The following is a 72089-nucleotide window of genomic DNA, read 5'->3' on the forward strand; positions in this document are numbered from 1 at the left end:
ATGGGGGAAATTTCTTTTACAGTCTCCCTCGTATATCTTTCATGTCTGGGGATTTAAGGGTCCTTCATTAGGGAAACAATAAGGAACCTGATAGTCCCTAAGAAAAAAATTCATAAAGCAACCACATTCTTTTCATTAAGCACTAAATACTCCCTTCTCCAAAGGGGAATCACTTTTTTTTGGAAGTCCCATTACTATATAAATGCGACTTGTGTAGTTACTGATTCCTAGAAAAAGTCCTTGTATGTCCTTGGAAATAACATTATGGTGAAGCAAAATAGTAGAAAGTGCTAGTTGCTTGCCAGTAAGTTTGAAGAGAGTATATATATATATATATATATACATGGGCTAAAAATAAGAAATAGATCCACTCAACTAGGGACTAGATTGATGTCTCATCAATTAGTTTCATGTCTGACAAAAAACTGTGGTTGAGAGATTCCTAGGAGAAATTAGAAATTAGGGATGAATAGCCAATGGAAATTCTTTCAAGTGATAATTTTAAAAAATGACAATTTCTTCTTAATTGATGTATCTCAGAAATAAAAGCTAGGTTTAAGGATAATAGGTATTAGCATGTATTGTAAATAGAGAAGAATGTAATATGCAACTCTTGAAGTATTTTGAAAAATATTTTATTTTTCCAAATTACATGTAAAAACAATTTTTAACATTCATTCAAAGCATTATTTAAATTCCAAATTCTCTCCCTCCCCATCTCCTTCTCTCTAAAACAGAAAGCAATTTGACATTATACATGTGAAATCAGGCAAAACATACTTCTCTCTTTGTTATGTTATGAAAGAAAACACAGACCAAAAATCCATATAAAAATAAAGTTAAAAATAATATGATTCAATCTGTATTTAGAATCCATCAGTTCTTTTTCTAGAGTTGGATAGCATTTTTCATCATAAATCTTTTGAAATTATCTTGAATCATTATGTTGCTAAAATTAAATAAGTCATTCACAGATGATCAATGTAGAATACTGATGTTATTAAGTATAATGTTCCCTGGGTTCTGCTCACTTTACCTGGTATCAATTCATGTAGGTTTTTCCAGGTCTATAGTCCTTTGGCTTAGTTTCAAATTGCTTTCCAGAATGCTGGATCAGTTCACAATTTTACCAACAACGTATTAATGTCTCAGTTTTCCAATATCTTTTCCAGCATTTATAATTTTTCTTTTGTAATCATATTAGCCAATCTGATAGATATGAAGTAGTACCTCAAAGTTGTTTTATTGTATATTTTTCTCATCAATAGTGGTTAAAGGCATTTTTTATACAACTACAGATAACTGATTTCTTTATATGAAAATTGCCTTTATGTCCTTTGACCATTATCACTCAGAGAATGACAAATATTCTTTTTTTTTAATTTAATAGCCTTTTATTTACAGGTTATATGTATGAGTAACTTTAGAGCATTAAAAATTGCCAAACCTCTTGTAACAATTTTTCACCTCTTATCCCCTCCCCTAGATGGCAGGATGACCAGTAGATGTTAAATACATTAAAATATAAATTAGATACACAATAAGTATACATGACCAAAACGTTATTTTGCTGTACAAAAAGAATCAGACTCTGAAATCTTGTACAATTAGCTTGTGAAGGAAATCAAAAATGCAGGTGGGCATAAATATAGGGATTGGGAATTCAATGTAATGGTTTTTAGTCATCTCCCAGAGTTCTTTCTCTGGGCGTAGCTGGTTCAGTTCATTACTGCTCCATTGGAAATGATTTGGTTGATCTCGTTGCTGAGGATGGCCAGGTCCATCAGAACTGGTCATCATATAGTATTGTTGTTGAAGTATATAATGATCTCCTGGTCCTGCTCATTTCACTCAGCATCAGTTTGTGTAAGTCTCTCCAGGCCTTTCTGAAATCATCCTGTTGGTCATTTCTTACAGAACAGTAATATTCCATAATATTCATATACCACAATTTATTCAGCCATTCTCCCAACTGATGGACATCCATTCAGTTTCCAGTTTCTAGCCACTACAAAAAGGGCTGCCACAAACATTCGTGCACATACAGGTCCCTTTCCCTTCTTTATAATCTCTTTGGGATATAATCCCAGTAGTAACACTGCTGGATCAAAGGGTATGCACAGTTTGATAACTTTTTGAGCATAGTTCCAAACTACTCTCCAAAATGGTTGGATTCGTTCACAACTCCACCAACAATGCATCCATAGAATGACAAATATTCTTATAAATTGGTCTCAGTTCTTTCCATATATGTCTTAACAGTTATTTTGCTGTACAAAAAGAATCAGAGTTTGAAATAATGTACTATTAGCCTGTGAAGGAAATCAAAAATGCAGGCAGACAAAAATAGAGGGATTGGGAATTCAATGTAGTGGTTCATAGTCATCTCCCCAAGTTCTTTTGCTGGGTGTAGCTGGTTCAGTTCATTACTGCTCTATTGGAACATTTCATTACTGAAGATGGCCACGTCCATCAGAATTGATCATCATATAGTATTGTTGTTGAAGTATATAATGATCTTCTGGTCCTGCTCATTTTACTCAGCATCATTCATGTAAGTCTCTCCAGGCCTTTCTGAAATCCTCCTGCTGGTCATTTCTTACCGAACAATAATATTCCATAATATTCATACACCACAATTTATTCAGCCATTCTCCTATTGATGGGCATCCACTCAGTTTTCAGTTTCTGGCCACTACCAAGAGACCTGCCACAAACATTTGTGCACATACAGGTCCCTTTCCCTTCTTAAAAATTTCTTTGGGATATAAGCCCAGTAGAAACACTGCTGGATCAAAGGGTAGCATTAGTAGTTTTAATTGTAAATGCGAATGGGGTGAACTCTCCCATACAGCAGAAGTGCATAGCAGACTGGTTTAAAAGCCAGAATCCTACAATATGTTGCTTACAGGAAACATATTTAAAGCATGGTGATAAATATAGAGTAAAGGTAAAAGGCTGGAGCAGAATCTACTATGTTTCAGGTGAAGTAAAAAAAAAAAATAAACAGGAGTAGTAATCCTGATCTTAGATCAAGCAAAAGCAAAAATTGATCTAATAAAAAGAGATAAGAAAGGAAACTATATCTTTCTAAAGGGTACTATAGATAATGAAGCAATATCAATATTAAACATATATTCACTAAGTGGTATAGCATCCTAAATTCTTAAAGGAAAAGTTAAGAGAGCAGTAAGAAGAAATAGATTGGAAAACTGTAATAGTGGGAGATCTCAACCTTGCACTTTCAAAATTAGAGAAATCAAACCACAAAATAAATAAGAAAGAAGTTAAAGAAGTAAATAAAATACTAAAAAAAATTAGGTATGATAGTTCTTTGGAGAAAATTGAATGGAAACAGAAAGGAGTACACATTCTTCTCAGTAGTTCATGGAACCTACACAAAAACTGATCATATATTAGGACATAAAGACCTCAAAATCAAATTCCGGAAGATAGTAATAATAAATGCGTTCTTTTCGGATCATGATGCAATAAAAACTAAATTCAATAAAAAGCTAGGAGATAATAGGCCAATAAGCAATTGGAAACCAAATAATCTCATTCTAAAGAATGAATGGGTGAAACAGCAAATCATAGACATAATTAATAAATTCATCCAAGAGCATGACAATAATGAGAAAACATACTAAAATTTGTGGGATGTAGCCAAAGTGGTAATAAGGAAAAATTTTATATCTCTAGAGATTTACTTGTATAAAATAGAGAAAGAGAAGATCAAGGAATTGGGCTTGCAACTAAAAAAGCCAGAAAAAGATAAAACTAAACCCCTCCAATCAAATACAAAACTTGAAATTCTAAAAATAAAGGAGAGATTAATAAAATTGAAAGTAAAAAAAAATCTGTTTAATTAATAGATAAAACTAAGAGTTGGTTTTATGAAAAAACCAACAAAATAGATAACCTTTGGTAAATTTGAATGGAAAAATGAAAGAGTAAAGGCACATTATTAGTCTCAAAAATGAAAAGGAAGAAATTTCCACTAATGAAGAGGAAATTAGAACAATAATCAGGAGTTACTTTGCCCAACTTTATGCCAATAAATTTGATAACCTAAGTGAAATGGAGGAATACATACAAAAATATAGGTTGCCCAGATTAAAAGAGGAAGAAATAAATAGCCCCATTTTGGAAAAAGAAATAGAACAAGCTATTAATCAACTCCCTAAGAAAAAATCCCTACAATCAGATCGATTTACATCTGAATTCTCAAACATTTAAAGAACAAATAAAATAAATCCACATAAATCCTCAGCATTTTTATACACTGCCAACAAAATCCAACAGCAAGAGATACAAAGAGAAATTCCATTTGAAATAACTGTTGATATTTTATCAATCAATCTTTATCAATCTTACCAATCAAACTTCCAAGAAACTATTTTACTGACCTAGAAAAAAATAACAATAAAATTCATCTGGAAGAACAAAAAGTTAAGAATTTCAAGGGAACTAATGAAAAAAAAATCAAATGAAGGTGGCCCAGCTGTACCAGATTTAAAAGTACATTATAAAACAGTGGTCATCAAAATCATTTAGTACTGGCTTAGAAATAGACTAGTTGATCAGTGGAATTAGTTAGGCTCAGAGGACAAAATAATCAATAGTATAGCAATTTAGTGTTTGACAAACCCCCAAAACCCCAACTTTTGGGATAAGAATTCACTGTTTGAGAAAAACTGCTAGGAAAAATTGGAAACTAGTATACCAGAAACTAGGCATTGACCCACACTTAACACTGTACACCAAGATAAGATTAAAATGAGTTCATGATTTAGGCATAAAGAATGATATTATAAATAAATTAGAAGAACATAGGGTAGTTTAGCTCTCAGATCTGTGGAGGAGGAAGGAATTTGTGACCAAAGAAGAACTAGAGTTCATTAATATCCACAAAATAGATAATTTTAATTATATTAAGTTTGAAAGGTTTTGTACAAACAAAACAAATGCAAACAAGATTAGAAGGGAAGCAATAAACCGGGAAAACATTTTTACATTCAAAGATTTTGACAAAGGCCTCATTTCCAAATTATATATAGAATTGACTTAAATTTATAAGAAATCAAACCATTCTCCAATTGATAAATGGTCAAAGGATATGAAGAGACAATTTTCAGATGAAGAAACTGAAACTATTTCTAATCAAAAGGTACTCCAAATCACTATTGGTCAGAGAGATGTAAATTAAGATGACTTTGAGATACCACTATACACCGATCAGATTGGCTAAGAAGACAGGAAAAGATAATGATGAATGTGGAAGGGAATGTAGGAAAACTGGGACACTGATACATTGTTGGTGGAATTGTGAATGAATCCAACCATTCTGGAGAGCAATTTGGAATTATGCTCAAAAAGTTATCAAACTGTGCATACCCTTTGATCCAGCAGTGTTAATAGTAGGCTTATATCGTAAAGAGATCTTAAAGAAGGGAAGGGACCTACATGTGCAAAAATGTTTGTGGCAGCCCTTTTTGTAGTGCCTAGAAACTGAAAACTGAATGAATGTCCATTAATTGGAGAATGGCTGAATAAATTGTGGTATATGAATATTATGGAATATTATTGTTCTGTAAGAAATGACCAGCAGGATGATTTCAGAGAGGCCTGGAGAGACTTATATGAACTGATGTTAAGTGAAATAAGCAGAACCAGGAGATCATAATACACAGCAACAAGAAGATTATATGATGATCAGTTCTGATGGATGTAACTCTCTTCAACAATGAGATGATTCAAACTAGTTCTAGTTGTTTAGTAATAAAGAGAATCAGCTACACCCAGAGACAGAACTGTGGGAAATGAGGGAGAACCATAACATAGCATTTCCACTCTTTCTGTTATTGTTTGCTTGCATTTTTGTATTCCTTGTCAGGTTTTTTTCTTTCTTTCTAGATCCTATTTTTCTTGTGCAGCAAGATAACTGTATAAATATGTATACATATATTGTATTTAACATATACTTTAACATATTTAACATGTATTGGACTACCTGCCATCTATGGGAGAGAATGGGGAGGGAAGGAGGAGAAAATTTGGAAAAGAAGGTTTTGCAAGGGTCAATGTTGAAAAATTACCCATGCATATGTTTTGTAAATAAAAAGTTATAATATTAATAAAAAAGAAAAATAAATAAAATTTAAATCCATTTAAAAAAGAAAAAAAATAGTATTTACAATGTTATCACTAAGTAGCTATTTATAATGTTACAATTTTCATTCATTTCAAATATTGTTTAAAGTGAGATTTAAAGACCTGAAATGTCAAAGAACAGATTTCTTTGACTTCAACTGTATGATTAGTTACACAGAATATAAAGCATATATTTTTTTTGCCTATACTCAAATTGTATCTGAAATTTATTTTTCTGAAGTTCAAATGTTTTCTAGATGTGTTATCTTTTGTAAGTAGCAAAGCTTTTAAGTTTTGAGAGACTTTCTTTAGCTCACTTTTTTTTGAGGAGGGAAGGAGGTTAAATTACCCTAATTAACTAGCTTGCTAAGTCAACATGAGGAAAGAAATTAAAGCTTCTTCTGCTCTACACCTGCTATTTTTTGGTCTTTAGCAAAATTTTTTTAAATAACATTACTTTATGAATTATGTTAGGAAAGAAAAATCAGAGCAAGAAGGAAATACCATGGGAGAGATTAGAAAAAAACTGGACATAGTGTGTGTTGATGTACAGCCACTTTCCTTGGTTCTTTTTCTGGATGCAGATGGCATTTTCTGTTCAAAGTGCTTTGAATCACTGAACCACTGAGCAGAACCAAGTCTTTCAAAGCTGATCATTGCACATTCTTGCTGTTATTATGTACAATGTATTCCTGTTCAGCTTGTTTTGCTCAGCATCAGTTTGTATAAATCTTTCCAGACCTACTAACATCAGCTTGTTCATCATTTTTCATGGAACAATTATATTCCAGTAATATTCTATTATCTTCATATACCACAACTTCTTCAGCCATTCCCTGACTGATGGGCATCTACTCATTTTACAATTCTTTGCTACTTCCAATTGCCTTTAAAAATTATTTTTGCCTTTTTTAAAAGTGCATTTTTCCACCTTTGAATTAGCCGTGCCATTATAGGGTCTGTATCCTGAGAAAATCATAAAAGAGGAAAAAGGACCCACGTGTGCAAAAATGTTTGTAGTAGCTCTTTTTGTGGTAGCAAATAAATTTACTAAAAAAAGAAATAAAGCAAAATATGTAGGATTACAAAGAAAAAAATACTATTTGTGCCTGTATCCAAAACGAAGGGCATAATGGTAGTAATAATAAAACAACAACAAAAACCATACCACCACCATGGAGTGGTGTTGATAATGCTTTTAGTGAGACTATTAGAGATGAGTTTACAGCTTAATAATTTTATTCAATTATAAAAAGCAGTGACTTTTTATACTAGAGCAGTAGAAAGAACATTTAATATAAAGGAATAATAGCAAGATATAAATTTGTCCCAGAACTTTTTCTATTAGAACTATATAAAAAGATAAAAAGAATGAGATAACAATAATATTTAATATTTATGTGGCACTTACAAAGTTTGCCAAAAACTTTATTCATATCCCATTTGAGCCTTAGCAAATTCTGTTTGCTCATAACTTCTGCATTTTTCTTTCACCTTGTGACTCTTAACTTCCAATTAAGATGATTATGTGGGTAACTAAATTATTAGTTTAACTAGGTCTTATTCCCTATACTTCTAAATTGTTTAATCCACTCTACTTATCCTTTCTTTCTAATAATGAATGCTTAATTAACACTGAATGATCTCCTTGCTAATTTGAAGTCCTCTTTTTAAATAATGAATATGTAATTAAAATGAATCATCTTTTTTGCTAATTTGAAGCCTGAAAATTTTGTCATTTTGGAGTCCTTTTCAAAAGGCTAAACTTTTCCCATTTGTGAGCATAATATATTTGAACAGAACATAACCTCCAAGATAGTTTTTTGTAGTAGTACTTTTTAAAAGAATAGAGACTCAAAAGGAAACTAAAGTATCAGTCAAGAACAACAGAATAACAATGAATAAATTAGTTAATGAAGGTTCTATTTGCACTTTTGTTAATAAAGCTAATAATTTTTCTTGACAAAAATGCTCATCTTTCATTAAATTAATTATTTTCCTGGAATGACTGATAATGGATTAATATTTCAATAAACCTTGTTTTGCTTAGCAGAAATCAAAGCAAAGACCCCATCACTTATTCTTCAAAATAAATGGAAATACATTTGGAACCCCAATTCATTTATTTTCTAATTGTTTTCCATTACTATAGGTAGTATAGCATGATAGGATTCTGGTATTTAATATTGGAAGGATCTTAGAAATAATCTTATCATTCCCTAATTTTACAATTAAGGAAATTAAAGTCTAGTAAACTGAGACAAGAGAAGTGACTTGTTCATCGTCACTTAGTAGCTAAACAAGAGTTTAAATCTAAGATCTTTGGTTTAGCCTGTTAGCCTGTACAGTTTTTAGCTGTAGCATTGTACACACACACACACACACACACACACACAAAGATGTGCAGATAAAAATATATACAATATGTGTGTATACACACACACACATATATACATATTTATTCACTTTTTCTTTTTTTTTTAACTAGGTTGTGCTCTGTCAAAATTTTTACACACACATACACACATGAAAATTTTATGTGTATATATGTGTGCTTGTTTATTTTTAAACTATGTAGGGTTGCTACAGGGATTGTTGTTTCCGTCTGATCTTTTTAAACATGTTCTTGAGTTGTCTGGAATAGAGAATAAACAGCATATTAATAAAATTCACAAAGGAGAGCAAATTGGATTTTTTAGAGACAGTATTGGGTACTGAAAAGTAATCAGAAGGGTTTTAAAGAGGTTAGAAATGTTGTATGTGCTAAATGTAATTTGTTGTGCACCTCATCATCCACTATCTCCTCTGCTTCCTACCTCCTGCAATCTAAGCTTTCCATCCAGAAGAGACTTCTTGGTCTTGTCCATTAGAAAAGCTATACTGGGCACATTAACAAACTCTACCACTCTTTCTAGTGCTAAAAATTCTTTGTTGAATTGGTCATGTACTTATAGAATGAACCTCGCCTAACCAGCATTCTGTACAGAATGGAGTGGAAAGGATTTGCTCTGGGAATTCTGATGATGTTCTCTACTGTCAGTGACTTCCATTACTCAGGGCTCAGGAAGCAGGGCTAACATTGTGGGGAGATGGATTAGCTAGTTGCTTATCTGCTATGATTGAGAGGTGGCAAAAAGGCCCTGGACCCAAAGTACCTCCCTCATTCAAGTGCCAAAGTACCTGAAACTTCTCCATTAGAAAGAATCATTGCCCCCTCCAAGCTTCTCTCTTTCCTGAAAGAATGATAACAGTGTTAGTGTGATTCAGTTTCTTTGGGGAGCTTGGTTATCTTGGGAAATATGAAATCCCTGAATAGGAGAAAAAAGGAGGGAGTAGAGAATTTAGAAAGGGAAGAAATATTCATATAAAGAGGACATGTGAGAAGTAAGTATATTGAAAACAAGGTGTCTTCTTCATATTTTTTATCAAAGACCAGCTATCACAGGGTATAGATTCTGGAAATTTCTAGCTCAAAGTAAAATTCATTCAGAAAGATGTCTTCAACTTCTTCCAAGAAACTTTTATTTATTTTTTTAATTGGAAGATGACAAGAAAAAACATTTCACTGTGTAATCTTTTGTGGGGGGGCTGTTAAAGATTAGTGAAATGTTTTGTGGGGGAGAACAGGGAATCAGAAAAATTCAGTTCAAGTTCTTGCCCTATCATTTATATTCCCAGTAACATGACCAGATTTCTCTCTCTTCACTGCTCTAAGCAACAGCCATCTCAATCTGCAAAATAAAAGCAATGATACTTATTCTTACTCTCATTGTGACTGTGAGAATCACATGAGATAATGAATTTGATGGATTTTTAAGTCATAGACTCTTTTTCAGATGTATTCTATTCCTAAAGAGAAATATGGAAGTGTAAGTACTCTCATTATTTTTTTCTTCACTAATTGAGAGATTGTAACTGCATAGTGCTATATTTAATAGTGAGGATGAGAAGTTCTAGCAATGAACTTTGTTTCCTTTCATTTCCTAACTCACCTTCCCTGCAGTAGTATTGGTATTCCTCATATTATGCAATGGTTGGGTGTATTTTGGGAAATTATTCATCAAATTTTTAAAAGTAACACTTTCTCTCTCTCTCTCTCTCTCTCTCTCTCTCTCTCTTTATATATATAATAGTTTATTTATTTATTTTTTACTGAGGCAGGAACCTTTTATTGGCTTTTAGCTAAACAGGACACATAACGAGTATACAATCTTTTTTTTTTTGCATCTGTCTTTATTTCTCTAATATTATTTTTTAAAATAACTTTTTATTGCCAGAACCCATGTCAGGGTAATTTTTTACAACATTATCCCTTGCACTCACTTCTGTTCCGATTTTTCCCCTCCCTCCTCCCACCCCCTTCCCTAGATGGCAAGCAGTCCTATACATGTTAAAGAGGTTACAGTATATCTTATATACAATATATGTGTGCAGAACCGAACAGTTCTCTTGTTGCTCAGGGAGAATTGGATTCAGAAGGTATAAATAACCCGGGAGATAAAACAAAAATGCAAGCAGTTTACATTCATTTCCTAGTGTTCTTTCTTTGGGTGTAGCTGCTTCTGTCCATCCTTGATCAATTGAAAACTAAGTTAGATCTTCTCTTTGTCAAAGAAATCCACTTCCATCAGAACATATCCTCATACAGTATTGTTGTTGAGGTATAAAATGATCTCCTGGTTCTGCTCATTTCACTCAGCTTCAGTTCATGTAAGTCTTGCCAGCCCTCTCTGTATTCACCCAGCTGGTCATTTCTTACTGAACAATAATATTCCATAACATTCATATACCACAATTTACTCAACCATTCTCCAATTGATGGGCATCCATTCATTTTCCAGCTTCTGGCCACTACAAAGAGGGCTGCCACAAACATTTTGGCACATAAAGGTCCCTTTCCCTTCTTTAGTATCTCTTTGGGGTATAAGCCCAGTAGAAACACTGCTGGATCAAAGAGTATGCAGAGTTTGATAACTTTAGGGGCATAGTTCCAAATTGCTCTCCAGAAGGGCTGGATGTGTTCACAATTCCACCAACAATGTATCAGTGTCCCTGTTTTCCCACATCCCCTCCAACATTCCGCGTTATCTTTCCCTGTCATTCTAGCCAATCTGACAGGTGTGTAGTGGTATCTCAGAGTTGTCTTAATTTGCATTTCTCTGATTAATAATGATTTGGATCATATTTTCATATGGCTAGAAATAGTTTTAATTTCTTCATCTGAGAATTGTCTGTTCATATCCTTTGACCATTTATCAATTGGAGAATGGCTTGATTTCTTATAGATTAAAGTCAATTCTCTATATATTTTGGAAATGAGGCCTTTATCAGAACCTTTGACTGTAAAAATGTTTTCCCAGTTTGTTTCCCTTCTAATCCTGCCTGCATTAGTTTTGTTTGTACAAAAACTTTTCAATTTGATATAATCAAAATTTTCTATTTTGTAGTCAATAGTGATCTCTAGTTCTTCTTTGGTCATACATTCCTTCCTCTTCCACAGGTCTGAGAGGTAAACTGTCCTATGCTCTTCCAATTTATTTATAATCTCATTCTTTATGCCTAGATCATGAACCCATTTTGACCTTATCTTGATGTATGGTGTTAAGTGTGGGTCAATGCCTAGTTTCTGCCATACTAATTTCCAATTTTCCCGGGAATTTTCATCAAATAATGCATTCTTATCCCAAAAACGGGGGTCTTTGGGTTTGTCGAACACTAGATAATTAAAGTTATTGGCTATTTTGTTCTTTGAACCTAACCTATTCCATTGATCAACTAATCTATTTCTTAGCCAATACCAGATGGTTTTAGTAACTGCTGTTTTATAATATAATTTTAGATCTGGTACAGCTAGGTCACCTTCATTTGATTTTTTTTTTTTCATTAATTCCCTTGAAATTCTTGACCTTTTGTTTTTTCCATATGAACTTTGTTGTTGTTTTTTCTAGGTCATCAAAATAGTGATTGGTATAGCTCTAAAAAAATAGATTAGTTTAGGTAGTATTGTCATCTTTATTATGTTTGCTTGCCCAATCCAAGAGCATTTAATATTTTTCCAGTTGGTTAGATCAGACTTAATTTGTGTGAAAAGTGTTTTGTAGTTTTGCTCATAAAGTTTCTGATTTTCCCTTGGCAGATAGATTCCTAAATATTTTATACAATCAGTAGTTACTTTAAATGGAATTTCTCTTTGTAACTCTGACTGTTGGATTTTGTTAGTGATATACAATCATGCTGATGACTTATGTGGGTTTATTTTATAACCAGCAACTTTGCTAAAGTTGTGGATTATTTCTAATAACTTTTTAGTAGAATCTCTGGGGTTCTCTAAGTATACCATCACATCATCAGCAAAGAGTGATAATATGGTTTCCTCATTGCCTATTCTTATTCCTTTAATTTCTTTCTCAACTCTTATTGCCAAAGCTAGCATTTCTAATACAATATTAAATAGTAATGGTGATAGTGGGCAATCTTGTTTCACTCCTGATCTTATTGGGAATGGTTGCAGTTTGTTCCCATTACATATGATGCTTACTGCTGGTTTTAAATAGATGCTACTGATTATTTTAAGGAAAAGTCCATTTATTCATATACTTTCAAGAGTTTTTAATAGGAATGGATGTTGGATTTTATCAAATGCTTTTTCTGCATCTATTGAGATGATCATATGGTTTTTGTTACTTTGGTTATTAATATGGCCTATATAATAGTTTAGTGGAATTTTTTACCTGCTGGAGAAAAGGAGGAGAACAAGGGAGTCATCATGAAGAAGGTAATACTTAAGCGGCATCTTTATTTTTTTAAATTAAATTTTTTTCTTACAGAACAATAATATTCCATAATATTCATATACCACAATTTACCCAACCATTCTCCACTGGATGTGCATCCATTCATTTTCCAGTTTTTAGCCACTACAAAAAGGGCTTCCACAAATATTTTTGCACATGTGGGTCCCTTTCCCTTCTTTAAGATCTCTCTGAGATATAAGCTCAGTTAGAAACTCTGCTGGATCAAAGGGTATGCACAGTTTGATAACTTTTTGAGCATAGTTCCAAACTGCTCCCCAGAATGACTGGATTTATTCACAGTTCCATCAACAATGTTTTAGTGTCCCAGTTTTCCCACATCCCATCCAATATTCATCATTATCTTTTCCTGTCATCTTTGCCAATCTGAGAGGTATATAGTGGTATCTCAGAGTTGTCTTAATATTAATTTCTCTGACCAATAGTGATTTGGAGCACCTTTTCATGTGACTAAAAATAGTTTCAATTTCTTCATCTGAAAATTGTCTGTTCATATCTTTTGACCATTTATCAATTGGAGAATGGTTTGAATTCTTATAAACTTGAATCAATTCTCACTATATTTTAGAAATGACCTTTATCAGAACCTTTGAATGTAAAATTGTTTTCCCAGTTTATTGCTTCCTTTGTAATCTTTTCTGCATTAGTTTTGTTTGTATAAAACCTTTTAAACTTAATATAATCAAAATTATCTATTTTGTGATCAATGATGATCTCAAGTTTTTCTTTGCTCACAAATACCTTTCTCCTCCACAAATCTGAGAAATAAACTATCCTCTGTTCTTCTAATTTGTTTATCATATCATTCTTTATGTCTAGATCATGAACCATTTTGACCTTATCTTGTTATATAGTATTAGGTATGTGTCGATGCTTAGTTTCTGCCATATTAGTTTCCAATTTTCCCAGCAGTTTTTGTTAAAAAGTGAGTTCTTTTCCCAAAATCTGGGGTCTTTGCGTTTGTCAAACACTAGATTACTATAGTCATTGACTATTGACTATTTAGTCCTGTGAATTTAACCTATTCCGCTGATTGACTACTCTATTACTTAGCCAGTACCAAATGGTTTTGATGACCACTGCTTTATAATATAGTTTTAGATCTGGTACAGCTATGCTACCTTCATTTGCTTTTTTTTCATTAAGTCACTTGAAATTCTTGACCTTTTGTTATTCCAGATGCATTTTGTTGTTATTTTTTCTAGGTCAGTAAAATAGTTTCTTGGGAGTTTTCACTCCTGATCTTATTGAGAGTGGTTCCAGTTTATCTCTATTACATATGATGCTCGCTGATCATTTTAAATAGATGCTAATGACTATTTTAAGGAAAAGTCCATTTTTTCCTATACTCTCTAGTATTTTTAATAAGAATGGACATTGGATTTTATCAAATGCTTTAGCTGCATCTATTGAGATAATCATATAGTTTTTGTTAGTTTGGTTATTGATTTAGTCAATTATGCTAATAGTTTCCCTAATATTGAACCAGCCCTGCATTCTTGGTATAAATCCTGCTTGGTTATGGTTTATTATCCTAGGGATGATTTTCTGTAATCTCTTTACTAATATTTTATTTAAGATTTTTGCTTCAGTATTCATTAGGGAGATTGGTCTATAATTTTCTTTGTCTGTTTTCATCCTACCTGATTTAGGTATCAGTATAATGTCTCTGTCATAAAAGGAATATGGTAAGAGTCCTTCTTTCCCTATTTTTTCAAATAGTTTATATAGTATTGGAGTTAATTGTTCTTTAAATGCTTGGTAGAATTCACATGGAAATCCATCTGGCTCTGGAGATTCTTTCTTAGGTAGTTGATTAATAACTTGTTCTATTTTTTCTCTAAAATGGGATTATTTGAATACTTTATTTCCTCTTCTGTTAATCATGGCAATCTATGTTTTTGTAGGTATTCCTCCTTTTCACTTAGGTTATCAAATTTATTGGCAAAGAGTTGGGGAAATAACTCCTAATTATTGCTCTAATTTCCTCTTCATTGGTGGAAAGTGCTCCTTTTTCATTTTTTGAGAATAACAATTTAATTTTCCTCTTTTCTTTTTCTAATGAAATTAACTAAAGCTTTATCTATTTTGTTTTTTTTTCATAAAACCAACTCTTTGTTTTATATATTAATTCAATAGTTTTTTTTTTTTTTTTACTTTCAATTTTATTATTCTCTCCTTCAAGTTTGGGATTTGATTGGTGGGATTAATTTGGTTTTTTTTTTTTTTTTTTTTGTAGATTTTTTAGTGACAAGACCAATTCATTGATCTATTTCTCTATTTTATGCAAGTAAGTATCTAGAGATATAAAATTTCCTCTTATTAGCACTTTGGCTGCATCCCAGAAATTTTGGTATGTTGTCTCATTATTGTCATTCTCTTGAATGAAATTGTTAATTGTGTCTATGATTTGCTGTTTTACTCATTCATTCTTTAGGATGAGATTGTTTAGTTACCGATTGCTTATTGGTCTATTTTCCCCTGGCTTTTTATTGAATGCAATCTTTATTGCATTGTGATATGAAAAAATATTTATTCTATTTCTGCCTTTCTGGATTTGATTTTGTAGTCTTTATATTCTAATATATGGTCAATTTTTGTGTAGGTTCCATGAATGGCTGAGAAGAAAGTGTACTCCTTTTTGTCGCTATTCAATTTTCTTCAAAGATCTATTATACTGAACTTTTCTAGTATTCTATTTAACTCCTTAAGTTCCTTCTTATTTATTTTGTGGTTCAATTTATCTAGTTCTGTGAGATCAAAGTTGAGATCTCCCACTATTATAGTTTTGCTATCTATTTTTTCTTGCAGCTCTCTTAACTTCTCCTTTAGGGATTTAGATGCTATACAACTTGGTGCATATATGTTTTCATATGATTAGAAATAGTTTCAATTTCTTCATCTGAAAATTGTCTATTCATATCCTTTGACCGTTTATCAGTTGAGAATGGATTGATTGCTTATAAATTAGAGTCAGTTTTCTATATATTTTGGAGATGAGGCCTTTATCAGAACCTTTAGCTATAAAAATGTTTTCCTGGTTTATTGCTTCCCTTCTAATCCTGTCTACATTGTTTTATTTGTACAAAAGCTTTTTAACTTAATATAATCAAAATTTTTATTTTGTGATCAGTAATGGCCTCTAGTTCTTCTTTGGTCCCAAATTCCTTCCTCTTCCACATGTCTGAGAAGTAAACGATCCTATGTTCTTCTAATTTATTTATAATTTCATTCTTTATGCCTAGATCATGAACCCATTTTGATCTTATCTTGGTGTATGGTGTTAAGTACAGGTCAATGCCTAGTTTCTGCCATACTAATTTTCAATTTCCCCAGCAATTTTTTGTCAAATAATGAATTCTTATCCCAAAAGCTGAGGTCTTTGGGTCTGTCAAATGCTAGATTGCTATAGTCATTGATGATTTTGTCCTGTGAACCTAACCTATTCTACTGATCAACTAGTCTATTTCTTAAGCCAATACTTAATGGTTTTGGTGACCATTTGGTTTTTTATATCACATACAGCTAGGCCACCTTCATTTGATTTTTTTCATTAGTTCCTTTGAAATTCTTAACCTTTTGTTCTCCCAGATGAATTTTATTGTTATTTTTTCTAGGTCATAAAAATAGCTTCTTGAGAGTCTGATTGGTATAACACTAAATAAATAGATTAGTTTAGGGAGTATTGTCATCCTTATTATATTCGCTTGATCTATGCAGGAGCATTTAATATTTTTCCAATTGTTTAGATCTGACTTTGTGTGGAAAATGTTTTGTAGTTTTGCTTATATAATTCCTGACTTTTCCTTGGCAGATAGATTCCCAAATATCTTATACTATCAACAGTTATTTTATTTTATTTTATATTTTATTTTTTGAGTAAAACACCTTTTTTATGGAGGAAAAGCAAATGGATTTTCTTTATATCTGAATTATAGTATTCATAAAATTGTGATTTCCTTATTTATTGGAGGTTGTGAAAAACCCTCCTGATTCCAGTCCCCCCAAACTATTTAACATAAATGAGAATAAGTTATTCTAATAAACTTTGTATCAACAGTTATTTTAAATGGAATTTCTCTTTGTATTTCTTGCTGTTGGATTTTGTTAGTGATGTGTAAAATGCTGAGGATTTATGTGGATCTATTTTGTATCCTGCAACTTTGCTAAAGTTGTGGATTATTTCTAATAGCTTTTTAGTAGAATCTCTGGGATTTTTAAGTATATTATCATAACATCTGCAAAGAGTGATAATTTGGTTTCCTCATTACCCATACTAATTCCTTTAATTTCTTTTTCATCTCTTATTGCCAAAGCTAGTGTTTCTAATACAATATTGAATAGTAATGGTGAAAGTGGACAATCTTGTTTTATTCCTGATTTTATTAGGAATGGTTCCAGTTTATCACCATTACATATGATGCTTATTCATGGTTTTAAATAGATGATACTGACTATTTTAAGAAAAAGTCCCATTTATTTCTATACTCTCTAATGTTTTTAATAGGGATAGGTGTTGGATTTTATCAAATGCTTTTCCTGAATCTATTGAGATGATCATATGTTTTTTGTTAATTTGGTTATTAATATAGCCAATTTTGCTAAAATTTTAAATAGTATTTTTAATTTTTTAATTTTTAATTTAATTTTTAATTAATTTATTAATTTAATTTTAATTATTTTAAATATTAGTTTTCCTAATATTGAACCAGCTCTGCATTCCTGATATAAATTCTACTTGGTCATGGTGTATTATCCTGGGGATGATTTTCTTAATCTTTTTGCTAAGATTTTCTTTAAGATTTTTGCATTGGTGTTCATTAGGAAGATTAGTCTATAATTTTCTTTCTCTGTTTTCATCCTACCTGGTTTAGGTATCAGTACCATGTCTGTATCATAAAAGGAATTTGGTAGCACTCCTTCATTCCCTATTTTTTCAAATATTTTTTGTAGCATTTTAGTTAATTGTTCTTTAAATATTTGGTAGAGTTCACATGTAAATCCATCTGGTCCTGGGAATTTTTTTTTAGGGAGTTGATTAATAGCTTGTTCTATAGTTTTCTAAAATGGGACCAATTTACTTCTTCCTCTGTTAATCTGGGAAACCTATATTTTTTAAGGTATTGATCCATTTCATTTTGGGCAAAGTAACTCCTAATTATTGCTCTAATTTCCTTTTCATTAGTGGAAATTTCTCCCTTTTCATTCTTAAGACTAACACTTGGATTTTCCTCTTTCCTTTTTCTAATCAAATTTACCAAGGGTTTATCCAATTTGTTGGTTTATTCATAAAACAAATTCTTAGTTTTATTTATTATTTCAATAGTTTTTTAACTTTCAGTTTTATTGATATCTCCTTTCATTTTTAGAATTTCAAGTTCATTGTTTGATTGGGGGTTTTTAATTTGTTCTTTTTCTAGCTTTTTAAGTTGTAAACCTAATTTATTGATTTTCTCTTTATCTATTTTATGCAAGTAAGTCTCTACAGATATAAAATTTCCCCTTATTCCCACCTTGGCTGCATGCTACATATTTTGGTGTGACATCTTATTATTGTCATTCTCTTGGATGAAATTATTATTTGTGTCTATGATTTGCTGTTTCACCCAATCATTCTTTAGAAGGAGATTATTTAGTTTCCAATTATTTTTTGGTCTATTTTTTCCTGGCTTTCAAATGAATGTAATTTTTATTGGATCTTGATCTGAGAAGGATGCATCTACTATTTCTGCCTTTCTGCATTTGAATTTGAGGTCTTTATGTCAATTTTTGTATAGGTCCATGAACTGTCAAGTAGAAAGTGTACTCCTTTCTGTGTCCATTCATTTTTCTCCAAAGATCTATCATACTGAACTTTTCTAGTGTTCTATTTACCTCTTTAACTTCTTCCTTATTTATTTTGTGGTTTGATTTATCTAATTCTGAGAGTGCAAGGTTGAGATCTCCCACTATTATAGCTTTGCTATCTATTTCTTCTTGCAGCTCTCTTAACTTTTCCTTTAGGAATTTAGATGTTATACCACTTGGTGCATATATGTTTAGTATTGATATTGCTTCATAATCTATGGTACCCTTTAGCAAGATATAGTTTCCTTCCTTATCTCTTTTAATTAGGTCAATTTTTGTGTTTGCTTGATCTGAGATCAGGATGGCTATCCCTGCTTTTTTGACTTCACCTGAAGCATAGTAGATTCTGCTACAGCCTTTTATATTTATTCTGTATGTATCACCTTGCTTCATATGTGTCTCCTTTAAACAGCATGTTGTAGGATTCTGGCTTTTAACCCAGTCTGCTAGTTACTTCTATTTTATAGGGGAGTTTACCCCATTCACATTTATGGTTAAAACTACTAATTCTGTATTTCCTGCCATCTTATTATCCCCAAATCATGCTTTTCTCTTTCCTTTCTCCCTTACTGCCCTCCTTGGAATTAGACTTATATTCACCACTTGCCTCATGAAGTCCTCCCTCTTTAGAATCCCACTCTGCCCCTTGAAGTCCCTCCCCTTTTCTTACAATTTTTCCTTACTATTTCTGTATTGCCTTCTTTTTACCCTACCTCTTCCATTTTCACTTTTCCTCTCCCACTTTTCAATGAGGTGGGAGAAGTTTCTATGTAAATCAAATATGTCTAATATTTTCTCTTTGAGCCAAATCTGATGAGAGTAAGTTATGTTCATCCCCCTCCCTTTATTCCCTCAGATATAATAGGTTTCCTTTACCTCTTCATAAGATGTAATTTCCCTCTTTTTATCTTTACTTTTCCATTTTTCTGGTACAATTTCCTTTCCACCTCTAGTTCCTTTTTTATGTTATGACAGTAAAACCAAATTATACATGTAGTCTTTATGTATATCTAAAACAAAAATACAGTTCTCAAGAGTTCTTTTTACCTTTTTATGCTTCTCTTGAGTCCTATGGTTGGAGATCAAATTTTTTATTTAACTCTGGTTTTTTCATCAGGAATAAATGGAATTCACCTATTTCATTGAATGTCCATCTTCTTCCCTGGAAGAAAATGGTCAATTTGGCTGGGTAAGTTATTCTTGGCTGCATACCAAGTTCTTTTGCCTTTTGGAATATCAGATTCCAGGCCTATCGATCCTTCAATGTGGATGCTGTTAGATCCTGAGTGATATTTATTGTGGCTTCTTGGTATTTGAATTTTTTTTTGCTGCTTATAGTATTTTTTCCTTGGTCTGATAATTCTGGAATTTAGCCACAATATTTCTTGGAGTTTTGATTTTGGGATCTCTTTCAGGAGGTGACAGATGAATTCTTTCAATGTCTATTTTGCCTTCTGTTTCTATAACATCTGGGCAGTTCTCTTTTATGATTTCCTGAAAAATAGTGTTTGGGCTCTTTTTTAATCATGATTTTCAGGGAGTTCAATAATCCTTAGATTATCTCACCTAGATCTATTTTTCAGGTCTGTTGTTTTCTCAAATAGGCATTTAACTTTTTTTTTTTTTTTTTTTTTGGTTTTACTTGACTGATTCTTGGTGTCTCCTCAAGTCATTCATTTCCATTTGTTCAAGTCTGATTTTTAATGAATTATTTTCTTCATTTACTTTTTTATTTCCTTTTGTATTTGTTCAATTGAGTTTTTAAATGAGTTGCTTTGTTCTATGGAATTTTTTTCCATTTCACCTATTTTTTTTAAAGAATTATTTTCTTTTTTCCAATGCACAAATACTGTTTTTCTGCAATTGTTTCTCTTTTCCAATTTTCAAAGTCTGTTTTTTAGGGAGTTAATTTCTTTATCCACTCTATCTTTTAATGAGTAATGTGACTTATCCTGACCCTCTTGCAAAGTTTACCTTTCCTTTCCCTATTTTTCTTCTAGCTCTCTTTTAAGATTCTTTTTAATTTCTTCTATGAGAGTCTTGTGTTTTGGGGCCAAATCATAGCCATCTTTGGATTTAGAGACAAAAGTGTTTTAGTCTCCTCAGGGTTTCAAGTCTGCTCCCTTTCCATATAGAAACTATCACTAATTAAAGCTTGCTTTGCTTTTTTGCTCATTTTGAAAAAAAAAAAACACTGTGGCCTGCTTATGGAGGGATGAAGGGGATTTAGGTATTTCCAAGCTGCCTCTACAGACAACAAGTGGCAGTGAAGGGACAGTGGGACAGCACCCACTAGCTGAGCTGGGATTAGCAGTTGTGCTGAAATAAGAAGCTGCAGAAAGGCAGCTACTAGGGCTGGGCTGGGACCAACTACTGCTGCTGCGCTTGGATCACACTGAGTCACTCTGGGTATTAGGTGGGTGTGGCCAAGTCCTGAGAGAGTGTAGTGTTTTGGGGTTATAGTCTATTCCTTCTGTTTATAGCTTCTTTGCTGACCTATTGGCTTGCTGTCAGGGCAAAGTAGTTCACACTGTGGTAAAGTTCTCTCTGCAGATTTTCCGCCAGCAGATACCACCCCACACCCTGCCCCAGCCTGCTCAATGTTGTTTCCCGTGCTTTCACTGCCTGCCTGAGGTCTGTGCCTAGCCTACCCTCTTCTGTATCTGTCCACAAGCAAAACAGACCTTTTCTGGAGAATTTTGAGATTATCTTTGGTTGGTAATGTGTTGTACTCCCAATATTCATGGGTTCTGACAGTCAAGCACTAATTCCAACACTGAATTTCATTAAAATAGATTGAGGGAAAAGGAGAGTTTAGGAAGATGAGTGTGTCTTCTCTGCCATCTTGGCTCCATCTCTACATTCATTATTTATGTATACCCATAACAGAGATATACTTCTCAAGGGTTCTTTTCTTTTTACTTTTTTATGGTTCTCTTGAGTTCTATATTTGTAGATCAAATTTTTTGTTCAGCTCTTGTCTTTTTTATCAGAAATACATGGACTTCACCTGTTTCATTGAATGTCCATCTTCTTCCCTGAAAGAAAATGCTCAGTTTAGTGGGATAGTTTATTCTTGGCTGCATTCAACGTTCCTTTGCCTTTTGGAATATCAGATTCCAGGCCCTTCAATCTTTTAATGTGGAAGCTGCTGGATTCTGAAAAATACTTCTTGTGGCTCCTCAGTATTTGAATTGTTTTTCTCTGGATACTTGTAATATTTTTTCCTTGGTCCAATAGTTCTGAAATTTAGCCACGATATTACTAGGAGTTTTTATTTTGGGATTTCTTTCAGGAGATGTTTGGTGAATTCTTTCAATGGCTATTTTAACTTCTGATTCTAAAACATTTGGACACTTCTTGTTGATGATTTCCTGAAAAACAATGTCTAGGCTCTTTTTTCATCAAGCTTTTCAAGAAGTTTATTAACCCTTAGATTATCTCTCCTAGATCTATCTTCCAGGTCAGTTGTTTGCCCAAGTAGGTATTTTACATTTTCTTCTATTTTTTTTTGGTTTTGCTTTACTGGTTCTTGCATTCATTTCCATTTGTTCAGTTCTGATTTTTGGTGAATTACTATTTTCATTTACTTTTTAGTTCTTTTGTATTTATCCAATTAAATTTTTAAATGAGTTGTTTTGTTCTTTTGATTTTTTCCCCCATTTCACTAATTCTGTTTTTTAAAGAGTTATTTTCCTTTTCCATTTCACAAATTCTGTTTTTAGGGGGTTGTTTTCTTTGTCCATTTCACAGGTTCCATTTTCAGGGAGTTGTTTTCTTTTTCCATTTTGTCAAATCTATTTTTAAGGAATTATATGCTTTTTCCATTTCAGTAAGTCAATTTTATAATCAATCTTCTTAGGATAACTTCTGTATTTTCTTTTCAAAACCCTCTTGGAAAGTTCTCATTTCCTCTTCTCATTTTTCTTCTGGCTCTCTTTAAAGATCTTTTAAAATTTCTTCTAGGAGAGTCATGTGATGGGGACCAATTTATATCACCCTTTGGGGCTTTGTCTGGAGACAATCTGCTTTCAGTCTCCTCAGAGTTTGAAATCTGTTCTCTTTCACCATAAAAACTATCTATGGTCAGAGTTCTTTTTGCTTTTTTACTTATTTTTTTTAAAGTTGATATCTGCTTTTAGGGCAAGGTAGAAGCATCCAAGTTTTCTCTACAAGTGGCAGCAGCTGCACTGACTGATTTCTTGTGTTGGGTGGGGGTGGCCAGGCCTGGTGAAATTCTGGCATTTGGGGATTCACTATTTACCTTTTATGTTGATGTTGGATGTTTTATAACTTCTTTGTTCATCTACTGGCTTGCTATCAGGACAGATAAGTCAACACTGCTGTTGATTCCTCACTGTAGATTCTCTGGTGCATGGAGCCCACACTACCTGCATCTGTGCACTACCTGCACTGGCATCTGGGCTTAGCTTACTTGGGCATGGCCCACTTCCCTCCATGCCTGATAGAAACAGACCTTTTCTGGAGATCTTCGAAATTATCTTCTTCTGGTAATTTGTTACACTCCCAATATTTGTGGATTCTGCCAGTCCAGAAGTAGTTCAGAGGCTGGATTTGCTAAGTAGTCTGAAGATCATGGGAAGATGTTAGAAAGAAATGTGTGTCTTCTCCATCATCTTGGCTCCACCCTCATAAGATATATCTGGAAGGAAGCCTATTCCAAGGACAGAAGTATAGACGGACTGAATTCCAGGAATGTAGCTATTAATTCATAACTAGTGAAAAGGCACAGAGATTAGGTATGTAGTTCTACGTGTGCAGAGTAAATAAAAGGATCATATGGTAGTTTAAGAGACAAAGGATCCTCATAAAAGCAACAAACTTAAGAAATAAAAATATTCTAATGATAAATTAAATAAAGCCTGAAGACAAGCATGTGGATCCTTTAGTTAGGCACAATATTAAAAAGTGGGAACACCATTAGCATAGAATCACCGCCAACTTATCCAACATTTTCCATGAATTTAGACTTTACATTTATAGTCATATGAAAAAATGCTCTAAATTGCTATTGATTAGAGCAAATTAAAACAACTTTGAGATACTACCTCACACCTCAGATTGGCTAAGATGACAGGAAAGGCTAATGATAAATGTTGGAGGGGATGTGGGAAAACTAGGACACTAATGCCTTGTTGGTGGAGTTATGAATGATCCATAAGCTCTCTTCTGGAGAGCAATCTGGAACTATGCCCAAAGTACTCTAAAACTGTGAATACTCTTCGATCCAACAGTGCCATTACTGAGTGTATCCCAAGGAAAACATAAAGGAGGGAAAAGAACCTACATGTGTAAAAATGTCTGTAGACGTTCTTTTTGTGATAGCAAAAAAATGGAAAAGGGATGGATCCTCATCATTTGGGGAATGATTAAACAAAAGGAGGTACATGAAGGTACTGGAATATTACTGTTCTATAAAAATTGATTAACAAGCTGATTATAGAAATGTCCAGAAAGATTTACATGAACGGGATACTGAGTGAAACAAGCAGAATCAGGAATATATTCTACACAATAACAGCAAGAATGTGCAATGATCAACAATGAAACACTTGGTTCTTCTCAGTAGTTCAGTGATCCAAAGCAGTCCCAATATATTTTGGACAGAAAATGCCATCTGCAACCAGAGAAAGAACTAAGGAAACTGATGATTGTAAATCAACACATACTATATTCACTTCTTTCTGTTATTTTTTTAAATCTCTCTCATGGTTTTTCCTGTTTCTTCTGATTTTTCTCTCCCAACATAATTCATAAAACAATATGTATTAAAAATGAACTAAAAAAAGAATTTAGACTTTAGATGATCCTGTCTCATACACATATTTTGATGAAATTTACCTGGTCTGCAAGAAGACACTCAATTTGTCCAAAAAATTCACCATACTTTCCTTAAGTAATTTTTTACTAAGCCAGAATGTTTATCATAGATGTTATTCAGATCAAGAAATTTCATGGCAAGGTACAGTGAGCTAAAAAAAATTGAAAATGAGAAAGTTATCAATTCTGAGGCAAAGAAATCAATAGTGCTGGAGACCAACAGTGTCTCCTGCTGCTCCCTCTATCTTAATTATAAACTGAGGTTGCTTCTTTTACTGAATCATTTACTGAATCAATTCGAGGTTGGGAGGAACTTTTGATATGTTTAATGCAATATGAAGAACCAAAAAAAGTACCTGTATTATTGAAGATGAGTGAAGAAATGGAGAAACTATCTCACAAACTAGCTAGGATGGAGAATGAGCCAGTAGATTTGTGTAAGTTGAACCAATTAAGCAGCTCTTTGATCAATAAATCAATACATATTCATATAACTCCTACTGTGCCCAAAGCACAGGCATACAAGAATTGCAATCTGCCCTGGTTTAATTCAATTCTACAAACTCTTATTAATTATCTATTACAGTCAAGAGACCATCTTAGCACTACAAAGGCAATTAGGAGTAGTCACCCTCAAGAAACTTATATTCTCCTGCGTGATTCATGGATAACGATAAATAAATACAAAATAATTTGAGGAATCAATGAATGAAGAATCTGTCAGATGTTTACTATGTGCAAAACATTGTTAAGTATTAAAAATAGAAATGGAAAAACAAGATTGTCCCTGTTCTCAAGAAGCCCATATTCTAGGAAAGGACACAACACACATGTAAGATTTGTGCTAAAAAATAAGAAAGATCCCATAGTTTAAGATTTGAGGGAAAAGGGTAAGGGCCTTGAAAGAATTTCTAAATGACTTGGTATCTGATCTAAACCTTGAACAAAAGCTAATGATTCTAAAAGTCCACAGTTAGGAAGATGCAGTGCATTCCAGACATGAGGAACTATGTTTGCAAAGGCATGGAAATAGTAGATATGGATTGCCTAGTTAAGAGAATCAGATTGTATCAGGTAGGAGGAATAATTTTTAAAAATCTAGAAAGCAGGGGCACCTAGGTGGTGCAGTGGATAAATCACCAGCCCTGAACTCAGGAGGATCTGAGTTCAAATCTGAATTCAGACACTTAACATTTCCTAGCTATGTGACTCTGGGCAAGTCACTTAACCCCAATTGCCTCAGTGAAAAAAAAAGTCTGGAAAGTTAGGTTAATCTAGTCTTTGGAAATTTGTAAGTGCCAGATTGAAATTTTATTTTTCAATATAAAGTATTAAGGGAAGCAGTCAAGCTTTACAGTAGTGGAGTGGTGTGACTGAATCTATGAAGAGTGTATTAGAGAAAACAGAAAGAAGTGTGGGAAAGCTGAAGAAAGGAAAATTGAAAGCACAGAGACCACTTAGGAAATAAGAATTCAGGTTGAGGATCCGAACTACCGTATAGCAGTTTGTATGGAAGAAAAATGCAGTCCACAACTACAGAGTTAGAATTGCTCAGGCTTATCAATTAATTGCTATGAGGAACAAGGACAGAGTCTAGGATAACTGAAGTTATGAACCTTGGTGACTAGAAGGATAGTGATGTTGCCCATAAAAACAGGCAGAAAGAGCATTATGATCCTGCATAAAAGCTGCTGGCTTTGAACTCAGAGAACCAGATTCAGATTCCAGTTCTGCATCTGATTATTTACGTGATTTTAGGCAAGTTTTTTGATCTCTTTGCCTTCAGTTGTCCTACTATGCAAAATGCATGTGTCAAACTCAAGTAGAAACTAAGGGCACTAAATCATAAATCCTTGAGGCTACCTAATGAATTAGAAAATTACATAGTAATATTATCTGTAATCTACTGTATCTTTATTTATTTTGTTAAATATTTCCCAATTACAATTTAATTTGGTCCCACTGCACTGGAGAGTGTTGAACTAGATAACTAATGTTGAACTTCTGAGCTAAATAATTCTGTGGAGTCTTTCAGATGCAAACATATAGGAGAATGGGTAAATTTGTTGGAAGAAGACAATGAAAACTACTTTGAACTCTTTGAACTTAACGTGTCAGTTGGCCATTTGGATAGAAATGTATAACAAGAATGTGACAATTGATAAATGGAATTTAGGAGACAGATTTAGATTGAACATCTAGATTTTAGAATCATCTTCATAGATACTATATTTCAATTCATGGAGATCACTAAGAGAAAAAATGTAAAGACAGAAGAAAGGGTCCAAAACGGAACCCTAGTGCACAGAGATTTAGATGGTTGGAAATGTGATGTTTTAACAAATAACACTGAGAAGGAGTGGTCAGAGAAGTAAGAGTAGAACTCAGATATAATAGTTTCACATAATCCAGTGGAAGAGAGTATCTAAGAAGAATGTTTGACAGTGTCAAAAGCTGCAAAAAGGTTAAATAGAATGAGCACTGAGAAAGGACAATTAGATCCAATATTTGAATGATTTTTTGTTCAAGTTTCATTCAAGTGGTAGGTTAGGAAGGAAAGAGTTGAGACATGAATGGAAGATAAGGAAGTGAAAACAATGAAAACATGACTAGGAATTTGTTTGTGAAGGAGAAAAGATATCATGGATGATAGCTTGAGGGGCTGGAATGATCAAGTAAAAATATTTTGGTTTTGCTTTGCTTTTAAGTGTGAGGGAGATTTCAGTATATAAGTTATCCCAGAAGACTTAATATAATATTAGACTTTAACAGCTTAAGATTTTTGGAACTCCTTATATAAGTGGTACCTTATAAAAGACTTAATTCCCCCCTCTTTACCACTTCCCACCTTTTTTATCCAGAGAGATTTTATATGGTATAGCAGAGCTAAATGGGTCAATACCCTTAAAATATTTTTATACACACACACATGCATATTATAAAATATAACATATACCTTGCTGGGTGTTGCTTTGCTTATCCCATGGTCACTGCTGGTCATCATTGGTAGTTTTGAGGCCACATATTTCTCTCTGATAACAGCTTTTGGACTTCATCTTTTTTAAGGTCATCTATTATCCATTTTTGTTTCTTATCTGCTAAAGTGTACAACAAAGAACTTTCTTCCTAAAATGTGTAGCCTAAGAATAGCTCTTTGGTTTATAATCAAGGAAAGGAGGGAGAAAGGAGGGAAGGAAGAAAAGAAAAGGAAGGAAGAAAGGAAGGAAAGAAGGGAAGGAAGAAGGGAAGGAGAGAGGAAGGGAGGGAGAGAGAAAATGAAAGGAAGGAAGGCAGGAAGGAAGGAAGGAAGGAAGGAAGGAAGGAAGGAAGGAAGGAAGGAAGGAAGGGAGGGAGGAAGGGAAGAAGGAAGGAAAAAAGGAAAGAAGAAAGAAAGGAAGAAAAGAGAGAAGAAGGGGTAAAGAGAGGAAAAGGAAGGCAGGAAAGGAATAATAAAGGGATGTGGAGGAAAGAAGAAAGGAAAACTGGAAGGAGGGAAGGAAGAGAGGGAGGGAGTGAGGAAGGAAGAGAGGAAAATGGAGAGAGAAAAAGGAAGAAAGCAAGGAAGGGAAGGAGAGAAGAAAAGGGAGGGAGCAAGGAAAGAAGGAAAGGCAGAAAGGAATGAAATAAGAGAGAGAGGGAGGGAAGGTAGGAGGAGAGAAGTAAGGAAGGGAGCAAGGGAAGAAAGACAAAAAGAAGGAAGGAAGAAATGGATATAGGAAGGGAGGTATAGAAAAAGGAAGAAAGGAAGGAAGGGAGAGAAGAAAGGAGTTAAGAAAAGAGGGATAGAGGGAAAAAGAATAGGAGGAAAGGAAGAAGAGAAGAGTAGAAGGATTGGAGAAAAAAAGAAAGCTGGAGAGAAAGAAGGAAAATGAGAATGTAGGAAGGAAGGAAGGAGGAAGGAAGGAAGGGAGGTAGAAAGGAAGGAAAGAAAGAATATGGAGGAAGGAAAGAAAGAAGGGAAGAAAGGGAAAAGGAGGGACTCAAGAAGGAGGAAATAAGGAAAAGATGTGTGTTACATCTTATCTTTTAATTATGACAAGAATCCAACTGAATGAGACAACTTAGGTTCAGGTTTATTTAGAAGCAATAGATAAGAGTTTCTTAACTGCTACAGAAAGGCTGAGAAATCTTATACTTCTTTGATTTTTATATCGTAGACCACTTCTGCCCAGGCAAAAAGTCCATACAGGTGCCTGGGGGGAAAAAAACTGTTGACAGGCCATTTAATGTTTTTTATCCAACTGAAAATTCACCTTGCTGCATCTTTCTATTGTGAACTCAGTGATGACTCTTCTCAGAACTGTGCTGATATCATCAATAATGCTGATGCCCAAATGATTAAATAAATAAATAAAGCTATAATAATATCAGCTCCATTAGAAACACAGGAAATAAATTAATGTTTGCCAAATGGGAAAAGAAAAAATCAATAGGGAAAGAAATATTATTTTTAATCTTCTGAGAAGGTTTTTGTAAACAACAGAAAGGGGGGAAAAATGAAAACTGTGAAAAAGGATCTGCCATCATCCTTTTAACCTTTATTTATTATCACTCATTCTACCTCAACCCCAAACTGCATGATAATTTGGAATTTCATTTTAATTCCAATGTTCAAATAATATTCAACATAGCCCTGTATATTTTTTTAAACTAGAAACTTTCAAAGGGAAACACAAGTTTGGGGCTAAATGGGGGAGGAGGGAAGACCTATAATTCTTCTGTAATAGTCATTTACTTTATGAGTTGAACAAAACATATAAAAAATGATAAAATTAAAATTGCTTCCCTTAAGCTTTGTTTTTTTTTTCCTATTTAGATTTTAAGATGTTTCAGTCACTGGATCACTTGGGCCATTTTAGCATAATAATAAGACCTTTTATTTATATAATACATTTGCTTGGCAAGTATAGCCATCCTTCTGCTGCTTCTTTCATAAAATTGGTGAGTTTTGCTCTTTGTCTAAAAACAAAAAACAAAAAAAAACCCAACAGTGTCCCAATGAATCAGTTGAGGAACTTGTATAATTTCCTTCAGCACTGTCAACCTTTTTCTCAAGTTCTAACTTCCAAGAAGGTACAAGGCCAGTGGGAGACAAACAATAGTCCTCACATATTTGACTGGAAAGGAAGAAACAATTATTTATTAAGCACCTACTATGTATTAGGCACTGGGCTATATGCTTTTACCAGTATTTTCACATTTGCTCCTTCCCACAATCCTAGGAAGAGAATCTTATTATTATTTCCATTTTAGCATAGAGGAAATGTAGAAAACATAAATGTCAAAAGTTACATTTGAATTTAGGTCTTGTTGACTCTGGGTCCAGAATTCTATCTACTACTTTATCTAGTTACTTAGATAGCAAAGATCTAAAGCTGAAAGGAATTTTAGATGAATCTAATAGTCTCATTTTACAGATGAAGAAATAGAGGCCAAGTGAAATACAGTGACTTGTTTAGGATCATATAGTTATAAGTATTTGAGGGAAGATTCAAACTCAAGGCTTGCTGACTTCAAGCCTAGCATATTATCCATCTCACCATTATGCTATTCTCTTGCTTTTGCTTACTAAGTCATGCTCTACTATTCTCCAAATGCTGATGATAAAAACTCAGGAATGAAATGAAGGGAACAAAAATTTTAGATTTTCTTTCTCTCACCTTTTTTGTTCCTTTTTTAATTTTATCTCCTCTTATTGGTCTAGAATTCTAAATAACTGCAAAGTATAATGAATAATATTAGGCCTGATAGTCGAGTTTATCATGGCAATCTCCCCTGATGGGAGGAAGCTTATAGAACATTCTCATGGAAAACTACTAACAATATCTTTCAAAGGTAAATAGAACTTTGTCTCCCAAATAATATACATATTTTTTATCACCAGTTTGTTTTTCTTCCTGATACGCAAATTCTTAAAATAATATTTTATCAACGGTTTATATTTCTTCCTGATAAACTCTTGAAATATTATTTTCTCCTCACTCCAAGCTCCAGGGGCCTATCCCAAACCAGTGTATTGAAGGGTACTTTGGCATACTCCTTCCCTCCAGCAGGACTAGAGCTTTCTTTTGGAGCACCCCTTTCCTACTGAATGAATCAGTGTCTCTGATTTCCAACACAATATAGCCCTTACTTGTTATACTCTATGTTCATTGTATGTCTGAAATGTATGTAAGGTTCCTTTTTCCCTTCTCTTTTTCCCTCCTTTTCTCCAGATTGCTTGCAATAAAACCTTGCTCTGAACTGATTCCCATTGTTTATTTGTTATTCTCGGTATCCAACTCTTTAAAGGATTGTTTCTCCCCTATGTCTGGCTGGCCCATGGGTCTTTCCTTATATATAAATTGGGTACCTAGACAAAGACTTAATCTATTAACAGCAATACCTCCATTAGGGATTATGGTACTGTTAGAGAACAAGGATCAAGAGAGGGACCCTCTGTTCTCCCAGAAGAGACTCATTATGCTATAAAATTGTCACACAATACATGGGTTGTTAAGAGACACTAATGCTGGGAGTTAAATCGAATGGCAGATGCTCATAAGTAATACAGAGGGTTTGTGGTAGGAAGGTGAATTATTCTAGGGAGCAGTATAGAAGTACTAAACAGTGAGGGGAAAGAGGACAGGAGAGCAATTTCTTAATCACAGCACATATACAACAAATAAATATTTGGCTTTAAAAAATTATATTGAATTAAAGAAGCTTCACCATAAGTACTTAATAAATGTTTGTTGATTATTGACTAAGAAAGGTTAGAATCTTTATCTGCAAGCTCAAGGATGCAGAAATAGATAGGAATACAGGAGACTTTAAGTGAATAGAGAGTGGAGCTTCTCTGAGCTATCAGGTAAAGTTTGTGAATAGACAAGGGACTATTCTGTTCAAGAAAGCTAAGGAAAATGTTCTGAGCTGAAGACAGGTGAGTCATACTACAATGCATACAATCACTGAAGAACAGAGTTTGGAAGGCAGCAAAGAAACATTCTAAGTTTTTCTTGTAGATGAATAAAGATGCTTTCTACAACACACTGATAGATATATTCTATCATTTTGTTTCCAGAACAGGAGCTAGTTATGAATTAATAAACACACATTCATTAAATGCCTAATATGAGCTAGGTACTATGATGCAAAAATAAAAGTGAGATAATCCTTGTCCTCAAGGAGCTAGTTTCTGATTAGAATGAAGAATTAATCCAATGAAATGGTTTCATGTATTCAAATCATACTATTTCTAGTTACAATTATGTCAAATATGGTAATTGTCACAGGCCAATGGAAATATGTAATGCAAATTCGAATGCATGTGACCACTTCACTGAATTCATTATTCAAACTAATAGAGACCTGGCTAGCATTCTTTTGGAAGATACAATCTAGATAGTTATATGTATTTTTAAAATATATACAAAATGGTGATGTTGAAGGGAAAGATACCAGCAGTTGGGGTAGAAGGATCAAAAAATCTTCACATAGGAGCTGGTGTTGAGATGAGTCTGGAAGGAAACTAGGAATTTTAGAAGGAAGGGAGAAAGGTTTCATTTCAGAAGTTGCTATTACAAAGCCATAGATAAGAAATGGAGTGCTGTGAGTAAGAAATAATTAAAAAAACATATCGATTGGATTTTAGAATATATGAAGAGGATTGGTGCATAATAAGGTTAGAAAAGGCAAAGTAACATTTGGAATTACTTCCCTCAAATGGAACTCCAAATTTGTGGTCTTCAGAGGACCCTTGACTATAATGCCTTTTTGGATTCTGCAATTACTCTATAGCACTGCCAAATTGTGCCTTATCAATAGTCAACTAGTTGACTCCATTTTGTAGTATTTGATACAAACATCCCAGTCTATTACTCATAATAGGAGGCATGTTGTTCCTACATATACTCAAGGTCTCTGGAGGGACTTCTGGCCAAGATGGTGGCGAGGAGGCACACAGCTGTGTAAGCTCCGCATTTTCTCTCAGAATCCATCTCATTACAAGCTTCTGAATTAATGCCTGACTGGAAAAAAAACCCCACAAATAGTTACCAAGAGAAGACATCCTTGAGATTTGCCAGGAAAAGTCTGTCTTTGCTCGAGGGCGGGACGGTTTTAGATCGGGCACAGGCTGAGGGCAGCGAGAGCTCCACAGGCAGCTCACAGCTGAGCAGACCAGAGGGGGCTGGGGTGTGATCTCAGCTGTCTCTGCAGGGAGAGCTTTGCTACAGGATTGGATACTTTGCCCTGGCAGCAAGTCAGTAGCCCAGCAGAGAAGTTAAAAACATGGGGGGGGGTGAAGAATTCAACCCCAAACAGCCGGAGTTCCTTGGGACCTGGCCACCCCTCCCCCACAGCATCTCAGTACGCTCTCAGAGTCTCGAAGTGCAGGTGCAGCACAGTCCTGCTAGTGCCTCATTGCTACCCCCACAGTCTGTAGAGGAAGCTCGGTAACACCACCCAGCCCTTCCCCCCCAAAAAAAGAAGATTCCATTTGGGTTTTTTTTTCCTTTTTTTTTTCTTTGCTAGTTTGTCTCTGATTCTTCTCTGACAAAATGAGCAAAAAATTGAAAAGGACCTTAACGACTGACAGCTTTTATATGGACAGAGAGCAGACTCTAAACCCTGAAGAGACTAAAAACAGATTATTTCCAGGTGAATCCCCACAGGAGGAGATCATCTGTTCCTCAGCACAGATGAATCTCATAGAAGAAATTAAAAAGGCTCTCACAAGAGAGCTAGAAGAAAAATGGGAAAAGGAGAGGGAGGCTTGGCAAGAGAGACTGGAGAAGTCATTCCACTCATTTAAAGACAGAGTGGATAAAGAAAACAAATCCTTGAAAAATAGGATTAGTGAACTGGAAACAGAAAAAGCCTCTAAAGAATAAAATTGGTGAAATGGAAAACATTCCATAGAACAAATTGGACAATTAGAAAAAGATATAAAAAAGTGAGTGAAGAAAACACTTCATTGAAAATCAGAATAGAACAAATGGAATTGAATGACTTGAGGAGACAAGAAGAATCAGTCAAGCAAAACCAAAAAATCAAACAATGGAGAAAAATGTGAAATACCTTCTTGGGAAAACAACAGACCTGGAAAATAGGTCTAGGAGAGACAATCTGAGAATTATTGGACTCCCAGAAAAAGACGATGAAAAAAAGAGCCTGGACACTATTTTCCAGGAAATTATCAAAGAGAACTGCCCAGAAGTCATAGAAACAGAGGTAAAATAGATATTGAAAGGATTCATCGATCACCCACTGAAAGGGATCCTAAAATCAAAACACCAAGAAATATAGTGGCCAAATGCCAGAACCCTCAAACAAAGGAAAAAATACTCTAAGTGGCTAGAAAAACCCAATCCAAATATAGAGGAGCCACAATAAGGATCACCCAAGATCTAGCAGCATCCACATTAAAAGATCGAAGGGCCTGGAATATGATATTCCGAAAGGCTAAGGAATTCGGTATGCAACCAAAGATAACTTACCCAGCCAGAATGAGCATCTTTTTCCAGGGAAGAAGATGATCATTCAATGAAATAAGTGAATTTCACCTATTTTTGGTGAAAAAACCAGAACTTAACAAGAAGTTTGATCTACAAATATATAACTCAAGAAAAACCTAAAAAGGTAAAAAGAAATCTTGGGAATTATATTTCTGCTGTAAAGATGTATAAAAAATACATGTATACCTTGTTTTAGAAATTAGAGGTGGAAAGGACATTGTATCAGAAAAAGGGTAAAGTGGGAGTACTATATCTCACAAAGAGGCAAAGGAAACCTATTATATCTGAGAGAAAGAATGGAGGGGGATGAATATTTTACTGCCATAAGAATTGACTTTAAGAGAAAAAATTTTAGACATATTCAATGTATGGTGAAACTTCTCCCATCTCATTGAAAAGTGAGAAGGGAAAAGTGAAAAGGGAAGGAATAAGCTAAGCAGGAGGGAATATGAGATGGAGTGAAGATGGGGGAGGAACCTAAGGTGCAGGAGGAGGGATACTAAAGGAGGGAGGCTGTGAGAAAGCAAGATGGTGCTACAAGTTTAATACTGGGAAGGGGGGAAGGGGGAAAGAAGGGAGAAAAGCATAAACAGGGGTTAACAAGATGGCAAGTAATAGAGAATTGGTAATTTTAACCATAAATGTGAACGGGGTAAACTCCTCCATAAAGAGGAAGCCATTAGCAGAATAGATTAAAAGCCAGAATCCTACAGGAAATACACTTGAAGCAGGGAGATACATGCAGAATAAAGGTAAAAGGATGGAGTAAAATCTACTATGCTTCAGGTGAAGTCAAAAAAGCAGGGGTAGCCATCCTGATCTCAGATCAAGCAAAAACCAAAATTGATCTAATTAAAAGAGATAAGGAAGAGCACTATATCTTGCTAAAGGGTAGCATAGATAATGAAGCAATATCAATATTAAACATATATGCACCAAGTGGTATAGCATCTAAATTCTTAAAAGAGAAATTAAGAGAGCTGCAAGAAGAAATAGATAGCAAAACTATAATAGTGGGACATCTCAACCTTGCACTCTCAGAATTAGATAAATCAAACCACAAAATAAATAAGAAAGAAGTCAAAGAGGTAAATAGAAAACTAGAAAAGTTACATGTGATAGACCTCTGGAGAAAACAAAATGGAGACAGAAAGGAGTATACTTTCTTTTTAGCAGTTCATGGAACCTATACAAAATAGACCATATATTAGGACATAAAAACCTCAAACTCAAATGCAGTAAGGCAGAAAGAGTAAATGCATCCTTTTCAGACCACAATGCAATAAAAATTACACTCAACAAAAAGCCAGGGGAAAGTAGACCAAAAAATAATTGGAAACTAAATAATCTCATACTAAAGAATGATTGGGTGAAACAGCAAATCATAGACATAATTAATAATTCACCCATGAAAATGACAATAATGAGACATCATACCAAAATGTGTGGGATGCAGCCAAAGCGGTAATAAGGGGAAATTTCATATCTCTAGAGGCCTACTTGCATAAAATAGAGAAAGAGAAGGTCACAATTGGGCTTGCAAACTAAAAATGCTAGAAAAGGAACAAATTAAAACCCCCAGTCAAACACTAAACTTGGAAATTCCAAAAAATAAAAGGAGAGATCAATAAAATTAAAAGTAAAAACTATTGAATTAATTAATGAAAACTAAGAGTTGGTTCTATGAAAAAACCAACAAAATAGACAAACCCTTAGTAAATCTGATTAAAAAAAGGAAAGAGGAAAATCAAATTGTTAGTCTTAAAAATGAAAAGGGAGGGGGGGCGGAGCCAAGATGGCGGAGAAGACACACGCGACTTTCTAAGCTCTTCTCTTACCCTCTTTATCAATATTATATCGAGCCTCAAAAATAGTCTTGACTGCTACAATTCATAAAGATAAGAAGTAGAACAACTCACCGGCCGAAGAAAATCTGCAGTCTCGCCAAAAAAAAGGTTGGTTCCGGGGCCAGGGGGGAGATCAGCGCAGACTGGGAGAGAAATTAGGTTCCCAGGAGAGCCTCAAACCGAAAGTGAAAGCACAGATCTCAGCACAAGCGCAGCCCCAACCCGCAGTACGGGGCTTTTCCTTGGGGCAGTTGTGATCCTGCATGGCAGGAGGACGCAGCCCAGGTTAGCCTCCAATCTGCGCAGTGGGGAGCTCAGCTTGGGGCCATAGAGCTTTTCCAGGGCCGATTTGCATCAGGCAGAGACACTGGGGCAGAGTTGGGGGCGGTCTGCGGTCTGTGGTCAGCTGCTAATACTCACAGTCCCACAAGAGGCTCCGGCCTGGGGCAGTGACACTTTCACCCCTTAGTCTCTAGCCTAGGGCAATCCCTAACCCACACAGCCCAACTGGGCACTTCGATAGCTCGGCCAGTGCTGAATCCACTTCCTGTTGGGGGAAGGGAAAACTCTCACTCAGAGCACTCCCAAACCTCGGAGCCGGAAATCGGTTTACATCTCTCCCTGCTCTGCAGAGGAAGCTGGTACTAAATGCCCGACTCTAACCCTTGCCTAGGAGACATACCCTAAAGGCTTTAAAACATGAATAAAAAGATGAAAAGAACGATGGACAGCTTCTATGCAGAAAAAGAGCAGGTCAGCAAACCGAAGAGACCTCAAACAGCAAAAATGCATCAGACTGTCCTCCTTTACATGATGCTCTCATAGAAGAGACCATTAAAAGTCTTAAAAGAGAGTTAGAAGATAAATGGGGAAAGGAAAGAGAAGCCTTACAAGAGAGCAACAACTTCCTGAAATACGAATTGGAAAAGTTAAAAAATTCCCAGGAAGTGCAGGGAAATAAAATTGGTGAATTGGAAAAAATAAAGAATTCACTAGAAAGTAGGATTTGCGAATTGGAAAAAGAAAATAATTCACTAAAAAATAAAATTAGTGAAATGGAAAAAAATTCCACAGACCAAAACAATACATTTAAAAACTCAATTGGACATATACAGAAAGAAGTAAAAAAGCTAATGAAGAAATAATTCTTTAAAAATTAGAACTGAACAAATAGAAACGAATGATTCATTGAGACAGCAAGAATCTCAAGCAAAACAAAAAATGACAAACTGAAAAACCATGAATTATCTACTTGCAAAAACGACAGACTTGGAAAATAGATCTAGGAGAGATAATATGAGGATTATTGGACTTTCCGAAAATTATGATGAAAAAAAGAACCTAGATACTATTTTACAAGAAATCATCAAAGGGAACAGCCCAGATGTAATAGAATCAGAAGGTAAAATAGGCATTGAAAGAATTCATCGAACACTTTCTGAAAGAAACCCTAAAATAAAAACCCCAAGGAATATTGTGGCTAAATTTCAGAACTATCAGATTAAGGAAAAAATTTTTACAAGCAGCCAAAAAAAAAACCATTTAAATACCGAGGTGCCACAATAAGGATCATCCAAGATCTGGCTGCCTCTACATTAAAGGAACGAAGGGCCCGGAATATGATATTCCGAAAGGCACAAGAACTTGGGATGCAGCCAAGAATAAAATACCCAGCTAAGCTGAGCATTTTCTTCCAGGGAAGAAGATGGACATTTAATGAAACAAATGAATTCCATTTGTTTCTGAAGAAAAAACCAGAATTAAACAAAAAATTTGATCTCCAACCATAGAACTCAAGAGATGCAGAAAAGGTAAAAATAACTCTTGAGAATTGTATTTCTGTTGTGGACATACAAAAAGAATACATGTATAATTTGATTGTACTGATATAACATAAAAAAGGGAAGTAGATATGGAAAAGGGATGATGCAGAATAAGGTGGGAAGGAGGGATAAAGAGGGAAACATCCACAAAGAGGCAAAAGGAAACTTATCATATCTGAGGGAATTTAGAGAGGGAGGAAACATGTGAATCTTACCTCATCAGAGTTGAGCTCAAAGAAAAAATAATTGACATTTGTTTTAGAGAAAATTCTCTCGCCTCATTAAAACCAGGGGAGAAAAGGGAAAAGGAAAAAGAGTAATAAGGGGAAGGAAGGGAAAAGACTCAAAGGGGTGGGGGAGGGAGGGATATAAAGAGGGTAAGATCGATACAAGAGGGGACATAAGTTTATAAGGGGAAAGAGGGTTGTGGAGGAAGAATAAGTAAAGCATAATCTGGGGTTATTAGGATGGCAGGAAATACAGATTTAGTAATTCTAACCGTAAATGTGAATGGGATGAACTCCCCATAAAGAGGGAGGCAGATAGCAGACTGGATCAAAGTCAGAACCCTACAATATGTTGTTTACAAGAAACACATTTAAAGCAGGGAGATACATATAGAGTAAAGGTAAAAGGCTGGAGCAAAATCTATTATGCTTCAGGTGAAGTCAAAAAGCAGGGGTAGCCATCCTGATCTCAGATCAAGCAAAAGCAAAAATTGATCTAATTAAAAGAGATAAGGAAGGAAACTACATCCTGCTAAAGGGTAGCATAAACAACGTAGCAATATCAATATTAAACATATATGCACCAAGTGGTATGGCATCCAACTTCCTAAAGGAGAAGTTAAGAGAGTTGCAAGAAGAAATAGACAAAAAACTGTAATAGTGGGAGATCTCAACCTTGCACTCTCAGAATTAGACAAATCAAACCACAAAACAAATAATAAAGAAATTAAAGAAGTAAATAGAATATTAGAAAAATTAGGTATGTTGGATCTTTGGAGAAAATTGAATGGAGATAGAAAGGAATATACTTTCTTCTCAGCAGTTCATGGAACCTATTCAAAAATTGACCATATATTAGGACATAAAGACTTCAAAATTAAATGCAAGAAAGCAGAAATAGTAAATGCTTTCTTTTCAGATCATGATGCAATAAAAAGTACATTCAACAAAAAGTTGGGGAAATAGACCAAAAAGTAATTGAAACTAAAAAATCTCATCTTAAAGAATGATTGGGTGAAGCAGCAAAATTATAGATACAATTAATAATTTCACTCAAGATAATGACAATGATGAGACATCATACCAAATTTGTGGATGCAGCCAAAGCGGTAATAAGAGGGAATTTTATATCCTTAGAGGCTTACTTGAATAAAACAGAGAAAGAAAAAGATTAATGAATTGGGCTTGCAAACTAAAAAACTAAAAAGACCAAATTAAAACCCCAATCAAATACTAAATTGGAAATTCTAAAATTAAAAGGAGAAATTAAAAATATTGAAAGTAAAAAACTATTGAACTAATTAATAAAACTAAGAGTTGGTTCTATAGAAAAAGCCAATAAAATAGATAAGCCTTTGTAAATCTGATTAGAAAAGGAGGGAGGAAAATGAAATTAGTAGTCTTAAAAATGAAAAGGGAGAACTTTCCACCAATGAAGAGGAAATTAGAGAAATAATAAGGAGTTATTTTGCTCAACTTTATGCCAATAAATTTGGTAACCTAAGTGAAATGAATGACTACCTCCAAAAATATAGACTTCCCAGACTAACAGAGGAGGAAGTAAATTGCTTGAATAGTCCCATTTCAGAAAAAGAAATAGAACAGGAAATTAAACAACTCCCTAAGAAAAACTCCCAGGACCAGATGGTTTACATGGGAATTTTACCAAACATTTAAAGAACAATTGGCCCCAATGCTATATAAATTATTTGATAAAATAGGGAATGAAGGAGTCCTACCAAATTCCTTCTATGACACAGATATGGTACTGATACCTAACCAGGTAGGCTGAAAACAGAGAAAGAAAATTATAGACCAATCTCCCTAATGAATATTGATGCTAAAATCTTAAATAAGATATTAGCAAAAAGACTACAGAAAATCATCTCCAAGATAATATATTATGATCAAGTAGGATTTATACCAGGAATGCAGGGCTGGTTCAATATTAGGAAAACTATCAATATAATTGGCCATGTTAATAACCAAATTAACAAAAACCATATGATCATCTCAATAGATGCAGAAAAAGCATTTGATAAAATCCAACATCCATTCCTATTAAAAACACTTGAGAGTATAGGAATAAATGGACTTTTCCTTAAAATAATCAGCAGCATCTATTTAAAACCATCAGTAAGCATCATATGTAATGGAGACAAACTGCAACCATTCCAATAAGATCTGGAGTGAAACAAAGTGAAACAAGGTTGCCCACTATCACCGTTACTATTTAATATTGTATTAGAAACGCTAGCTTTAGCAATAAGAGCTGAGAAAGAGATTAAAGGGATAAGAATAGGCAATGAGGAAACCAAATTATCACTCTTTGCCAATGACATGATGGTATACTTAGAGAACCCCAGAGATTCTACTAAAAAGTTATTAGAAATAATCCACAACTTTAGCAAAGTTGCTGGTTATAAAATAAACCCACATAAGTCATTAGCATTCTTATATTTCACTAACAAAATCCAACAGTCAGAGTTACAAAGAGAAATTCCATTTAAAGTAACTACTGATAATATAAAATATTTAGGAATCATCTGCCAAGGGAAAATCAGAAACTTTATGAGCAAAATTACAGACCACTTTTCACAAAATTAAGTCTGATCTAACCAATTGAAAATATTAAATGCCTTGGATAGGGCGAGCACATATAATAAAGATGACAATATTACCTAAACTAATCTATTTATTTAGCGCTATACCAATCAGAGTCCCAAAAACTATTTTAATGACCTAGAAAAATAATACAACAAAGTTCTATGGAAAACAAAAGGTCAAAGAATTGCAAGGAATTAATGAAAAAAAATCAAATGAAGGTGAGCTTAGCTGTACCAGATCTAAAATTATATTATAGAGCAGCAGTTACCAAAACTATTTGGTATTGGCTAAGGAATAGATTAGTTGATCAGTGGAATAGATTAGGTTCAAGGGATAAAACAGTCAACAAATATAGCAACCTAGTCTTTGACAAACCCAAAGATCCCAGCTTTTGGGATAAGAACTTACTATTTGACAAAAATTGCTGGGAAAATTGGAAACTAATATGGCAGAAACTAGGCATTGATCCATACTTAACGCCGTACACCAAGATAAGGTCAAAATGGTTCATGACCAGGCATAAAGAATGAAATTATTAATAGAATTAGAGGAACACAGGATAGTTTACCTCTCAGACCTGTGGAAGGGAAGGTCTTTATGACCAAAGCAGAACTAGAGATCATTACTGATCACAAAATAGAAAATTTCGATTATACCAAACTGAAAAGTTTTTGTACAAACAAAACTAATGCAGACAAGATTAGAAGGAAGCAATAAACTGGGAAAATATTTTACAGTCAAAGGTCTCTGATAAAGGCCTCATTTCAAAAATATATAGAGAATTAACTCTAATTTATAAAAAATCAAGCTCATTCTCCAATTGAAAAATGGTCAAAGGATATGAACAGACAATTCTCAGATGAAAGAAATTGAAACTATTTCTAGTCATATGAAAAGATGCTCCAAGTCATTATTAATCAGAGAAATGCAAATTAAGACAACTCTAAGATACCACTACACACCTGTCAGATTGGCTAAGATGACAGGAAAAATAATATGATTGTTGGAGGGGATGTGGGAAAACTGGGACATTGATGCATTGTTGGTGGAGTTGTGAACGAATCCAACGTTTTGAGAGTAGTTTGGAACTATGCTCAAAAGTTATCAAACTGATGCATACCCTTTGATCCAGCAGTGTTACTACTGGGATTATATCCCAAAGAGATTATAAAGAAGGGAAAGGACCTGTATGTGCACGAATGTTGTGGCAGCCCTTTTGTAGTGGCTAAAAACTGGAAACTGAATGGATGTCCAATCAGTTGAGAATGGCTGAATAAATTGTGGTATATGAATATTATGGAATATTACTGTTCTGTAAGAAATGACCAACAGGATGATTTCAGAAAGGCCTGGAGAGACTTACACGAACTGATGCTGAGTGAAATGAGCAGGACCAGGAGATCATTATATACTTCAACAACAATACTATATGATGACCAGTTCTGATGGACCAGGCCATCCTCAGCAACGAGATCAACCAAATCATTTCCAATGGAGTAGTAATGAACTGAACCAGCTATGCCCAGAGAAAGAACTCTGGGAGATGACTAAAAACCATTACCTTGAATTCCCAATCCCTATATTTATGCACACCTGCATTTTTGATTTCCTTCAAAAGCTAATTGTACAATATTTCAGAGTCTGATTCTTTTTGTACAGCAAAATAACGTTTTGGTCGTGTATACTTATTGTGTATCTAATTTATATTTTAATATATTTAACATCTACTGATCATCCTGCCATCTAGGGAGGGTGGGGGTAAGAGGTAAAAAATTGGAACAAGAGGTTTGGCAATTGTTAATTCTGTAAAGTTACCCATGCATATATCCTGTAAATAAAAGGCTATTAAATTTAAAAAAAAAAAAAAAATGGAAAAATAAATAAATAAATAAATAACCATTGCCCACAAAAAAAAAAAAAAAATGAAAAGGGAGAACTCTTCACTAATGAAGAGAAAATTAGAGCAATAATTAGGAATTACTTTGCCCAACTTTATGGCAATAAATTCGACAACTTAAATGAAATGGAAGAATACCTTCAAAATTATAGCTTGCCCAGATTAACAGCGGAAGAAGTAAATATCCTAAACAGTCCCATCTTAGAAAAAGAAATAGAACCAGCTATTAACCAACTCCCTAAGAAAAAATCCCCAGGACCAGATGGATTTACATGTGAATTCTACCAAACATTTAAAGAACAATTAACCCCAATGCTATATAAACTTTTTGAAAAAATAGGGATTGAAGGAGTCCTACCAAACTCCTTTTACGACACAGACATGGTACTGATACCTAAACCAGGTAGGCTGAAAACAGAGAAAGAAAATTATAGACCAATCTCTCTAATGAATATTGATGCTAAAATCTTGAATAAAATATTAGCAAAAAGATTACAGAAAATCATTCCCAAGATAATACACTATGACCAAGTAGGATTTATACCAGGAATGCAGGGCTGGTTCAATATTAGGAAAACTATTATCATAATTGACTATATCAATAAGTAAACTAACAAAAACCATATGATTATCTTAATAGATGCAGAAAAAGCATTTGATAAAATCCAACATCCATTCCTAATAAAAACACTTGAGTGTATAGGAATAAATGGACTTTTTCTTAAAAGAGTCAGGAGCATATATTTAAAACCATCAATAAACATCATATGCAATGGGGAAAAACTGGAATCTTTCCCAGTAAGATCTGGAGTGAAGCAAGGTTGCCCACTGTCACCATTACTATTCAATATTGTATTAGAAACACTAGCCTCGGCACAAGAGTCGAGAAAGAGATTAAAGGAATCAGAATAGGCAGTGAGGAAACCAAACTATCACTCTTTGCAGATGATATGATGGTATACTTAGAGAACCCCAGAGATTCTACTAAAAAGCTATTAAAAATAATCCATAACTTTAGCAAAGTTGCAGGTTATAAAATAAATCCCCATAAATCCTCAGCATTTTTATACATCACCAACACAATCCAACAGCAAGAGATACAAAGAGAAATTCCATTCAGAATAACTGTCGACAGCATAAAATATTTGGGAATCTATCTACCAAAGGAAAGCCAGGGATTATATGAGCAAAATTACAAAAAACTTTCCACACAAATAAAGTCAGACTTAAACAATTGGAAAAATATTAAGTGCTCCTGGATAGGTCGAGTGAATATAATAAAGATGACAATACTCCCTAAACTAATCTATTTATTTAGTGCTATACCAATCAGACTTCCAAGAAAATATTTTAATGATCTAGAAAAAATAACAACAAAATTCATATAGAATAATAAAAGGTCAAGAATCTCAAAAGAATTAATGAAAAAAATCAAATTAAGGTGGCCTAGCTGTACCTGATCTAAAACTATAATATAAAGCAGCAGTCACCAAAACCATTTGGTATTGTCTAAGAAATAGATTAGTTGATCAGTGGAACAAGTTAGGTTCACAAGACAGAATAGTCAACTATAGCAATTTAGTGTTTGACAAACCCAAAGATCCTAACTTTTGGGATAAGAATTCATTATTTGACAAAAACTGCTGTGATAACTGGAAATTAGTATGGCAGAAATTAGGCATGGACCCACACTTAACGCCATATACCAAGATAAGATCAAAATGGGTCCATGATTTAGACATAGTGAATGAGATTATAAACAAATTGGAAGAACATAGGATAGTTTATCTCTCAGACTTGTGGAGGAGGAAGAAATTTGTGACTAAAGATGAACTAGAGACCATTATTGATCACAAAATGGAAAATTTTGATTACATCAAATTAAAAAGCTTCTGTACAAACAAAACTAATGTAAACAAGATTAGAAGGGAAGCAACAAACTGGGAAAACATCTTCACAATTAAAGGTTCTGATAAAGACCTCATTTCCAAAATATATAGAGTACTGACTCTAATTTATAAGAAACCAAGACATTCTCAAATTGACAAATGATCAAAGGATATGAACAGACAATTTTCAGATGATGAAATTGAAACTATTTCTACTCATATTAAAGAGTGTTCCAAATCACTATTAATCAAAGAAATGCAAATTAAGATAACTCTGAGATACCACTACAAACTGTCAGATTGGCTATGATGACAGGAAAAAATAATGATGATTGTTGGAGGGGATGCGGGAAAACTGGGACACTGATACATTGTTGGTGGAATTGTGAACGAATCCAACCATTCTGAAGAGCAATCTGGAATTATGCCCAAAAAGTTATCAAACTGAGCATACCCTTTGATCCAGAGATGTTCTACTGGGCTTATACCCTAAGGAGATACTAATAGACAGGTAAAGGGACCAGTATGTGAAAATGTTTGTGGCAGCCCTGTTTGTAGTGGCTAGAAGTCTGAAACTGAGTGGATGCCCATCAATTGGAGAAATGGTTGTACAATGGGTATAATGAATGTTATGGAATGATTATTGTTCTGTAAGAAATGACCAGCAGGATGAATACAGAGAGACTTGGAGAGAATTACATGAACTGATGCTAAGTGAAATGAGCAGAACCAAGAGATCATTAAATACGTCAATAACGATACTATATGAAGATGTAATCTGATAGAAGTGGATTTCTTTGATAAAGAGACCTAATTCAGTTTCAATTGATCAATGATGGACAGAAGCAGCTACACCCAAAGAAAAAACACTGGGAAATGAATGTAAACTGTTTGCATTTTTGTTTTTCTTCCCAGGTTATTTTTACCTTCTGAATCCAATTCTCCCTGTGCAACAAGAAAACTGTTTGGATCTGCACACATACATTGTATCTAGGATATACTAGGACATATTCAACATATATAGGACTGCTTGCCAACTAGGAGAGGGGGTGGAGGGTGGGAGGGAAAAATTGGAACAGAAGTGAGTACAAGGGATAATGTTGTAAAAAAAATTACCCTGGCATGGATTCTGTCAATAAAAAGTTATTATAATAAAATAAAAAAAAGGTCTCTGGGAAAAATACAAAGAAAATTTTACAAAGTTGTGAATCACATGGGGCAGAGCAGGTACTCTGCTACCCTTGGCATTGGAAGTGGTTTTCTCCCTTTGTGGAATAATTCATCAACTTCCTCTTATATGTATCTCATATTAGGGGGAAACCCAGCTGTAGTCTGAGATTTGTGCCTCTTTTCAATCTATGGCTGGTGTTTCATTTCAAGAGATCCTGTTTCCCAGAGTTTACATCTGTTTGATGAATATCTTTCCAGAATAGCTATAGTTGCTTCCATTGCTACTGGCCACTATCACTCAAGCAACACTATTTATTCAGCTCTGATGAACTCACAAGATCACCTGCATACTTCTCTCTTAGAATATTAATTCACCTAAGATTAGGAACCCTTGAAGATTAAAAGGAAAGAAAGACAACAATGAACAAGTCTGTCCATTTAGTATGCCCATTCAGTTCTGGTGTAGTAATGCTTGAATCATCAATTCTTCTAGCTTCAAGGCTAATTATGAAACCTTTTGTTATCACACAGTATAAGCTATTCAATCACACAAAACTGGAAACCATCTTCTCATAATAACTCATGAAACCAAGAGGGGACAATCTATGGCTGCCCACTGGCTAGTCTACAATTCATCACAGTAGTTAGGGGCTAGAATGAAAGAGTTTTAAATGCAAACAATTTTAAATGCCTAACAGTATTCGATTCTACAGGTAATATATATGCATATTATGACATATAATATAATATATCATATAGATCATACTAATATCCCCTATTCCCTCCTCTTTTCTTTTTCACTCCTCTCCCCTATTTACTTATTTCTTTCACTTTCTTCTGACCTTCTTTCCTTTAGTACTCACTTCCCACCCCCAAATAGCCAATAGGATATTAGCTAATTAAGATGTCTAAATTTTTACTCCCCTTATTTTTTATCATCTACTCTTAGAAATGAAAAATTAGTGCTCTCACAATTCTGATCATTTTTCTCCAAATACCAGAAGTCTCTGAATCTTGCATTTGGGGCACAATGCAGATAAAGGCAGGCATCTCAGTATTCAGAAGCTTCTAGAATTGTTACTCCTCGACAACCAGAAGTCACCTTCTTGCAACATTCCGTCTCTTTTTCTTCTAAAAATGTAATCAAGTATGTCTCAGTGAATGAACTAGAACTTAATACTGTTGTTCTTTTTTTTTCTTTTTTTCTCTAATTGGAGTAGAAAGGAAAAAGTCCCAGAAGCAATGGCCTGAGTAATGAATGGAGATACACAGGACCAGTTTATGGCTGCTGAGAACAGTTCCCCACCTTTGATTGCCACAATTTTTCTTACTAATCATGACTGATTGAAAAATAAATTCCATGTTTATTTTTTAATTTTAAAAAACTCCAGAACATTAATTTGCTTAATGTTGCCCTGTCACAGATGCTGCATTTTTGTTGAGTATTTTGGCACTAGCAATGGGCAGAGGGAACCTCATATATTTGCGTCAGACTTCATCAGCAGCAGTGTTTGTCAGGGGGCTGCTTAAATGACAAGCATAAAAGGCTTGTTTGTGTACTTAAAATTGCTTATTATTACAGAGCAGCATATGCCATTATCTGCCATCAGTGATTTGTATATTTCTCCTGAAATGAGAATGAAACAAATCTGGTCAGAAGCAGATATCCAAATTAATTCTCTGACCATCATTTCTCAATTAAGTAGTCTCTTCTCCAAAAGTTTCTATCCTTTAAGTTTATTTTGTAGTATTTGTGTTTCTGTCCACATACTCTGCTGTCTATTAAAGTACACAACCATAGATGGCAGTTTGAAGAGATGGAGACATTTTATAAACCACACATTCATTTTCATTTTTACAAGATGGATTTTCATGATTTTTTTTCCTTCCAGAATCTACTCTTGTTACCATGATACAACATCCAAGATCAAGAAGTAAAAATGCAAAAGCGTTTTGAAACCTTTTGCCCACAAAGGGACTTTTGCGTTTGATTTAAAACAGAAACAAAAACAAAACTGGGTCCATGATTTTCATCATTATAGGGAATTTCCAATGAAGAACTACCAATTCTAACAATACTGGTGGGTCCCTGCTCAGCAACTTCTAGACTGAGAGTTCTCTTAGGGATTTGACTCTATATCATGAGGACAATAAATCCATTCATTACCAATGATACAGATCATTTGGAGAAAAACATTACTTTTAATGAGCTGATCCTAGTAGATGGGGGTCAATTAATAATACTGTCACAGAAATAGAGTACAATGGCAGTGTGCATTCCATGAGGGGATTCTCTACTTCTCACAAATATTTCAACTTTAATATTCCATCCATCCATATACATATATTAGTAGCATAATGGATAGAATGCTTAGACTAGAGTCAGGAAGCCCTGAGTTCATATGTGGTCTCAGGCACTTACTAGCTATGTGATCCTGAGCAAGTCACTTGCCTTAGTTTCCTCAAAGTGAGAAATACTATAAAATGGAGGAATAATACTTCATTCCCAAGGTAAGGATAAAAAGATATATTATAAAGATAAAATGAAATAATATTTTTAAAACCTCAGAACAGTTGTCTATCATAATAGGTACTTAACAAATGTTTGCTTTCTGTCTTTTCTATCTACCTTATGTAATTTACATGAATTTATCCTCCATCCCCCAATTAAAATGTAAACTTCTTGAAATTAGGTATTATTTTATTCTTTATATTTGTACTCCTGTAACCTAGCATGGGCCTGACATATAATAGGCTTTTAATAAATGTTTGTTGATTGGTATGAAGATTAATAGTGGAAAGAGTCATTGAAAATATCAAGAATCACTCACTCAATTAGTTGTAGAGTTCACAGTGAAACTTAGGCTTTCTAACCCCACATTCAATGTTTTTATTATTATTAATCAATCTATCAATTAACAAAGTTTTTTTTAAAGGCTTATTATAGACCAGGCCCTTTGCTAGATGCTGTAAATACAAATATAAAGAATAAATGAATCTATTTAGTATACATATTTTACAGACACATATACATATTCATGTATGCACATGCTGAATGAATATATATTTGTACACATATACATACACATATATATAGTGTATATGCAAATATATAACATACACATACAGATGTGTATAACTCTCTAGATTACCTAGCCAACTGAAAGTAGTAATGGAAATAATTTGCCTCTTTCATTCATTTTCCCTCCAGTAAAATATTTGGATCAATTTCTTATAAATGACTTTGAGTTTCAATTCAAGTTTAAGATTTATAAAGCATTTCTTCAAAATAACATTGTGGGATATGTTATTCAGGTATTATTATCCCTGTTTTTCAGATGAGGAAACTGAGACCCTGAGAGGTTAAGTGTCTTGACTACTGTCACACATTTACTAAATATTTGAAGCAAATTTTGAATCCAGGTGTCCTGGCTCCAGATGGTTTGCTGCTATTGTTTTCCTCTTTACTCTACCTTTTTTTCTATATGCAAGGTATGTTCTAAAACAACTAAGTCAATGATATAGTTCTTATTTCATTTAATATTGGTTTGTTTTTTATGTATGACTAAGACTCTCTATCTTGCTCAGGTAGGAAGTATAGCAAGCATTCATGGCCTCAAATTCAATATTTCTGTAAAGCTTACTCCTATAAAAGGGAGCTTTTACTTGGGGGAGTTGCCCCTCCTTAAGCAGCCTGATGGCACTGCCTTTAAAGCCCATCATAGTATTATCAGACCTAGTACAGACACCTGATAAGTTTTATCCTTGCTGTAGCTGAGAAATCTTGAATTCAAGGGATCCAACAGTCTCAGCCTCCCGAAGTAGCAGGGATCACAGGCCAGCCTCTATTTGATGTTAATACTGAGGAATCATTGATCAATTTTTTCCATGATTTTATTTCTCATAGATTTTTATATAATTTTAATGAATGGGTGGTTATGATTTTTCTGGTTGCACTTTGTTTTATTGGGTCAAATGATTTATGGAAATCTATAATCAATAGACACAGAACTTATTATATATTTATATTATTTTAACCTCACAGTTGCTTAAATGTGAAGATATGGTCTGCTATAGAAAATTGCCAGCAAATTCTTATCTTCTCCCTTCTCAATCTCTTTGTCTCTTTTTTTTTTCTCTCTCTCTGCCCCTTTCTCTTTCTCTGTCTCTGTCTCTCTCTGTCTGTATCTCTCTCTGTCTCTCCTCTCTTTCACTTATTCATTTATTTGTTTGTTTATTTACATGCCTGGATCATTGTCATGAAGATTTCTATAGAATTTAGAAAGAAAATATGTGAATGAATGAGGGCTTATAGTTTCTTGATCATCTTTTTTAAATACAATTCTTAATAATTTTTATTCTTCTGTAACCTTCTACTCATGAAGATATCTTGAAAAGTGATCTATGAATGACTTTACAGCTCCATGATAAATGTATGTCATCTGTCAGTTCCATCTGATCCTCCCAATTTCATATTCTTAAGTTTCAATTATTTTATCATCCTTTTCATTATTTACTGATGTGGTAGGAAGATGAAGTAATATCATTGGTGAGGAAAAAATCATGATAAAAATATTGGCAGATCTGTTCCATTTCACATCTATGCATTGCCTTCACTCATAATGGGGGCTCTCTAGCAGGGCTTTAAGTACCAATAATGGTGTCACAAGGGAATATTTTTCATTGGAGAAAGCTTTAAGGCATAAAATCTTTCTGAAGTCTCATGCTTGAAGGTTGGATTTTAAAAATTGGAAAAGAAAAGGTGAAGCAATCACTTGAAAAACAGACCTAAGTAAGAAATAGAGGCACACTTGAAAAGGAGAAGTCTGGGAAACTTAGTGGAAATAGTCTGATGTAGGAAATGATCTACTGAGGATACATTGCCAATCCTTTAGTTCATTCAATGAAGGCAACCTTAACTTTCCACTGAAATAACTGCATTCTCAGATAGGGAGCTGATAATAATCCAGCTCCACAGAGTTTCCGTAGATCTTTGTGCTAGCTCTATACTGAGAGACCAGAAAGTAAGTGAAACAATGTTTTCCTCCTATGCTTCCATGTTTGTAGGATCATTTCTTGATTAATTCACATTGTTTTAAGTCTTATCTGGGAAGCTCCTATCTTAATCACCCATTTTATATGTATAAGGGTTATATCCATTTTTGTTTTAGGTGGTAAAATGATTGTTTTTTATTCATTCTATTTACATTCTTTTTATGTATCAAGTAATTCTGTTGGCTATTTATGGCTTGCATAGTTTGTATTTTTATTGGTGGGGGCTTAAGAAATGATTTGCAGGACTGATTATCAAAAAAAGCTAACCTCATCAACTCTCTTGACTCTGCTCACTTACCCCTTTTCTTGCATTGGCTATAGGTTTTTCCAGAAGATGGCATCAGTTCTCTTCTGCTCTCTTGCATACTATTACATCCTCTGTATCACACCAAAGAAACTCAGTTTTTCAGAAGATGATAAAGGTGGTTCCCCTTTTCCAAAGAACCAGTTCTTCCTGGGCATTTCTGAGTTCTTTTTATGGCAGATAGCATTATGATTCAGGATGAAACTTCAACAAGACTTTCTTACACACCTTCTTTTACTAGGTGGCCTCTAGTATCAAACAGTAACTCTGTTCAAGAAGCCAAAACACATGCCTTTCTTTATCTTACAAGTAGGTCTCCCTTCCCATTCATAGGCATCTCTGGGCACATTTCATATCTCCAGTACTTAGGTACATTTCTCATTGATTTAGAGGTTAGCAGAATTCTGAATGTTCTTCTCATCACAACCACCTGCCCTTTTCCTCTCTCTTTATGGCCCCTAGTCCTCTTGAGGTTAATTGAATGAGGTAGTTCAAATTACCTGTTTCTTGAACATTCGGGATAGAAAAATAGGATTGGTAAGATCAAATATTATTTTTCTTCAAATGTTCCACAGAGAATATAATTTCACTGATCTATTATACTCATAGACATTTGAACAGCATGGATAATGAATTAGAAATCAGAGAACTTGAGTTTGAATTTTTTCTGCTTCTTATTATCTGTGTGACATTAGATAAGTCTCCATTTCTCTGGGCCTCGGTTTCTTACCTCTAAAATAAAGGACTTGGTCTACATTGTCTCTAGTACCTCTTTAAACTCTAAATCTATAATTTTGTCAGGTAGGCAGTGGAAGTGTCATTTATCCCTGTTTATAGAAGAGAAATATGATTTTAAGAGAGATTAAGTAATTTGCCTAAGATTTTTAGCAGAAAATTTTCCTCCATTGAATTCCCTCCAATAGCCTTAACTTCATTAAGAGTATTTATTCAGGACTTGGAGACTTACATGAATTGATGCTAAGTGAAGTGAATAGACCCAAGAGAACATTGTACACAACAACTAGAAGATTATGTGATGATTACTTCTGATGGACATGGCTCTTTTCAACAATAAGGTGATTCAGATCAATTCCAATAGATTTTGATGTAGAGAGCCTTCTGCATCCAGAAAAAGGACTATGGGGATTGAATGTGGATCACAATATATTATTTTCACCTTTTTTATTGTTGTTTGTTTGCTTTTATTTTTTTTCCTCATTCTTTTTCTTTTTGATCTGATTTTTATTGTGCTGTATGATAAATGTGAAAATAGCCATGGAAGAATTGCATATGTTTAACATATATTTAATTACTTGCTGTCTGGGGAAGGGGGTGGGAGATGAGATCGGAACACAAATTTTTACAAAGGTGAATGTTGAAAACTGCATAGTATTTTGAAAACAAAAAGCTATTATTATTAGAAAGAGTATTCTAATAGCTTGTAAAGAAGATAACTATACATCTTGCTGCTAATTTTCTTTGAAATAAGTACCTAGGTATATTTCCATTGAAATTAAATGCTAAAGCAAGTGAGAATGGTCATTTTATGTTGACACTGGCCATTTGGAAAACTGTTAAAGGACATGAGCTTCAACATCAGCCATATTCTTAAAGTATAGGTATGCCTACATCAGTAAAGGAGATATTCTTGTCTATTTCTGCTTATATTTATTATAAAAGGGTGGAGGATTCTACATACTGTCAAAGATTTGATAGGACAGCTTTATGTCAAACAAGTAGGTAGGTTTATGATATATATTCTTTTGCTTCAAGATTCAGATGAATAAAATCCTCTAATCTTACCCTACTTTAATCCTGGATTAGTGTGGATTTGTTAATAAAATGCTAGTGAAATTGAGAATAATTTATAATGATCTTCAACTTCTATTCCTTACATAATTTAATATTTTTTTTACATACACAAGTGAAGAATGGTTTTGAATGCTCTGCATCATCTGTAAAAGCTATACATGGAAAGTGATCATCTACCAAGTTCTTTAATGATTTGAAAGATCTGATTGTTAGAGATACAAAAACAATAATTTAAATTTAAAAAAGGAAAACAGGAAGGGAATCAGTCAAATTGAGAGATTTTTTTCCTGTGCTTTAAAATTAAATTTAAATTGAGCTATAACAGATTAATTTATTGCATTGTTTATAACATATGCTCAGTAAACATCTGTTGAATGAATGGATTCTTCTAATTTTTTCACTATTAGCCTGACTCTTTTTTACTTAGTTTGTTGTTGTTCTTTGAGTGTGAAGAGGACCAAAAAGACATCACTATGTTAGGATCTATGTACACTGTACAAATGTGACTGATCAGACTGACATGACCTTAGGAGGGACTACCACACATTGGGCACAAATAGTTCTTATGAACATTTGGAATGGAGTCTCTAAACTTCAGCATCTCACATTTCCTTTTAGGTACTGCAATTTTGTTTTGATCATAGAGCACAATGCCTTCTTTGATGAGAACATATCATACTGTGTCTTCCAAGTCGCACAACTGATTACAAAGTTCTTCAGAGAAGAATACTCTTAATGAAGGTAAGACTCCACTCCAAATGTTCATGAAGAAATATATTTACTCCATCCATTTTGTGTATTGCGTGTGTAATTTCTCTGATTTTAGCTTGCTATCAGCTTGAAAATGAGTTTATGAACTCTTTACTACTTCTAAATCTACCACTACTTTCCATCTTCCTCATGGATGAAAGTTTCTGTCATGATGAGAGGAGAAATCAAAGAATAGAACTCTTGACTCTCTTCAGTGTAATTGCTTATTCTCAACTAATCTATTGCATAAGATCTTTAGGAGTTTAAGAGTCAAATTCTCAGATCATTGGATGTCCTTGTAACATGTCTCCTAGGTGCTCAGCCATTGTGTTCCATGGGGAAAACTCTCATTTCCTTGGCATATTCTCTCTGCCTTCTTTTCTCCATTCTTTTGCTCTTTCCCTTACTCTCTTATTTATTCCTTTCTTTAAAAAAAGTTCTCCCATGTTTTTCTACTGGCCACCAGTTTTGTAATGCAGAGGAGTTCCAAGGAAGAATGACAGTCATAGAAAGAAAGCTTTTAACAAATTTTGTTATGATTCAGGGGAAGAAGAAGAAATTGTTTGCAAGTAGAAACAATATTTGTAATCTGGCCTCCATTTCTACAGTGAGAATCACACAGTAGCTGGGGGTGTGCAGTTCTCATATTATTGGTTTAAGACCCATTGTTCCTCATAGTTAAAACTTATGTAGAGTTTTGGACAAAGAGTCAGTGAGACACTGTCCTGTTATTTATTGGTTAACTAAAGTAAGAGTATTTTCTAAATTGTACAATAAAGAATGAGAAATATGATGTTTTAACAGTTGGAGATAATTTCTGGATAATTAATAATTTTATTAATAATACTATATTTTTTTAAATAAAAGGAGTGGTCATTTGGCCATCTTTCTCAGATTAACATCGACTCATGGCACTGGGTTCATGGTTTATATGTCCTTGGAAAAGTGGGTATTCCTGAGGGTGACAATCAATTCTGATTGCTTAATAACTAATGATAAATTGACGTATTGGATAAAATAATTACCTTTACACCCAGACCACGCTCAGCTTTGGGAAACCTAGATAGAGGACCCACCTTTGTCCAGATTAGCTTGAGTGAAACACAATGGGTAAGAATTCATTTTAGATTAAAAGTCTGATTAGTTGCATGAAGTAACAATACCCAGAATTAGGAGAATCTTAATTTTATATTCCATCATCCTTGTCCATGAAAGACTAAAAGGAAATAGGAGAGAGGTAAAAAAATTTGGTCTCTCCAATTTTAATAATTTGCTATTAATATGAGAGAGAAATAATAATTTATATCAGAAATAAGGAATAGAAAGTAGAAAAATTAACTCAATAGTACATTCCAAAAAGAGGCTGAAGGGGGGAAGGGAGTGCTAGATCCATACCAACTATTTTTCATTGGCACATAGTAAGTACATTTGAGACTTTGATATTAGAGTCTAAGCATAATAGATTTACAGTCCTGTATGGTAAAAATAGTTTCATAAATAGTTTCATAAAAATCTTTGCAAGTCCTTTTCATTTTTTTCTATTCGTTGTTCTTCCATTGATATGCCCAAATTCTCATATTTGATCTGTCCTATTCATCCTTCTTCCCCTTTGGCAATGATGATGGCAGATTGATGGAAAGGTGGCAGAGGACATTTTTTAGAACATCTATAAACTTCAATTTCACTGTTAGTACTCTAAATATAAAATTTTTGTCCAGTGATCAAAATGAAGAGATACTGCTGGGAGAGCTAAATCATATCAATATTTATATTCTTACTATAAACAAAATCAGAAAAAAGAAGAAAATTTCAGCTAAATGTAAGCACAGTTCACCAATGGTCCTTGGAGGGAGGAAAAAAATGGAGTTTGCAGAGTTGATAAGAAATATTATTTCATGAGACTTTGACATCTTATTTTGTAGTTCTGATAAGTATTTGCAAAAGTATAATCATGAAAATAATTGTAATTTATATATCAACATTGTATCCTGAGAATAGAGAGGTAGGGAAACTCTCTGAAGAGCTTGATAAATGCATTCCAAATTAAATAAACACACATTCTGATAGCAACTTTAGTGAAAAGGTGAGGAAAAAGTGAGAATGCATACTTTTTGATGTAATTTTTGTTGTGCACATATTTGTAGAAATATGTATAAAGGAATTACACATGTTTAACATATATTGGATTACTTGCCAACTGGGGAAGGGGTTGGGGGAAGGGAGAGAAAAAAATTAGAACACAGCATTTTGTAGGGGTTAATGTCAAAAATTATCCATTTATATATTTTGAAAATAAAAAGCTATAATTAATGAAAAATAAAAAAATAGAAAAAATGAGAATGGAGAGAAATGTACAAGAAAGCATAATTCAGTAAGAAAGAATTGGAGAGACTTGTAATGTTTAAAAGCACTGCATATGGACTCAAAAAATCCTGACTCCAAATAGCACTCACTTCATTACAAGATTATTGTAAAAATCAAATGAAAGACCATATATAAATTGCTTTACAAACCTTAAAGCATTATTCAACTGCTAGCTAAAGTATCTAATTGGGCCAGTGGATAGAGTACTAGACCTGGAGTCAGGAAAACCATGAGTTCAAATCCAAGTTCAGACACTTATTAGCTGTGTGATCCCTTCCTGTTCTTTGTTTTTTTTTTTTATTTTTTTTTTATTTTGTTTTGTTTTGTTGTTGTTCAGTATTTTCTGTCGTGTATAAACTCTTTGTGACTCCATTTTGGTGTTTTCTTCTTCTGTTCTGTAGATCTTAGAAGAGAGAGGAAGGAAGTCCCTGAAGTTTACTGAGGAGGATAGTGTAACATAAACCATTTTAGGAAGATCATTTTGATAACTGAGTATAAGATAGACTGTAATAAGGAGAAACTTTTGTCCAGTAGAAAAGTACTATACAAATGCTAGCTAAATTATTATCACATAGAAGGCTTCATATCATGAACATTCTTGATGACAATGGAATACACTGTTATAAATGAAAAAAAATGAAGACTATCAAGAATTTTTGAAAGATATGAGAAACAAATGAGAAATAAAAAACATAAAACTTAACCCCCAACAAATACCCATATACATGCTTTAATAATATTAAAAAGTATACACATTTAGAAGTGAATATATAAGAAAAGAGAATTTAGAGCATACCTAATAAATTGTTATAGACAACATGTGTGCTGAAATATATTTACAAATATAAATAATTGGAAATATATGTTTAATTGGTTTTATAGGTCAAAGTGAAATGGGCAATATACATTTTGAAACTACTTTTGAGAAGAACTAGAAGATATGAGTAAATATTAATCATAATCATCATCTGAGGAAAAGTGAATAAGAATGAATATAAAAATAATACACATAGTGACTAACAAGAAAAGAGTAAAAAAAATTTTTTTTGACAAATTGTGTGGAAACTCATTAGTTTAAATCTAAATAATTGCCAAAATTTGGTTGTTTGTGTTTATGTTTAGTGTTAAGGTTCAAGTAAAACACATAATAAGAATAAGAGTAAATATATATATATATATATATATATATATATATGCATATATATTTTACCACACAAAATACTCATACCATTTAAGCTACATAAAATGAAAAGTTTTCAAAATAAAGAGATTTAGTATTAGAAATCAAAACCATATGGAAATAGAATGATGTACAAATTGTCTCCATCATCTTGCCTGCTACTGTTATGGTCCTCAAGATGCTCTGTAGTAAGCCTACAAAAAATGAGCTAATATCCCCAAATTTTTGCTAATGTATAAAATGGATTATTTTATCTCTTTGGGCAATGAAGAAAACAATTAAGTATTTAATAAGTACTTTTATGTGCTAGACAATGAAATCCCCTTATCTTACCATAACTCATTGGCTTTTCATCTCTCTCTTTGCTTTCCCTTACTTTACCTACTCTTTATCCTCACCATGATTTCCAATCAGTAGACTATTCAATTCTCTCTCAAAATAACTTCATGGCACTAGCCACTCTCTCCTCTTCTTTTCATCTTGATTCCTTGGTGAACCAATTCAACTGTACTCTATCGCCTCACTCTTGAATCCCTATTTTCAAATAGCTTTTATTAGAAAAAAGGTAGTTTTTTATTGTGCTAAAATCTGCTTCATTACAGATTATTCATATGGATTCCAGTTTTGTTCCATGCTACAATAGAAAGTAAATCTCTTCATCTGAAGACAGAAATTATGTCTATTTTATGTCTTTTCTCCCTACCCTACCACAAGCTAACCATTGTTGTATCCTTCGTTCCTTCCATGTTTAATTTGAATCTATGTCTTCCCTACTCCAATTTTGAATTTCAAAATTATCATAATGTCAAAGGTAGGGTGACCAAAGTTGCAAATCTGTACTCTATTAATTAGTCTTTTACTAGACTAAAACTTGTGAGCTTGAGAAGCACTGAGGGACGAGGTATCTGTTGTCCGGTTCACATAATGCTTTTTTTCTTATTCTTTTATATTATTTAAATAATTAATATTATTAAAATAATTTTACTTAAAATGTTTTAAACTTCTTTCCTCTACCTTAAAATTGAATTCCATTTTTATAATTTCTCTAATTAAAAAAAGTTCAATTATTTCCCCAATATTAAAGAACCTTTAGGTCCAATTCTTTTGCTTTAAAACTAATACCCTTAAGGGAGGAGGGAAGAGAGGGAGGAAGAAAAATCTGGAACATAGTCTTACAAAAGTGAATATTGAGTACTATCTTTACATGTATTTGAAAAATAAAGCACTAATGAAAAAAATTTTTTTAAAAAGAGTACACAGTACCTACTTAGAATATAGTAGGTCCTTTATAAACATTGAATTAAAAATTAAATATTAAAAATGAAAATTAATACCCTCCACAATCTAATCCTAAATTGTTGGCTCACTAGAAATTTATTTCTTACCACTTTCGATCATAAAATTACTGTTCCATATAAATTGCTGTTTTTCAATTGTTTCAATTGTGTCCACATCTTCATGACCTCATTTTGGATTTTTTTTGGCAAAGATATTAGAGTTGTTTGCCATTTCCTTCTCCTCAGCTGCCAAGGTTTGGGTGCCAAACAGTGGGGTTTTTTTGAGTTGTAAGGTACAACTGCTTCCCTACATTGACATGGCCTTGGCTATCAATAGCAATATAATTTAGAAGGAAGCTGCTTAGGTCTCCTCTGATGAGAAACAGGATTAAGTGACTTGCCCATGGTCATACATCTAGGCCATATTTGAACTCAGGAAGATGAGTCTTCCAGAATCTAGACCTCACTATTTCCACTGCTTTACCTACTTGCCTATTCTACCTGGATGGGCCTTCTAAATTAAATATATCCAGAGCATGAATGCTATTAAAGAAGGACAGAAAAGATGCAAAATTTTAGGATTGGTAAAAAGGGCAGTAAGAGAACAAAGTAAAGGTAGCATAATAGCACTTATACAAATTTTAAGGTTTGCAAAGTGCTTTACAAATATCTCATTTTATTTTATTTATTATTTCATTTTATTAGCACTTGGGAGTAGATGCTTTTATTATTATCACCATTTTACAGATGAGGTAATTAAAGCAGAGGAAAATTAAATGATTTAACCAGATCACATAATATCTGAGGTTTGAATAGAGGTCTTCCTGATTCCAGGTATAGCAATTCTTATTTATTCCATCACTTAGATTACTCTTTAGACACTTTATATGACACTGATGTAAAGGGATAAAGAAAGAAGAGTATTAAGATTTAGGTCAAAATTCTCATCATCAGAATACAAAACTTAGCCATAGATAAATATTGGGCTTCAGAAGACTAATGAAAGGGAATTCAAAGATCCAAGGAAGCACCTCCATCAGGTTTTTCTCATATAACTTGCTTTATTTTTTCCTCATATAATTTGAATTGACTCCAAGCCAGTATAAAGAAGATCTGACTTTCTCAGAAATCATACAAATCATCCAAGAACTGTTAAAGGCACTAAGAGGGTACTTGGTAGTACTAAACTTGGTAAGTAGAACTTACTAAGCCAGGACTGATATGGGAAAATTGGGAGAACTGGCCCTATATTGTTTAAACCAAGTACTTTTTTCCATTTTGCTTATTATTTTATTTCTTACAAAGGAAAACTTAATATTGGCCATGCATTTTGGAAAATCACTCCATTAAAAAAATAAGGTATGACTAAAGTATTAATTACTAAATTATAATTAATAATTCATTAAGGAATGGCTTGCTGTGTTTGTAATTGTGCTTTGGATTTGATTTCCCCTTTAAAATCCATTTACTTACTGTGTCAGCTTGAGCTAATTGTTTAATCATTTTGAGCCTCATTTTCTTTATTTATGAAATGGGGAGAATGCTTGTACTCCCAAGGTACAAGCTTATGGTGAAAAAAAAATGTACTTCAAACCCCCTAAGGTGCTATAAATGTGACATTATTATTATCTTTCAAGTGGGAGAGTAGCATAAAAAGATCTGGCAGTATACAATAGACAAGAGGTTTAGGTGGCAGATATAGGGACTGTAGTTTAATGCAGATTCCAGTCCTTATAAAGGCATTTGGGAGAGACAAATGGTTGGATGGATAATGTAGGAATTGTGTCAATGTGCAGAAAACCAAAGCAGTAGCTTAGGGGTAGAGATCCTAGGGAGAAACCTGGATTCTAAAATAAGGGCACAAGTGTAGCTCAGTACCAGCTGTAAGAATAAAAAAAAAAAGACTAAATTTTTATAATTTTAGCCTTTCTTAGGCCCAGGACTAGGCTGGGTCTTAGGGGTCTAAAGAGTAGAAATTAAGTGACTTCAGTTAATAAAGTTTGGGTGACAAATAGTATTTTTTTTGAGATGTAAGGTACAATTGCTTCCCTACATTGACAAAGGCTGGTCTTGGCTATCAATGTCAATATAATTTAGAAGAGAGCTGCTTAGATCTCCTCTCTGATGAAAATATTGAAGTCCACTTGAATGAATGACTGGGCACATAGCCAGCAATGAAAGTAGACAGTAGGTGTGGTCAACTTATTTTGTTCTGTTGCACAGAACAAGGATCTCTTCTTTAGGGTGAATCCCACTTTGGGTTATAGATTTCCAATTCAGTTCTTCCTCTGCTCTAAGTTTCTAATGGGAACATTAAGCTTCCTCTGGCACCTCCCCTGCCAAAAAGCCTGGTTATTAAGCTTGATGGTGCATATACTTCAAAAGGAGATAAAGGAGGGTGATTCTGGATATTTTACAAAGAAGGAAGAACTAGAATGTGACACTTCTTAGGCAAATGGGGAAAAGGAGAGAGAGGAGACCAAATATTATTTCAAGGATCATGGCAATGTGGCCAGAGTGGTGATCAGTAATATATGAAATTTGGATAAAAGGGGTATACTTTGGACAGAAAAGAAGGAATTCATTTTCTGTTTTTGAAGACCTTCTTTGTCACAGGCTACCTCCTAAATCAATACTAAGCAAACTAGTTGGTTCCATAAGGAATTCATTCAAAGCAATGTTTTTTGGTGTATACATGCAATTTTTGTCACATGACTTTCAGATTTAGATCTATGATTTTGTCAGTTTTTGGATTTTCCCCAGATGGGGATGTAGAAGTATTTATGTAGGACCTATTATGTTTTGGCATGTGCTAAGTGCTTTACAAATATTAACATTTGATTCTCATAGCAACTCTGTGAGATAGGTCTGTTATTCTCATTTTTTTAACAGCTAAAGAAATAGGGAAACAGAGGTAATGTCAGAGTAAAACAGTTAAATATCAGGAGCAGGATTGAATAGAATCCTCCAAACTAGGATGTCATTCTCTCTTATAAGTATGATATTTTTGATCTTTTTGATAGCTAGAACCCCTGCATCTCTAATTAATGGAATTTAAAGATTGGAGAAACCTTGTTCAATTGTTTCAGTAATCACCAACTTTTCATGATCCCATTTGGGGGTTTCTTAGCAAATATTCTGGTGTGATTTGCTATTTCTTTTCTCCAGGTCATTTTACAGATGAAAAAACTGAGGCAAACAGAATTAAGTGACTTGCCCAGGGTCACACAGCGAGGAAGTGGTTGAGGGCAAATTTGAACTCAGCTTTTCAAGACTCTAGGATTGGAGATCTATATATAGTATCAGCTAGTAATGTAAGAAGAAACCTTAGAGATAGTCAAGTTCACCTCTCTATGAAGACGAAACACCTGAGACCCACATAAGCTAAATGATTTATGCAAAATATCATATAGTAACCAAGCTAGGATTCAAACCCAGATTTCTGGCTTTGTACTACATTTCAAAAGAGAATGCGCGCACACACACACACACACACACACACACACAGAGAAAGACTCTCTCTCTCTCTCTCTCTCTCTCTCTCTCTCTCTCTCTTCCTCCTCCTCCTCCTCTTCCTCCTCCTCCTCCTCCTCCTCCTCCTCCTGCTCTTTCTGTCTCTGTCTCTATCTCTCTGTCTCTCACTCTGTCTCTTTCTATGTACACCTATTTGTGTACATGTATATAAATACCACATACCTCTGTCCTTCCACACATATATCAAGAGAAAAAATATGGAGAGAAAAAAAAGAGAGCAAGAAAGAGAGAGATAGATAGATAGAAAGATAGAGATAGAGAATATAGATAGATAGAAAATTGGTCTTGTAATCAAGAAGACCTCAGGACTCATTCTTCCTGTGATTCTGGAGAAAACCTCTCCTGAATTCCCACTTGCAGAGTAAGTTTACCAAAAAGAATGGATAAGAGTTCTGCTGTCATTGGTAAAATTTTTCTCTCATTTTTAGTCCTTGCATTTATGACTCTATAGTAGTTACAAACAATTTTATCAATTGCTATTACCTCATGCATTCAGAGAGGCCAGGTAGTATAAAGCACCTACTGAATCTGGAAAAAAACTTTGGCCCCTGGTCTCTAGAAAGCTCAGACTCACAGACTCAGTTATTTGGTCAGAAAGAATTACTTGACAGTAGCAATTAAGAAGGACACATGTGTGGATTGCTGATATATTGCCAGAATATCCTTGTACAGGGTAAAGACTTGCTTATTGGGACCCTCTTCTCATTTTGATATGTCTGGGCCAGGGGCAAAAGGAGTGTCATTCTGAACTGGCTCTGAGTAAAGCATTTCTTATTCACACTTTGGATCTGGACACATTGACCACAAAGAGATTTTCACACATGCACACACAGTAGTCAGGGCAAGCACGTGCGCATACAAGTGGATTTGCACTTACACACATACATCTCAAAAAAGCAATTTTTTCCCCCTTAGTATCAAGAAAGTTCCTTTTTCCACTTAAATGCTTTTCCAAATAGTCTTATTTTATTTTATTTTTTTTTAATTTATTTCTCTGCCATATCCTTTTCAATCTGGAAAGTGACTTGGCCTCTTTCCCCCCATCTATTTTCTTCCTTGCTGCTATTCAGTTTAGGCATGAAACACAGAACTAGATTGAAAGCATTCAATGGCTATTCAATCGGAGAAGAAAAGAGCCCCTCAGAGCTTTATTAGATATGAAGATCCACAATAAAAATCAATTTCTGCCTCTTTATGCAGTTTAAATGACAAAGTACCCACCCATTCTGCAGCCATTGTGCTGGGGAAATGTAATTCAGTCCCGGAGCTGGGCCCAGAGCACTGCGGACTCTCTGACCTGCACTGACAGATTCCAATATGATACAGACCTTCGGAGATAATGACAGCCACTTCATCTCACAGCAAGAAAAAAGTTATCTGATATCTTTGAGGGTTAAAAGGCTATGTGGGCAGCATTTTCAATAACCTACTAAATCAGCATCTTAAAAAATACCTCAGCTTTGTTCCTTTCAAAAAAATTAGCCCCTCACTCTCAACTCAATTCCTGAGCCCCCAGCTGATAGTGTCACAAGTGCCTCCTTCCAAACCTATTCAGTCTCCTATGGCACAGCCACGGAACCCTCCTAAGCAATTAGTTGGAAGGAAAAGGAAGTGAAAGAAATGACTCTATCCTCCAAGGAAAACAGATTTTGGAGGCTCTGTGTTCTGATATTATAAGTGCACTGAAACCACTTTAAATCTGATCAAAAACTTGCTTTAGAAAGTTGTTTTAAAAAGTTATGTTCTGCAGGAAGGGACCCATTCCATTTAACAGAAAGCAGTTTGTAGCTAAACCAAGTTTGTGTTGCTAAGGGAACCAAAAGAAAAAGATCAATTTGCAAACTTTACAATTGTATGTAAATTTTAATGCCCCAAACTTAGAGCTTTAGTGTTTGTATGTATGTGTGTGAATATGTATATATTTTCGTCATATATCTGTGACTAATAGACAGATATATACACACATACACTAAGATATTTTCTTCTATACTTAGCATGAGATGACTTATGCTATATATATATATACATATATGCATATATACCTAAAGTGACAGTCATCTTATTCTTACAAAGATGTCAGTTGTCATGGAAATCTGCGATTAAAAGAAATGTCAGTCAAGGGCTAGAGATATAAAACTTTCATCTTTCTTTTACTCAAAGTGGAGGCAATAAAATAACAAAGAAAGTTAAAATGGAAATAAAGTATTTTCTCTGCTAAGTTTGAAGGTCTTATGAAAGGGTTTTGTCACTGGGAAGGGACATCACCATAAAATAAGAAAAAGCTGCTTAGAAGGACTTTTGACGCTAAGTTAACCTGAAGCCATATACTTTTTACATTGCGCAAGAAGGACTTTTGATTTTATGTTAATAGGAGTAACAGAAGTTACAAAAAAAGTCTTACTCAAGGAACATGAACAAGATTTGGGCCAGAAGTAAGTTAATAGCAAAATATACACTGAGACTTTAAAATTGTACATAGATAATAGTAAAAAGTGTCCATATACTCTTTTAATGTTTATATTTAATAAAATGAAACAATATCCTTAAAGTATTTTGTAAACTACAAAATGCTAAATGAATACTTGCTATTAATATGATGGTTGTTACATTTAGATAGATTGCTTACATGCAATGGCTTTAATAAGTTATGTTTTTGTAACTAAAGGAGAAAGTATGATTATCTTCATCTCTAGCTTGAAACATATATGATTGTGACTACTTTACTATTATGTGAGTTCCACTGACTAGTAAGAGTTTCTCCTATTCCAGGAGTATTTTTGAGTTATGAAAATGTTTTTGGGTAGAACTTGTAAAGTTATGGTATGATGAATGAAAATGTCATAGTGTAAATAGAAGAGGCCAAAGACATGAGTGTCCTTGGTTTAGGGAGCTTCCTCCTATTAAGGTTTCCATTGTTACATTAGAATTTCTATCCAGGAAGATTTTTAGGTCTTTTTATTTTTTTTTCTTATTTTACAATGTTATTTGTTTGCCTCCCCCCACCAGTGTTGTTAATTATAATTAGTATTTCCTTTCTTCATTATTGTTATTTTCTGTATCTGAGTAAAATAATGACAATGTTCTAATCATGTAAGCAAAAAATAGGTACTTTTAAATGATTTACAGAAACTTAAAGGAATACCGTTCTACTTACCTTGTGGAAATTCTATGCCTGGGGTCACAAAAGATGTCATCTTTAGTATGATGCTTCCATGGGGATTGGTATTTTCACGCCAATATATAAGTAATTTCAGTTTTCAAAGAAAAGAAGAGTAATTATATAAGCATTTAAGTTACTATGTATTAATTCTCTCCTAGTGGCTATGAAGAAAGAAAGAAAGAAAAAAAGAAAGAAAGAAAAAAAGAAAAAAGAAAGAAAGAAAGGAAGGAAGGAAGGAAGGAAGGAAGGAAGGAAGGAAGGAAGGAAGGAAGGAAGGAAGGAAGGAAAGAAGGAAAGAAGGAAGGAAGGAAGGAAGGAAGGAAGAAGGAAGGAAGGAAGGAAGGAATAGAAGAAAGGGAAGAGGAAAAAAAGGGGGGGAAAGGAAGGAAAAGTTTAATAGTAATAAAGTGTCAGATAACTAATTGTTAAACTCTAGTTTTATTTAAGATTTTTATCCCTTTGGGTTTATTATTTTAATTTATAATAAAAATCTTTTTAGAATAAAAATCTTATTTACAATAAGATTTTATTTTATCTTATAACTAGTTAGGGTTCAAGCACCTTTGGCCTTGGGGAAGAAGAATTAGGTGGCTGCCACATTTTCATCTTACTTTTCAGTGCTCTGTGTGATACTGAAGCATCATAGTTACACTGGCTGTGCTCCCTGACACAGCATAGAGTAAATGGAAATGATCACTAAAGAACTTCTGCTGACAGTCCCATTTACAATATCCCCTGGACTGGTGGGATCTGCCCCATCTTCCAATAAGCACCTCACTGTAAAGTTGTGCATCCATTCAGTATGTCAGCCTGGACAGAGAAGCAAACTATGACATCTAACCTCAAATAAATCATAAACTATTTAGGGACATGACAATAAATGTGAAAAATTAAACAATCCAAGACAATACATTTTGGAGGGATTCAGAGCAGGGAGGACCATAGGATTTAAAGCCAAAAGTGATCTTAAAGCTTATTTAATAACTTTGTTTTGCAAAAGAAATTGAATCTAAAGCAGTTAAGTGATATGTAAATTCACATAAAATCTGAACCCTGTTTCTCTAGTTCTGAATTCTTTATTCTTCCTACTATACTATATTTCCTATTACTGTGTGAACTATATATAGAAAGCACCAAGTGAGTAATACAGAAAATAAACAAGAACTAGTGGAATTAAAAGTAATGATCACTGTGGGCTAGTGTGGTCAGGTTGGGCTCTATGGAAAAGAACATATACAAGAATGGTTAGGATATTGTTGGGTTCATGATAGGAGGCATGGTAGATAGAATGCTGAGTCTAGAGTCAGAAAGGCCTGAGTTCAAATCCAAACTCAGATACTTACTAGTTATGTGACTTTGGGCAAGTCATTAAACTCTTTATTTCTTGGTTTCCTCAACTGTAAAATGGGGATAATAATGATACTTGCTTTACAGAGTTGTGAAGATCTAATGAGATAATATTTGTAAAAGTGCTTAAAACAGTGCTGGGCACATAACAAAAGCTATTGTAATTATTAGGAAAACCTGAAGGACCTTGAGGCTTCCTACATATTTTAAAGTTAGCAGTATTTAAGAAGACCACAGCATTTATGCTGAATAAAGAAAGGCTCTAATCAATGAGGAATTGTTAGTAATGCCAAAGTGGAAGAGTTGTATTTCTTATTAGTACTAAAATTTTCTTTTCCTAGTATTTATATCCTTAGAGTTTAGCACAGTGTCTGACATATAATTAACATTTAATAAATTATTTATCTATCTATTTACAACTCCAGTCAGGGAGCACTGTGTTCCAACCTTAACTGTGATGCTAGTTGTATGGCTGTAGGCAAATCACTTAATTTCTCAGTGCCTTAAGCAAAACTCTAAGTTGCACCTGAGTGGTCTACTGACTTCAGTAGGGTTAGTTTTCACATGGGAGTCCCCCCCCCCAAGAAATGAAATCTTAGATGGGTCAAAGAATCAGGAATAAGTAAGTGTGTGTGGGGAGAGAGGGCCACTCAAAGCTCAATACTTATCACAGATACAAAATTATTGGACAGAGTCTTAAAAGGGACTTTTATATGGCACAGTAAAAGGCAATGAGCAAATTCCAGTCTTAGTTCCACTATCAATTTGCTACATGACTTTTGCATAAACTGCTTAAGGTCTTTAGGGCCTCAGTGTAAAAGTCTTGCTTTTTTTTCAAAACTTAACTCAAAGGCTAATTTCTTCCATTAAATCTCCCCTGATCCTTACTCCATCCCCATCAGAAATTGTCTTTGGACCTTATTGTTCTGTCGTTATTTTGTACATATCTCATCCTCTTCCTAGATTACAAACATCAAAAGGGCAGGGACCAGTCATTCAACAGAAATGAAAAGACCACAGGTTTGGAGTTTAAATCCTGGCTCCACTACCTACCACCTGTGTGATGTTGAGGAGGTTGATCAATTTCTCCAGTCTTTAGTTCCCCTAGTTGTAAAATAAAAGAGACAGGAAGTGACCATTCAGGTTGCTTGTCACTCTCAATTCTATTGGCCTATATTTACCTTTATAACTCTGTTGTCCTGTCTAACTCAGTTCAATTCATATAGTGTATCTGTTTCCAATTCAAAGAACTTTTATGAACTTCTTACTGCATATAGTAAGATGTTCATAAAAGTTCTTTTAATTGAATTGGAAACAGATTCACTGGAGCTGCTGCTTCCTTGATTCAGTGAAGGATGTGTCATCTATAAAATTTCTAAAAGATGTAGTCAATCAACAATTAAGCACCTACTATGTATCATTCATATCCCCACTAGGGATACTAAAACAAAAATAAAACCATAGCTGCCATCAAGGAACTTATATTCTCTTTATTTTATTTCTCCTATTAATGGATATTTTTATAAACAAGTGTTTAAGGTAACTCATAGGTTCTGTATGTTTTATATCTGCAATGCAGGTTAAAAATGCCTTTTATTTGTTCTAAATATACCTTTTTCATATGATGAAATCATATAAGCAAATTCATAATTACTCTTTATGAATTTTAAACTTTTCTCCTTCCTAAGGCTATATTGAAATCAGGTCTTCCTGAGTCCAAATCACATACTCTTACATTGTGCCAGAATGCCTCTAAAAGAGAAATAAGAGCTGCACCCTCTTCTGAGCTTAGTAGAGTGCCTTGTTCATAGTTGATATTCAGTGAATATTAAAATGAAATGAATTTAATATTTTAAAAAATAACTAGACCTATTTCTTCTCCAGTAAACCACTTTTAGGTAGCTAGGTGGTGCAGTAGATCAAGTTCTGAATCTGGAGTCAGAAATGCTCTTCCTTGTGAGTTCAAACCTGACCTCAGACACTTACCAGCTGTGGGACCCTGGATAAGTAATTTTTACCCTGTTTGCCTTAATTCCTCATCTGTAAAATTAGTTAGAGAAGAAAAAGACAAGCCACCCCAGTATCTTTGCCAAGAAAACCCCAATGGAGTTACAAAAAGTTGGACATAACTTAAATGACTGAACAATGGCAAGAACCTAGTTTATGCAAAGCACTGTGCTCAGCATTGGAAATACAGAGACAAAAATAAAAACAGTATAAGCCATTAAGGCCTGATATTTTAATGAGAGAAAAATATAAACATAGATAAATAGTTACAAAATCTATGTAAAGAAAATACAAAGAATTTTAAGGGATGAGAACACTAACTATAGGAGGAATATAAAAAGTCTTTCTAGAGCAGGGCTTCTTCAATTTTTTCCACTTACAACTCTTTTCTTCTAAGAAAATTTTTTTTTATTTAATAGCCTTTTATTTACAGGATATATACATGGGTAACTTTACAGCATTAACAATTGCCAAACCTCTTGTTCCAATTTTTCACCTCTTACCCCCCCCCACCCCCTCCCCTAAATGGCAGGATGACCAGTAGATGTTAAATATATTAAAATATAACTTAGATACACAATAAGTATACATGACCAAAACATTATTTTGCTGTACAAAAAGAATCAGACTCTGAATTATTGTACAATTAGCTTGTGAAGGAAATCAAAAATGCAGGTGTGCATAAATATAGGGATTGGGAATTCAATGTAATGGTTTTTAGTCATCTCCCAGAGTTCTTTTTCTGGGTATAGCTAGTTCAGTTCATTACTGCTCCATTAGAAATGATTTGGTTGATCTCGTTGCTGAGGATGGCCTGATCCATCAGAACTGGTCATCATATAGTATTGTTGTTGAAGTATATAATGATCTCCTGGTCCTGCTCATTTCACTCCGCATCAGTTCGTGTAAGTCTCTCCAGGCCTTTCTGAAATCATCCTGTTGGTCATTTCTTACAGAACAGTAATATTCCATAATTTTCATATACCACAATTTATTCAGCCATTCTCCAACTGATGGACATCCATTCAGTTTCCAGTTTCTAGCCACTACAAAAAGGGCTGCCACAAACATTCGTGCACATACAGGTCCCTTTCCCTTCTTTATAATCTCTTTGGGATATAATCCCAGTAGTAACATTGCTGGATCAAAGGGTATGCACAGTTGGATAACGAAATTTTTATACACTTCATCTTGAATCTGACCTGAGGTGTTTCTGGCAGTGTCTGTGCATGAAGAGTGAAAAGTGAACATGTTTTGTGTTCAGAACCAAGGATGCAGTGAAGTTGTATGATGCAACAGGGACAAGCACTGCTAGAAACTCCTTGGATTCATTGCATTTTTGATTTTGAATTTTAGGTTGTGACATTCAGAAAGCTTTTACTATCACCAAGTTTTTCACAACTCCCCATATTCAGTTATGTGATATCATATGAGGTCATGACCCACAGTTTAAGAAACTTTGCTCTGGAAAAGGCAGTACTTGGGTTGAACCTAGAATACAGTGAGACATTGCAAAATTTGCTAATGTTCTGTGCAATGTAGACAATTATAGGGATTAGATTTCCTACCGTCAGAGGGGTTTACAACTCTGAGGTACCATCTCACACTTATCAGATTAGCTAAAATGATAGGAAAAGAAAGTGATAAATGTGGGGAAACTGGAACACTGGTGGAGTTGTAAATGGATCCAGACATTCTTAGAAGAAATTTGGAACCATGCCCAAAGGCCTATAAAACTGTACATACCCTTTGATAGAGCAGTCTCATTACTGAGTCTATATCCCAAAGAAATCATAAAAGAGGGGAAAAGACACACATGTACAAAAATGTTTGAAGCACATATTTTTCACAATAGCCTTTTATTTTTCAAAATGCATGCAAAGATAGTTTTCAATATTCACACTTTTAGAACCTTATGTTCCATATTTTCCCCCCTACCCCCTTGCCTAGACAATAACTAATCTCCAATATAGGTTAAACATGTGCAATTCTTCTAAACATATTTCCAGACTTATGCTGCACAAGAAAAATCAGATGAAAAAGGGAAAAAAACCCAAGCAAATAAACAACACCAACAACAATAAAGATGAAAATACTATGTTGTAATCCACATTCAGTTCCCACAGTCCTCTCTCTGGATGTGGGTGGCTCTCTCCAATACAAATCTATTGCAATTGGCTTGAATCACCTCATTGTTAAAAAAAAGCCATGCTCATCGCAGTCAATCATCACATAATCTTGTTGTTGCTATGTACAATGTTCTTTTGGTTCTTCTCACTTCACTTAGCATTAGTTCACACAAGTCTCTCCAGGTCTTTCTGAAATCATCCTGATAATCATATCTTATAGAACAATAATATTCCATTACATCCATATGACATAACTTTTTTCTGCCATTCCCCAACTGATGGTCATCCACTTAGTTTCAAGTTCCTTAAAACTTCAAAAAGGGCAGCTACAAATATTTTTGCACATGTGGGTCCCTTTCCCTTTTTTATGATCTTTTTGGGATACAAAACCAGTAGAGACACTGCTGGATCAAAGGATATGCACAGTTTGATAGCCCTTTGGACACAGTTCCAAAGTGTAGCAATTATTTTTGTGGTCATCTAAAACAATTCCAATAGACTTGTGCTGGAAAATGCCATCCACATCCACAGAGAGAACTTTGGAAACTGACTGCTGATTGAATATACTACTTTCATCTTTTTTGTTTATTTTTTCTGATGGTTTTACCCTTTTTTCTGATTTTTCTTTCACAACATGACATGTAGAAATATGTTTAAAATGACTGTACATGCATAACCTATGTCAGATTGCTTGCTGTTTGGGAGAGGGAGCAAGAAGAAAGAATTGAAACTCAGAATCTTACAGTTGAAAACTATTTTTACATGTATTTGAAAAAGTAAAATTCTACTGAGATTTAAAAAAAAAGGAATGAGGGGCTCAATTAAGAGCATTGTATTTGTTCAGGATTTAGACATTAGAGATCAGTTGATATAAAAATAACTAAATTCTACTCCTTTACCATTAAGACTGGTGTTTAACTACTAGAATTATATATGATTAATAGCCTTGATGAGAAGGAGTCTATCTCTTGGGAAACGAACTTTTTGTAAAAATAAAACATCTATTGTTTTCAAGGAGACTTTTAGATTACTTCATACTTTAATGACTTAATGTCTTATAGACTTACAGTTGAGATGAACAGAAAAGAATGCCTTGTATCAATCTTTCAGATAATAAATGTGAATTAAGAATAACAATGTAGACTATACATGTGAACAATTGTATGTTCTAGAGAAATATTGTATTGTAGTGAACAAAAGTCTAGTCTCAGAAAGGTTGAATTTAAATCCTTACTTTTATACATGATAATCATTAAACGTAAGCAAGTCATTTAACTTCTCACTACCTCCCAGTCAACTTTCTAGTTTTGTTAAGTTACAAATGAGTAGTTCATCTTCATCAATTGAGTGAGATTCCTACACTATGAATTGATGCCACTGATAAAATCATGGATCCAGACAAAAATAAGGAAAAATTATATATATATATATATATGTTGAATTGAAAGTGAAGAACCATTGTGGGCACACAAGCCAGTTTTGAGACTATTGCAATAGTCTTGAGCAGCAGGTCATAAAGCCTGTCTTGGAATGGGAGGACAATGCAGAGGAAAGAATAGA

The sequence above is a fragment of the Sarcophilus harrisii genome, chromosome 3 (assembly GCF_902635505.1).
Source record: "Sarcophilus harrisii chromosome 3, mSarHar1.11, whole genome shotgun sequence".
In the NCBI taxonomy this organism is placed as follows: domain Eukaryota; kingdom Metazoa; phylum Chordata; class Mammalia; order Dasyuromorphia; family Dasyuridae; genus Sarcophilus; species Sarcophilus harrisii.